The sequence below is a fragment of the Mustelus asterias genome, chromosome 1 (assembly GCF_964213995.1).
Source record: "Mustelus asterias chromosome 1, sMusAst1.hap1.1, whole genome shotgun sequence".
NCBI classification, from domain to species: Eukaryota; Metazoa; Chordata; class Chondrichthyes; order Carcharhiniformes; family Triakidae; genus Mustelus; species Mustelus asterias.
The window spans coordinates 177,437,416-177,509,504 of record NC_135801.1 but is presented as its reverse complement, the minus strand read 5'-3'; the positions used below and the strand labels follow the sequence as shown (position 1 = coordinate 177,509,504).

The following is a 72,089-nucleotide window of genomic DNA, read 5'->3' as shown; positions in this document are numbered from 1 at the left end:
CATGGAAATCTGGCTCTGTATTTGACTTCATTCTGATGGGTGAGACCTCACTGTCGGGAAACTGGAACATACCCGATAATGAGATCATTTGTCATGAGCCCAGAAGTTGAACGGAACAATCTGATCATTTTATTTGGATTTCCTGGTTGTATCACATGGTTAAATTGCCTTGTCTCAACTCCAGAAACAAGTCAAATAAATACTGCACTGCTTTTTAGGCTGTAAACATGTTTATTAAACAGTAAATTAGTAAGTCAACAATGTCATTGGCACACTTCAGGTTCCACCTCTGAAAGGTAGAAGATAACAGGCAGCCTCAGCTGCTGTTCAATGTTAACTGGACCTGGCATGAAGTCCCTGATAACAAATGTGAGCTCCTCAAGAGCAGCTCAGGATAGGAATTAATGCTGGGTTTACCAGCAATACCCACATCCCCTGAACAAATAAAAATAGAACATGGGGTTTGCTCCTGTCCATCTGCATATCCTTGCTCACCTATCTAGAATTACATCGAAGTTACATCACCGAAACAAGGTCATTCAGCCCAAATGGTTTATGGTGGTGCTTATATCCCACACAAATCTCCCACTTTACATCATGTAATCCTATGCCATGGCTTTCTTTGCTTATTCATGTACTCATCCAACTTCCTCTTAAGAGCATCTGCGCTGTTCGCCCCAACACATCTTGAACACTGTCTGGACAAGGCCTTTTCTTCGAAATTCCTGATTGGATTTATTAGTGAAAGCTTACAAAGGACCTATTAGTGATAATCTTGTATTTAAGGCCTTAATTTTCAATCTCCTCCAGAAGTGGAAATACCTTGGGTGAGGGATTCAAGCAGCATCACTTTAAGCTACACAGATTTACATTGATTCCCTCGGAGCAGACATTATTACAGGGTGTTCCTCATTGATATCATTGAGAAAATCCACATGGGTCACATAGGCAATGGCTGCAGACAACCGGCTCCAGGGCTCAACATGACCTGCGTACATAAATAATGTTTTATCCTTTTCTACATGTCTGCCCGATCAGACCCCTTCATCATTTTAAAGACCACGGACAGAATTCCCCGCAGCCTCTTTTGTTGAGAAAGGTCTTTCCTGATATTTTGAACTTCTCAGTACTTACAAATCTTCTTTGTACCTTCTCCACTTTATATCTGCAGCGGTTCAAGAAAGCAGCTCACAACCTTCGCAAGGGCAACTAGAGATGGCAATAAATGTTGGCCTAGCTAGTGACACCCAAATCCCATAAATCAATTTCAAAACATCTTTGGTAATATGGAGGCTAGAAATGTGCACAATATTCCAAGTTTGGTCTAACCAAACTTCTATATAACCTCTCTGATTTTCAATTCTATTCCTCGAGGGTTGAGTCCCAGTACTTTGTTTGCAATTCTTTTATGGTTTTGTTACTTAAATTGCAATTTGGACCGAGTCGTGAATCTGTTTTCTAGCTTGCAGCCAACACCAAGTCAGACAAAGTAAGTTGTGGAGTTAGGAGCAGAAAGCTAAGGGTTACAGAAAGTCCAAGTGTTCTCCCTGATCCCTCCACCGTCCATCTAAATTGTTCACATAACCTTTTCTCGATTCAGAGTTTGCAGCAGTGTTTGTTTAGATGGAGCAGTCACATGTGCCCTTCATACGAGGACCAGGATTGAGCTATCTGGGTGAGCTCTGGCTGGGTCCCACATTAAGTGTATAAGGGGACAATCTGCTGTTCTCTAAACTCCCTCAGTTCTCTAACTGTGCAGATCTCAACCAATGGTGTTGCAGCATTCCTCATTCCAAGTAGGTGGTAATCTAGACTGAGTTCACTGGAATTGCTTTCTCCAGTATTCAGAAGCAAAGTAAATATGCCAGAATTGAGATCTGATTCTAGCTGAAAAACAATTTGTTTAAATTTTAAGTTTATCTATTAGTGTCACAAGCAGGTTTACATTAACACTGCAGTGAAGTTACTGTGAAAATCCCCTAGTCGCCACACTCTGGTGCCTGTTTGGGTACGCTGAGGGAGAATTTAGCATGGCCAATGCACCTAATCAGCATGTCTTTCAGACAGTGGGAGGAAACCGGAGCACCTGGAGGAAACCCACGCAAAACATGGGGAGAATGTGCAGACTCCGCACAGACAGTGACCCAAGCCAGGAATCGAATCCAGGTCCCTGGCGCTGTGAGGCAGCAGAACTAACCAGTGTTTCACCGTGCCACCCTAAGTTTGCCTAAGCTAATTCGAGGCACCAATACAAACAAGGGCGTTAAGGTTTCTGTTATAAAAGAATTTCTAAAGTGGAAGCTTGCTGTATTTACAGTGCAGTAATTGTGTGTGCGAACTGTGCAGCGCAAACACATTCAACACTAAACCAAAGCAGAGGTCCACACCTTGTAACCATGACCTCACCCGACAGCAGGTCTGATTTCACTATAATGAGAACCAGGAACAACTGACTATTTTAATGCACTCAACATAGTTCTCAATTTAAAAAAACATTCTAGGCAATCACCACTCCTCTCACAATACCTTATTTATTTGTGGTGTTTCTTCAAATATTAAATCATTTGCTAAACAGCCAAAGTAATTCAGAAACATGTGATTGAAAGTCCCATTTATTGAGCTAATGTCAGCGTTAGTGTTTGGCCCATGGAGAGAAGGAGAGAATGGTACATTCAACATGGTGAGGCTCCCAATGCACTAAAAGATACGATCCTGAACAGGGCGCAGGAGCAGAGGGACCGAGGTGTAGATGTGCACAAATTATTGAAGGTGGCAGGGTAGGCGGAGAGAGCAGTTAATAAAGCAGACAGTATTCTGGGCTTTGTTAATAGGGGCATAGAGTTTATTTCTTTATTAGTGTCACAAGTAGGTTTACATTAACACTGCAATGAAATTACTGTGAAAATCCCCTAGTCGCCCCACTCCGGCGCCTGTTCGGGTACAGTGAGGGAGAATTTAGCATGGCCAATGCACCTAACCAGCACGTCTTTCAGATTGTGGAAGGAAACCGGAGCACCCGGAGGAAACCCACGCAGACACGGGGAGAATGTGCAGACTCCACACAGACAATGACCCAAGCATGGGAATCGAACCCGGGTTCCTGGCGCTGTGAGGCAGCAGTGCTAACCACTGTGCCAGTGTGCGGAGTACGTGAGCAAGAAGGTTGTGTTGAACTTGTATATGATTTAAACAGTACAGAATAGTTCATGCTTGGTAAAACTAGCTGCATCATTCAATAATTCCAAATAAATACACTTTCACAGGTGTGTCCATGTCTATTTTTATACAATGTGAGATTACTAGATCAAGGCCTGGAATGTTTACCAGTAGGATGTTTGCACCTAGCGGGCTCGGAAGCAGAGGCAAAACACGGTCCCAGCCATGGTCGACCCCGGAGCGCAATTCCACATTAGCTGGCTAATGAGCAGCCATCTATGGTGAAACGTGCTCTGTGAAAGGCTGAGCTCTACCAGCGGGGTGGGCACTGAGAATAGGGCAGGTAAAGGCTGATGTATCTAATATGCTCCCTCTGGGAGACAGTCGCAGCAGAATTGTGTCAGGAATGTTAAAACTCAGGTTCGATTCCCGGCTTGGGTCACTGTCTGTGCGGAGTCTGTACGTTCTCCCCGTGTCTGCGTGGGTTTCCTCCGGGTGCTCCGGTTTCCTCCCACAGTCAGAAAGACGTGCAGGTTAGGTGGATTGGCCATGCTAAATTGTCCCTTCAAGTCAGGGGGACTAGCTAGGGTAAATGCATGGGGTCATGGGGATAGGGCCTGGGTGGGATTGTGGTCAGTGCAGACTCGATGGGCCGAATGGCCTCTTTCTGCACTGTAGGGTTCTATGAGCTACGATCTATGCCACAAGTGTGCAGGCAGCACAGTCATACACAGAGCCATTGAATTCCGTTCAATCGGCCCTTTAATGGGCTAAACGGCCAGCTTGATTTTCAGCAGGTGAGGTTCCAACTCTCGGGTGTGACCACCAACTGAAATATTACACAATCGCGGGAGAAAATGTTGAGTCTCCTGCGATTTCATGAGCTGCTCGATGGGATGCAGGCCCAGTCCGTCAATGCAAACGTCTGGCCCAAGTCCCCAGACAGCTGCTTGAGGCTAGGGCACAAGCCCTTTTTATCATTAGTGCTGTAATGAGAAGATGTCTAGAGCTGGTATTCAAATCATCGAATTAAACAGCCAAGGATGAGGCCATTCAGCCCATCAGCTGTATGCCGGCTCTTTCTTTGGTAGAACTACCCAATTACTCCTGCCCTCCCCCTGCTTTTTTCCTATAGCCCTATAATATTTTTCAAGAATGTTTTGAAAGGATTGAGATTAAATGGCTGAAAAACCTTCTTCATCCTGCTACTATGTGTGCCTGATGCAGATCATTATCCAGAAAGCTCCGTTCAGAATAGAACGCCAAGCAAATTTTCAGCCTTTCGATTTGTCTCTGACACTTCCAGTCAGGAAACCTAACATTTCTCTCAGAGTTCGCTGATTGCTTTTTATTTAAAAAGTAATTCCTCTCTGCTTTGAAACTCAGGAAACCCTATCGAAGATAACTGATATAATCGCACTGTAAACAAAACAAAGTCCCAGCTGGAGCCAGTGCAGCATTATATTTTGAACAGTTTCACTCTCAAGGCTCCTTCGACAGAAATAAAGGACGAATGGCCAGAATTATGCAAACCAGCCTCCCATCCATTGACTCTGTCTACACTTCCCGCTGCCTCGGCAAAGCAGCCAGCATAATTCAGGACCCCACGCACCCCGGACATTCTCTCTTCCACCTTCTTCTGTCAGGAAAAAGTTACAAAAGTCTGAGATCATGCACCAACCGACTCAAGAACAGCTTCTTCCCTGCAGCTGTCAGACTTTTGAATGGACCTACCTTATATTAAGTTGATCTTTCTCTACACCCTAGCTGTGACTGTAACACTACATTCTGCATACTCCCCTTCCCTTCTTCCCTACGCACTCTATGAATGGTATGCTTTGCCTGTACAGCGCGCAAGAAACAATACTTTTCACTATATCCCAATACATGTGGCAATAATAAATCAAATGAAAATAATTTTAACATTTGTCTGAGCTCTCGGGTTCTGCGAACGTCTGTTGATTTTTAGAAGATTCGCTTTGGTCCTATTCTCCAATTTTGTTTGGACAACACCCATAGGCTTCCTGTCAATGCTGCTCCAGACTGGCTATTTGTAATCACATGACAACAGACTGGGCGAGCAGTTTGGCTGGTGTCTCCATCCATGAATGTAACTTGTGTTACGGTACTGAGTCACACAGCTCAGGAGGCTTTTTATCCTGATCTCACTGTGTTGTCTAACCCCGGGGGGGACTGTGCTGGAATTGTCCTAAAAAGGGGGAACATCTGCGAGTGCTCATCAGGATTCCCATTCCGATTGCTGTCCAGTGATTCCTTCTGAAAGCTAATTGTTAATGTGCACAGACGACTAATACTTTATTCCGTGTTTTGGAACTGTAAAATCTTAGCCCAACATCTCACATAGCCCATGCATTCACAATTTTCTTCACATAATTTTATTTGGCTAATTATGGATCTGATGTAAATCATGTGGTTATGGAACTTCATCCAGCTCAATGATCAAAAACAGTCTTCTTTTATTCTAAAGAACACTTGTTAAGGAAATAAATTGATTTCATGAAAGGAGCACTAACAATATAAGCAGAAACTGCCAGCTTCTTCCCTGCTGCCATCAGATCTTTGAATGGACCTACCTCGTATTAAACTGATCTTTCTCTGCACCCTAGCTATGACTGTAACACTACATTCTGCACCCTCTCCTTCCCATCTCCCCTACGTACTCTATGAACAGTATGCGTTGTCTGTATAGTGCGCAAGAAACAATACTTTTTATTGTATTTCAATGCACGTGACAATAATAAATCAAATCAAATAAATTTTTTGTACAAACCCACATTCTCCCCGTGTCTGCGTGGATTTCCTCCCACAGTTCAAAGATGTGTGGGTTAGGTTGGTTGGCCATGCTAAATTACCATTGGCCAATGCTAAATGCATGGGGTTATGGGGTAGGGCCTGGGTGGGATTGTGGTTGGTGCAGAATCGATGGACTGAATGGCCTCCTTCTGCACTGTAGGATTCTATCATTCTTCAGTGATTTCCAACCAATTAACTTGCACAAAGTAAGCACCCCACTGCAGATTAAAACATTGAAGGTTCAGTAAATATGAGAATAAAGGCCACTATATATTGACTCCGCAGTACGGAAATTCTGACTGACAACACCAAGTGGTCAGGAGGAGGTTCACTGCCTGTGGAGTCATCCTTCTCAAGCTTCTCCAGCTCCACTTCACCGCTTGGTTAACAGACTCCCATCTACTGCGCACATCCCTTCACTCCATCTTTGACAGCAAAACCCTTGCCCCTCTTGCCTCACAATTCCTAAACCCCTACACTTGCCACCTCTCAAAAGCTCCTGGAAAAGCTATTTCTGTGACCATGTCTTTGGCCACCTCTGTCACACTCCTTCCTCTCAGTCTTTGCTTTCACCTCCATAGCAACATGGTCACCGTCACTGGGGCATTGAGACTCTCCCAATGAGTCCCCCATCATGACCCCCTCCGCACCCCCCCTGCACATGCCCAAACCCCTTTGCCAATCACTCCATTTGCCGGTCTCCCCCCCTCTTGCATACACCCCCCTTCACAGAACTCCCCACTTGCATACCCCCCTTGTCATTGCCTCATCCCCACTCAGGCCTCACTGTCTTGGCACTGCCTCTGGCACAACTATGGTGCCTGGTGGGCATCTCCAGGTGCCCAGCAGGCACTGCCAGGTTGACAATGTCCGATGGGCACTGCTCACCTATGCCCCCGACCAGCTGGGACCTTCAAGGGCTTCCCATCCCCCCGGCGTGGCCATGGCACCTGGTCCTCACCATGAGTGATTCACGTCATAGAGATCCTAGATCATAGAATCCCTACAGTACAGAAGGAGGCTATTCGGCCCATTGAGTCTGTAGCGACCACAATCCCACCCAGGCCTCTCCTTGTAACCCTCATTTACCCTGCTAATCCCCCTGACACTAGGGTCAATTTAGCATGGCCAATCAATCTAACCCGCACATCTTTGGACTGGGGGAGGAAACAGGGGCACCCGGAGGAAACCCACGCAGACACGGGGAAAACATGCACACTCCACACAGTCACCTGAGGCCGGAATCGAACCCGGGTCCCTGACGCTGTGAGGCAGCAGTGCTAACCACTGTGCCACTGTGTCGCCCTAATGACTGACATGTCCATTCATTTCTCGCAGTTTGCTCTTCAAATAAGCAATCCCGTGAGGATTCCTACTCTGGAAGTGTTTGTCCCCTCTCTCGCAATCTACAACTGCAAAGCTGGAGGATTTTTCAGATTCCAATGTCTCAACAATAACTTACATACAAACATACAAAATAGGAGAAGTAGGCCATTTGGCCCTCGAGTCTGATCTGCCATTTAATAAGATTATGGTTGATCAGTTTGCATTGCGTCCACATTCCCTTGCCCAATAAGAATCTATCTACCTCTACCTTATAAAATTCAGAGATCCTGCCGCCGCCACCTTCTGGACAGAGTTCCAAAGTCACATAACCCTCAGAGAAAGAAATTCTCCTCATCCCTGCCCTATAAGGACAATTTTAAAGGAGTGCTCCCTACTTCTGGACTCACCCACAAGAAGAAACATCATTTCCACATCTACCTTGCCAATACCATTCAGGATCTTATATACTTCAATCATTTCATTTATATAGCACTTTTAGCAGAGTAAAGCTTTCCAAGGCCCTTCATAAAATCCTTATCAAACAATATTTGAGACCAAGCCACACAAGGAAAAATTAGAACACAAGACCCAAAGTTTGATCAAAGAAGTAGGTTTTAAGGAGCGGCTTAAAGGAGGAGAGAAAGGTAGTGAGGCAGAGGGGTTTAGGGTGGGAATTTCAGAGGTTAGGGCCTTGGCAGCTGAAGGCACAGCCACGAACGATGGAGCCATCCCAACTGGTAATGGCCAACGAGGCCAGAATTGAAGGAGCATACATATCTGAGAGCTGTGGCGCTTGAGGTGATTACAGAGATAGGGAATGTTGGAACCATGGAGGGATTTGGAAGCACGAATGACCACTAGCCAATTTAGGTGGGTAAGTACGGGGGTGATAGGGGAGGAGCATTTGGTGCGAGTTAGGACACAGGTGACAGATTTTTGGCTGAGCTCACAACCCGATTGGAGGAATTCGAATTTGGACTTCCCAGAAAGATGGCCAAGGCTTTGGGAGGCAACAACACATTCAAGGACTTTGGAGAAGAAAGGAGTTGGAGATGGGGTGAATATTTTTGAAGAGAGGACAGTAAATTTGGAGAAGGGGAGTGTGGGTGGGGGTGTTGATGTCTAAGAGAACCATTAACAATAGCAGCTAATATGGGAGCCAGGAAGGCAAGCTGAATAGCCAATAGTTTAGTGCAGATAAGATCAAGAGAGGAGGAGGCGGGTCTCATGGTCAAGACGAGCTCCAAGAGGGCATGAGAAGAGATAGGAGAGAAACTGGAGAAAGGTACAGGTTCAGGGCTGAGGGCTGGCGGGAGCTTTAGTGAAGCAGTGAAAGAGAGAGAAGTAGCAGATGCAGCTGATCAGATGAAGCCATCCTCGTGACAAAGAAGTTCACACACTTATTGATTTGATTTTGATTTGATTTATTATTGCCACGTGTATTGGGATACAGTGAAATATACAGTATTGCATTGGGAAACAGTGAAATATACAGTATTGCATTGGGATACAGTGAAATATACAGTATTGCATTGGGATACAGTGAAATATACAGTATTGCATTGGGATACAGTGAAGTATACAGTATTGCATTGGGATACAGTGAAGTATACAGTATTGTTTCTTGCACGCTATGCAGACAAAGCATACTGTTCATAGAGAAGGAAACGAGAGAGTACAGAATGTGGAGTTCCAGTCATAGTTAGGGTGTAGGGAAAGATCAACTTAATGCAAGGTAAGTCCATTCAAAAGTCAGACAGCAGCAGGGAAGAAGCTGTTCTTGAGTCAGTTGGTACGTGACCTCAGACTTTTGTATCGTTTTCCCAACGGAAGAAGGTGGAAGAGAGAATGTCCGGGGTGCGTGAGGTCCTTAATTATGCCGGCTGCTTTTCCGATGCAGCGGGAAGTGTAGACAGAGTCAATGGGTGGGAGGCTGGTTTGCGTGATGGATTGGGCTACATTCTCAACCTTTTGAAGTTTCTTGTGGTCTTGGGCAGAGCTGGAGCCATACCAAGCTGTGATACAACCAGAAAGAATGCTTTCTACGATGCATCTGTAAAAGTTGGTGAGAGTCGTAGCTGACATGCCAAATTTCCTTAGTCTTCTGAGAAAGTAGAGGCATTGGTGGGGCTTTCTTAACTATAGTGTCGGCATGGGGGGGAGTCAGGACAGGTTGTTGATGATCTGGACACCTAAAAACCTGAAGCTCTCGACCATTTCTACTTCGTCCTCATTGATGTAGACAGGGGCATGTTCTCCACTACGCTTCCTGAAGTCGATGACAATCTCCTTCGTTTTGTTGACATTGAGGGAGAGATTATTGTTGCTGCACCAGTTCAGCAGATTCTCTGTCTCATTCCTGTACTCTGTCTCGTCATTGTTTGAGATCCGATCCACTACGTTGGTGTTATCAGCAATCTTGAAAATCGAGTTGGAGGGGAATTTGGCCATATAGTCATAGGTGTATAAGGAGCATAGTAGGTGAGGGTGATAGAGATGAGGGTGGAGGAGACAGGTGAGAGGGTTTTAAGAATGCGAGAAAACAAGTTGAGAAAAGAATCAAAAGAATTGGCCTTTATCGCGAAGGGGATGGAGTATAAAAGCAGAGAGGTCTTGCTGCAATTGTACAAGGTACTGGTGAGGCCGCAACTGGAGTACTGTGTGCAATTTTGGTCCCCTTGTTTGCGAAAGTATATATTGGCCTTGGAGGGAGTACAGAGAAGGTTCACCAGGTTGATACCGGAGATGAGGGGGTTAGCTTATGAGGAGAGATTGAGTAGATTGGACCTGTACTCGCTGGAGTTTAGAAGGCTGAGGGGAGATCTTATAGAGACATATAAGATAATGAAGGGGCTCGACAGGGTAGAGGCAGAGAGATTCTTTCCACTTAGAAAGGAAACAAGAACTAGAGGACACAGCCTCAAAATAAGGGGGAGTCAGTTTAGAACAGAGTTGAGGAGGAACTTCTTCTCTCAGAGGGTAGTGAATCTCTGGAATTCTCTGCCCATTGAAGCAGTGGAGGCTACCTCGTTAAATATGTTTAACTCACAGGTAGATAGATTTCTGATCAATAAGGGAATTAAGGGTTATGGGGAGCGGGCGGGTAAGTGGAACTAAACCACTATCAGATCAGCCATGATCTTATTGAATGGCGGGGCAAGGCTCGAGGGGCTAGATGGCCTACTCCTGCTCCTATTTCTTATGTTCTTATGTTCTTATGAATCCAGGGGCTATCTTTGCATTCCAGGTTGATTGTGGAACAGTCAACAGTTTTAGCAGACGAAAAAAAGATCCAATAGTGTTGGATTTGGTCCAGACAGATCTGGCGGTGAATGGCTCAACCAGTTGTCCGCCATATCTGTTCAAGTCTGCATCTCTTCAGAGAGTGGAGATGTGGGCTGTACCAGCGGGATGACCAGGGTGAGAGAAAGCAATAGTTTATTAGGAGCTACGACACTTCATGGAGGAGAGGATATGGTTGAACAGAAATTGAAAAATGTTGAGATAATTGGGATTGTGAAAGTGCAGGTGAAAGTGAATTTGAAGCGTGCTTTTTTTCCCAGCTACCGATTTTATAAGATGTGGGATTTAGAGGGGGTAAGCGAGATTTGGGTGAAGAGAGGTACCAAGAAATGATCAGATGTGACATTGTCTCTAGAATGGTACTGTAGTAGTAGCGATGCCGTGTGAACTAGATAGGCAAGAACTAGATAGGTAAAATGGTACAAGAGATGAGGAACTTCAATTATGTGGGGAGACTGGAGACACTGAGGTTGTCCTCCTTAGGGCAAAGAATATTAGAAGGAGATTTGATAAAAGTGCTCAAAATTATGAAGGGTAAATGAAGAGAAATTTTTTCCATTGGCCGAGGCTCAGTAACCAGGGGACACAAACATAAAAATCAAGGTCCAGTGGTGACGAGAGAAACTTTTTTAGGACACAGTGGGATGAATTTTCCTGTTGCACCCGCCACGGGAATCGGAGCGGGCGCGAGGCGGACCATGGAAATGTCCGTTGACCTCGGGTGGGATTTTCCAGTTTTGGGGCGAGCGCAGCAGGAAAATCCCACCCAGTTAGTGAGTTGTTCCGATCTGGAATGCACTGCCTGATGAAGGGTCGGGGAAGTAGATTCAACAGCAACATTCAGAAGAGAATTCAATAAATACCTAAAGCATGAAAAAATATAGCCCTGAGAGGAATGTGCCTGGAATAAACCGGACAGTTCTTTTCACAGAGACAATGAGATAAATGCGTTCTCTGACATATTGTTCTATCATCCTTATTCCACAAGTTTGTACAAATTAAGATTTCAGCACTGGAACTTTCTGGAAGTGAAGAAGGTCTTTGCGCCTGTTTCAGAGCATTCTAGTGCTCGGCAACATCCCCAGGGGAGCAGATATAATCACTTGTGTGTCTTACGCAGAAACTGAAGCCAGAGGCTGCGGCTTTTGTTCCAACAATGGGGAATGAAGGAAAGGAACGTGATCCTGGCAGGCGACTGGCAGATCACCGTTACACACAACCTTTTCACTGGCTCTTGTGTGGTGCTTCAGTGAATAAAGAGAACAAGTTCCGAAAAGAAAAGAACGAGGGAGTGAAGCAGCAGGGATAAGTAATAAAACACCCGGCAGAGGGACTAAGATGACATTTATAAGCCATCCAAATGCTCTAGCAAGCAATGGGAATGGTACAAAATACATTGTTGAACACCAGGGCCAAGATCCAAATAAAAATAAGACCCAAATGAGAACGACATGGCAATACCATTCTAGCTAGAATATATCAGCATTAGTGCCTATTCCCTTCCTGGAGTCCTTCATTAACTCCCTCTCCCCAGTGACTTCCCACGAAATGTTAAGCTTCGTCAGACACTGCCACTCTAACTCTCAGAAAAATGACATCAAAAGATTTCTAGTGATACACAGATATACTAGTGTCAGGTTTTACAATTTAAGCAGAAGTAACAGCCTTTCATGCCAAATTTTAGTAGCCCGGCTAGCTCAGTCGGTAGAGCATGAGACTCTTTCTCTCAGGGTCGTAGGTTCGAGCCCCATGTTGAGTGCCATTGTGTGGCACAGTCACACAGTGGTCAGCACTGCTGCCTCATAGCATCAGGAATCCCGGTTTGATTCCCGGCTTGGGTCACTGTGTGGAGTTTGCACGTTGTCCGCGTGGATTTCCTCCGGGTGCTCCAGTTTCCTCCCACAGTCCGAAAGACGTGCTGGTTAGGTGCATTGGCCATACTAAATTCTCCCTCACTGTACCTCAACAGGCACCAGAGTTGGCGACTTGGGGATTTTCGCAGTAACTTCATCGCAATGTTAATGTAAGCCTACTTGTGACTTTGATAAACTTAAACTTTTGGAAGCCATGGGCCTTCCACAGGCCACACGAGATGTCACTTGATGAATATTATTCTAGGGATTAGGTGAACTAAATTAATAATTTCCACATTGTGAAAATACATATACCTTGTGCCTGATTTTGAAAATTGGCTCAAAAAGGGAAGTGAAATTTTTTCTCAGTTGCCACCAAAGGACAACAATAACAGCGAATGTGGCAATCAGGAAGGCCAGCTGAATAGCCAGTAATTTAGTGCAATTAAGGTCAGAGGATGGATTATTCACAAGGAACCATAGAATCCCTACAATGCAGAAGGAAGCTATTCGGCCCATCGAGTCGGTACTGACTCTCTGAAACGGCCTCTTTCCCAGGCTCATCCCCCACCATCCCCATAACTCCATGGCCAATTCCTCTAACCCATACATGTTGGGGCGCTATGGGGCAATTTAGCATGGCCAATCCACCCAACATGCACGTCTTTTGAACTGTGGAAGGAAACCAGAGCACCCGGAGGAAACCCACGCAGACACAGGGAGAACATGCAAACTCCACACAGACAGTGACCCGAGGCCGGAATTGAATCCGGGTCCCTGGCACCGTGAGGCAGCAGTGCTAACCACTGTGCTGCCAAAAACACTGTCATCACTTTCCGCTGGAGATTCCTTGCCCTTTGGGCTTCAACTCAAAAATATGTTGATGCACTGGGTCACTTTTTTTTTGCATATGGCACTTTTCAATTTCATAACCTATGAGGGAAAGATCTCAAAGAAGGTGGACTTTTTTTTGGTTTAATGTTGTTTACGTTACTCTGACACCTAGTGGCGGCACATATCTTTTGTGGTCTGAAGTGATGTGTCATAGTCAGAGAGGTTTACAGCATGGAAACAGGCCCTTCGGCTCAACTTGTCCATGCCGCCCTTTTTTTAAAATCAGGTCAGCCCTTCCACAGAAAAGATCCCAATGATCCAAAAATCTAAATCCCTGCCCCCTGCACCAGGTGACAGAAGTGTTAGTGAGGGATTACTTTGTGACCAGTGATCATAATTCTATTGGTTTTAAGATAGCTATGGAGAATGATAGGTCTGTCCCAAAAGTTAAAATTCTAAAGTGGGGCAAGGCCAATTTTAATGGTATCAGGCAGGAACTTTCAAACGTTAATTGGGGGAGTCTGTGGGAAGGCAAAGGGACGTCTGGTAAGTGGCACGCTTTCAAAAGTGTGTTAACCAGGGTTCAGAGTAAACACATTCCTCTTAGAGTGAAGGGCAAGGCTGGCAGAAGTCGGGAACCCTGGATGACTCGGGATATTGAGGCCCTGGTCAAGAAGAAGAAAGAGGCACATGACATGCATAGGCAGCTGGGATCAAGTGAATCCCTTGAATAGTATAGGGAGCGTAGGAGTAGAGTTAAGAGAGAAATCAGGAGGGCAAAAAGGGGACACGAGGTTGTTTTGGCAGATGAGGCAAAGGAGAATCCAAAGAGCTTCTACAAATACATAAAGGGCAAAAGAGTAACTAGGGAGAGAGTAGGGCCTCTTAAGGATCAACAAGGTCATCTATGTGTGGATCCACAAGAGATGGGTGAGATCCTAAATGAATATTTCTCATCAGTGTTTACTGTTGAGAAAAGCATGGATGTTAGGGAACTTGGGGAAATAAATAGAGATGCCTTGAGGAGTGTACATATTATAGAGAAGGAGGTGCTAGAAGTCTTAAAGCGCATCAAGGTAGATAAATCCCTGGGACCTGATTAAGTGTATCCCAGGACATTGTGGGAGGCTAGGAAGGAAATTACGGGTCCCCTGGCAGAGATATTTGAATCATCGATAGTCACGGGTGAGGTGCCTGAAGATTGGAGAGTGGCAAATGTTGTGCCTTTGTTTAAAAAGGACTGCAGGGAAAAGCCTGGGAACTACAGGCCAGTGAGCCTCACATCTGTGGTGGGTAAATTGTTGGAAAGTATTTTGAGAGACAGGATCTACAGGCATTTAGAGACGCAAGGACTGATTAGGGACAGTCAGCGTGGCTTTGTGAGTGGAAAATCATGTCTCACAAATTTGATTGAGTTTTTTGAAGGGGTGACCAAGAAGGTAAATGGGGGCAGTGCAGTTGATGTTGTCTACCTGGACTTTAGCAAGGCCTTTGGCAAGGTATCACATGGTAGGTTGTTGCATAAGGTTAAACCTCAAGGGATCCAGGGTGAGGTATCTAAATGGATACAAAATTGGCTTCTTAACAGAAGCCGGAGGGTGGTTGTAGAGAATTGTGTTTCAAACTGGAGGCCTGTAACCAGCGGTGTTGGACTTTAACCTGGTGTTGTTAGACTTCCTATTGTGTTAACCCCAGTCCAACGCCGGCATCTCCACACCAGCGGTGTGCCTCAGGGATCAGTGTTGGGTCCACTGTTATTTGTCATTTATATTAATGTTTTGGATGAGAATATAGGAGGCATGGCTAGTAAGTTTGCAGATGACACCAAGATTGGTGGCAGCATGGACAGTGAAGAAAGTTATCTCCAATTGCAACAGGATCTTGATCAATTGGGCCAGAGGGCTGACGAATGGCAGATGGAGTTTAATTTAGACAGATGTGAGGTGATGCATTTTGGTAGATTGAACTAGGGCAGGACTTACTCAGTTAATGGTAGGGCATTGGGGAGAGTGACAGAACAAAGAGATCTAGGGGTACATGTTCGTAGCTCCTTGAAAGTGGAGTCACAGGTGGACAGAGTGGTGAAGGAGGCATTCGGCATGCTTGGTTTCATCGGTCAGAACATTGAATACAGAATTGGAATGTCTTATTGAAGTTGTACAAGACATTGGTAAGGCCACACTTGGAATACTGTGTGCAATTCTGGTCACCCTATTATAGAAAGGATATTATCAAACTAGAAAGAGTGCAGAAAAGATTTACGAGGATGCTACCGGGACTTGATGGATTGAGTTATAAGGAGAGGCTGGATAGACTGGGACTTTTTTCTCTGGAGTGTAGGAGGCTGAGGGGTGACCTTATAGAGGTCTATAAAATAATGAGGGGCACAGATCAGCTAGATAGTCAATATCTTTTCCCAAAGGTAGGGGAGTCTAAAATTCGAGGGCATAGGTGAGAGGGGAGAGATAGAAAAGTGTCCAGAGGGGCAATTTTTTCACACAGAGGGTGGTGAGTGTCTGGAACAAGCTGCCAGAGGTAGTAGTAGAGGGGGTACAATTTTGTCTTTTAAAAAGCATTTAGATAGTTACGTGGATATGATGGGTGTAGAGGGATATGGGCCAAATGCGAGCAATTGGGATTAGTTTAGGAGTTTTTAAAAAAAGGGCAGCATGGGCAAGTTGGGCCAAAGGGCCTGTTTCCATGCTGTAAACCTCTATTACTCGCCCTTCCTTTATTCCCAAGAGGAGTTCAAGTTTTGTCCCCTCTCTAGTTGGACCATCTACATACTGAATGAGAAATTCCCCCTGAATACACTCAACAAATTTCTCTCCATCCAACCCTCTAATACTATGGCTGTCCCAGTCAATGTTGGGAAAGTTAAAATCTCTGACTATTACCACCCTATATTTCTTGGAGCTATCTGTAATCTCCTTACATATTTGCTCCCCAATTTCCCGCCGACTATTTGGGGGCCTATAGTACAACCCTTTCAAAGTGATTTCCCCCTTCTTATTTCTCAGTTCCCCCTTATGATTTGGAAGAAGGTGTAACTGGTGTTATCAGCATGTTTGCGGATGACACGAAGATGGCTGGACTTGCGGATAGCGATGAGCATTGTCGGGCAATACAGCAGGATATAGATAGGCTGGAAAATTGGGCGGAGAGGTGGCAGATGGAATTTAATCCGGATAAATGCGAAGTGATGCATTTTGGAATAAATAATGTAGGGAGGAGTTATACAATAAATGGCAGAGTTATCAAGAGTATAGAAACACAGAGGGACCTAGGTGTGCAAGTCCACAAATCCTTGAAGGTGGCAACACAGGTGGAGAAGGTAGTGAAGAAGGCATATCGTATGCTTGCCTTTATAGGACAGGGTATAGAGTATAAAAGCTGGAGTCTGATGATGCAGCTGTATAGAACGCTGGTTAGGCCACATTTGGAGTACTGCGTCCAGTTCTGGTCGCCGCACTACCAGAAGAACGTGGAGGCGTTGGAGAGAGTGCAGAGAAGGTTTACCAGGATGTTGCCTGGTCTTGCCTGGTCTTAGCTATGAGGAGAGATTGGGTAAACTGGGGTTGTTCTCCCTGGAAAGACGGAGAACGAGGGGAGATCTAATAGAGGTGTACAAGATTATGAAGGGGATAGATAGGGTGAATGGTGGGAAGCTTTTTCCCAGATCAGAAGTGACGATCACGAGAGTTCACGGGCTCAAGGTGAGAGGGGCGAAGTATGACTCAGATATTAAAGGGATGTTTTTTACACAGAGGGTGGTGGGGGCCTGGAATGCGCTGCCAAGTAGGGTGGTGGAGGCAGACACGCTGATATCGTTTCAGACTTACCTGGATAGTCACATGAGCAGCCTGGGAATGGAGGGATACAAACGATTGGTCTAGTTGGACCAAGGAGCGGCACAGGCTTGGAGGGCCGAATGGCCTGTTTCCTGTGCTGTACTGTCCTTATTATTTCTCATATAGACTCAGTGGCCAAACCCTCAGATATATCCCCTCTCAGTACAGCCGTGATGCTTTCCCTAATCAAAAATGCAACTCCCCCTCCTCTCTTACCTCCTGTTCTATCTTTCCTATAGCATCTGTACCCTGGAACTTTGATCTGCCAGTCCTGTCCCTCCCTTAGCCATGTTTCAGTAATTGCTATAATATCCCAGTCCCAGGTACCCATCTATGCCCTGAGTTCATCTGCCTTGCCCGTCAGGCCTCTTGCATTGAAATAAATGCAGTTTAATCTGGACTTCCCTTGCTCTCTGTCCTGCTTTTGCCTGATCTGTCTGGTACTAGGATTACTGACACTGCCTTTACTACTTAATGTGGCTACAAATGGCATCTGTCCGGTTCCCAGCACGTTAGCTGAATGTGCAAATGCTGCAGGAATTTGTGGTTGGGTAAGCAATGTTTGTCAAGTCACTCCGAGGAGCCTGTCACCCCACCTCAACTCCTTTACAGGGAATTTTGATACAGAAATTTCAAAAATATAACTCCATCTATTAAAAAAGACAGAAGAAGGTGTCATGGGAACCATCTAAAAGCATTCCTCATTATTCTACTTTATACTAAGTGACAATTTCAAAACTAAGCTGGTGTGCGATTTTTACACCCAACCTGAACAGAAACAGACATATGTGGCTCTGACTCCAGCCTCTTAATGTTCTATGTGCTTTGGAAGGAATTAGGAAGAAGTCAAAGAAGCAACAGAGCACAATATGCTCAGCCTTTGAATTTCAAGTTCATTTATTAGTGTCATGAGTGGGCTTACATTAACACTGCAATGAAGTTACTGTGAAAATCCTGGATGGCACGGTGGCACAGTGGTTAGCACTGCTGCCTCACAGCTCCAGGGACGTGAGTTCGATTCCTGGCTTGTGTCACTGTCTGTGTGGAGTCTGCACATTCTCCCCATGTCTGTGTGGGTTTCCTCTGGGTGCTCCGGTTTCCTCCCGCAGTCCAAAGATGCGCAAGTTAGGTGGATTGGCCGTGCTAAATTGCCCCTTAGTGCCAGGGGGACTAGCTCGGGTAAATGCATGGGGTTATGGGGATAGGGCTTGGGTGGGATTGTGGTTGGTGCAGACTCGATGGGGCGAATGGCCTTCTGCACTGTAGGATTCAATGATTCTATCCCCAAGTCGCCACACTACGGCACCTGTTTGGGTACACTGAGGGAGAATTTAGCATGTCCAATGCACCTAACCAGCACGTCTTTCGGACTGAGGGGAAAAACCGGAGCACCCGGAGGAAACCCACGCAGACACAGGGAGAATGTGCAGACTCTGCACAGACAGTGACTCAAGCTGGAAATCAAACCCGGTCCCTGGTGCTGTGAGGCAGCAGTGCGAACCACCGTGCCGCCTCTATCTATGGTTTGAAGACATTCAAAATAACTCAATATACTGAGAGCCTCTGACTGTAAACTTGTAATTACAAGGAGAACATAGGAAGCAGAATATGGATTTGCATTCCACATTAACCTCAGAAACCTATTTCTTCTACTGAGGATTTATAACTGTTTCCTTGTTTCATCAATCTCCAACTGGCTCGCGGTGTTCATCATTGAAACTACTCAAAGCTTTTCCAGAACTGAAATTGCTGTATAATTGGCTGTAATAATTGTAAAATTAGAAACATATGCAACCGCTAGTTTCTTGCCCTGAGCCAATTTTCAGCAACTGACAGATGGATTCCTTCTGGTTGCCCTACAGGGCAACTGGTTTTTGAATTAATTGACTACGCATGTGGTGCACTTGGTCAAAGGTCCGCTCAAAGATCAAAGCAACATTCAGGGGTCGCTTCGTTCTACTCACCAGCAAATTCACACTCCGAGATAGGCTAACAGGCAGAAAAGGGAACCTCAGGGTCCTCTGCTCGATTCTTTTTGCTGGCTGAATTTCCAAGGCTCGGGTGAATCCACGTAAATTAATATTTACGAGGAACCCTTAGCTGCTCTCAAGTGAAGCTGTATCCAACTTTTTAACGTCCACACAAGCTTCAATCTCAACAAAATTAACACATTTCTTCACTTGCATCTGCCTTCTACGTTCGATATAAAGGATTTTGTGCACTGTAGGGAGACTGGGAGGGGAGGTCACCTTAGTGACCTGGACAATATTTATCCCCCCCGATTAATATCAGTAAAATGTTAATGATTATATTACTGTTTGTTGGAACTTGCTGTGTGCAAATTGGTTGCTGTGAGTGCTCAAAAGTGACTACACTTCAAATGTAGTTTAAAAAAAGGATTTCGCAGGATGTGGGTGTCAATGGTTAGGCCACTATTTGTTGCCCATTTCTAATTGCCCTTGAGAAGATGGTGGTGAGCTGCCTTCTTGAACCACTGCAGCCCAGGTGGAGTAGGTATACTCACTGTGCTGATAAGGAGGGAGTTCCAGGAGTTTGACACAGCGACATTGAAGGAACTGCGATATAGTTCCACAACATATGGACTGCTTCTCGATCACCATCACCACCTTCTCAGGACGGTGTGTGATTTGGAGGGAAACTTGCAAGTTTGTGATATTCCTAAGCATCTGCTGCCCTTATCCTTACCCAGACCCACAACCCCACCCTATCCCCATAACCCCACACATTTGCCATGGCTAATCCATCTGACCTACACATCTTGGAAACTAAGCGGCAATTTAGCATGGCCATTCCACCTAACCTGCACATCTTCGGACTGTGGGAGGAAACCGGAGCACTCAGAGGAAACCCACACAGACACAGGGAGAACATGCAAACTCCACACAGTCAGCCAAGGCCGGAATTGAGCCTAGGTTCCTGGTGCTGAGAGACAGCAGTGTTAACCACTGTGCCAAAATGGTTTGATATGTCCTGAGAAAGTGAAAAACACTGGAAATGTAAATAAGTAACTAATTAAATAATTTCTTTCCCATCAAAGGGGTTGGCTGACATAGGGAATTGGCTGCTTGAAGACAAACCTGTATCGCTGGCTCAGGCGCCCCTTGGGAAGCCAGGCTCAACAGTGGAATTCTGCTACAATCACAAACTAAAGCAATCACTGGAGTCCTCGAACGACAAATCTGATTTTGGGCCACCTCTGCAATGTTCCTCCAAGACGTCTCACAACACCAGGTTAAAGTCCAACAGGTTTACTTGGTAGCACAGGTTCCTCCAATCCAACCCAGAATGTCCCCAATGATTACAACAAGATGTGTGCTGCATTGTTTTCACCTGCAACAGGTACAACACATGGAGGTATCACAGAGGAAGATCACAAGGGCAAGGACATACATCGAAATTGTAAAGCAGAAACAGGACATTCAGCATAACCACTTTTATTTCCCTACTCACCCTTCACATGAAAAATAACCCCTAAAGGCATTAACCCACCCTCTCAAACCATACGACGTGGATTTTTGAGATGAACCCAACTTAACATAGCAACAGATTGCATTTGGTAATGAAAAGATTTGGCTTGTAGAACACAATATGACTTTACATGACTATTAATCAGCACAACATGGGGTGGTTTACTGAGCATAAAGGAGCTTCATAAAATTGAGTCAACAAATGTATAGAGGACAGCTGCTATGGAAATAGGGCCACATTCCTCATCATCACATACATGTTGATGTGTAGTTAAACGATGTTTCCATGCAGCTTTAAAGAATATAAAGTGACCAGCTTTCCAATCTGCGAAACTGGAACACAGACACACAAAGATACACAAGTGAATTCTGTTAACTGGCCAATTTAAAGTGAGGAGTTAAGCGAAGAGTGTTTATGTTGCAATGCCCACCAGAACTTTAAGTTCACAGATGTTATATCTCTTTCTGTTTACAAATGGTTCATTGCAACTGATAGTCGCTGACTGGTTTACAGACATTTTACATTGCGGTCAGTGAGGCACATAAATCAAACTGAAAATTCAAACATACATGTCAAACCCTGAAGTTTTAACATTTCCTGTGACAATCTAGAAGGAGAATTGAAACTTGATACACACAATTCTGCCTCGGACATAATTCACTGTTCTTTCAAAACCCCCAGTGGTTTAAGATGATCCATTACTAACTTTGCAGATTAGCAAGGAATGAACAATAAATGCCAGCCTGCCAGCACCACTCATATACAGAGAATGATTATTTTTTTTAACTGGTGAAAAAGGTTTTTTGTATTTGTTCATGAGATGTGTATATCACTGGCTGGGCCAATACTCATTGCCCACCCCTAATTCCCTTAGGAAGCTGGGGGAATCCCTACAGTGCAGAAGGAGGCCATTCAGTCCTTTGAGCCTGCATCGACCATAATCCCACCCAGGCCCCATCCCCATAACCCCACATATTTACCCTACTAATCCCCCTGACACTCGGGGTCAATTTATCATGACCAATGCACCTAATCTGCACATTTTGGACTGTGGGAGGAAACCCACGCAAACACAGGGAGAACGTGCAGACTCTGCACAGTGACCCAAGCTGGGAATCGAACCTGGTCTCTGGCGCTATGAGACAGCAGTGCTAACCACTGTGCCATCTTTCCACCATTACCCTCTGCTTCCTACCATCAAGCCAATTGTATATCCAATTTGCCAGCTCTCCCTGGATTTCATGTGATCTAACCTTCCAGAACAGCCATGTGGAACTTTATCAAAGGCCTTACTGAAGTCCATATAGACTACCGCCCTGCCCTCATCAACCTTCCTGGTTGCACAAAGCTATGCTTACTCCTAATCAAACCCTGACTTTCCAAAAATGCCTGTATATCTTATCCCTCAGAAACCTCTCTAGTAACTTACCCACGACAGATGTTAGGCTTACCTATAATTCCCAGATTTTCCTTTGCAGCCCTTCTTAAATAAGGGCACAACATTTGCTACCCTCCAGTCATCTGGTACCTCACCCATGGCTAATGATGATGCAAATATCTCAGCAAGGCCTCTCAATTTCTTCTCTATCCTCATGCAGTGTTGTTGGATATACCTGGTCAGGGCCAGATTCGTCCACCTTCATACATTTTAATACGTCCATCACCTCTACTGTAATGCGAACTGTCCCCAATATATCGCCACTAACTTTCCCATGTTCCCAAGTCTTCATGTCTTTCTCCACAGTAAACACAGGAGAAATGTTCATCGAGAATCTTGACCATCTCCTGCAGTTCCACACGTGTCCACTTTGGTCCTCGAGGGGTCCTACTCTTTCTAGTTATTCTTTTTCCTTTAATATACTTTAAAAATCCCTTTGGATTCACCTTAATCTTCTCAGCCAAAGCTACCTCATGCCCCCTTTTTGCCCTCCTAATTCCCTGAGTAGATTCCTGTATCCCCTGTATACCTCCAGGGAATCCCTTGATTCCAGCTGCTTGTACCGGAGCTACGCCTCCTCCTTATTCCTGGCCAAAACCTCAATATGTTTCGTCAGCCAAAGTTCCCTGCACCTGCCAGCCTCGCCCTTCACCCTAACAGAAACATATAGACCCTGAACCCTAGCTATTTCACTTCTAAAGGCTTCCCACTTGCCGGAGGTCCCTTTGCCCTCAAACAAGCTACTCCAATCAACCCTTGCAAGCTCCTGTCTAATTCCATCAAAATTCACCTTGTCTGAATTTGGAACTTGCACCCGTGGACCAGTGTTGTCCCTTTCCATAACTATTTAAAAAATAGAACTATGGTCACTGGTCCCAAAGTGATCCCCCACCGTCAACTCAGTCACTTGCCCTGCCCTATTTCCCAAGAGTAGGTCAGGTTTTGCCCTTTCCAGAGTAGAACCCTCCACATACTGCCTGGAGGAAACTTTCCTGAACACATTTAAATCCCACCACATCCAAGCCCTGAACACTATGGCAGTCCCAGTCTGTTAGGAAAATATCCCCTACTATGACGCTATAACTCTTGCAAGTCTCCCCAATCTCCCTGCATATTTGTTCTAATTCCCATTGAATATTTGGAGGCCTATAGTACAATCCCAATAATGTCACCACCCCCTTATTTCTTAGTTCCACCCACAAAGCCTTGCCGGATGATCCCTCGGTTATTTCATCTCTGACTACTGCCATGATGCTCCCCTTAATCAAAAATACAACTCCCCTATTGTCCTTCATTGCAAAAGGACTCAAGTACAGGAGCAAGGATGTCTTACTGCAGCTGTACAGGGTCTTGGTGAGACCATACCTGAAGTAATGTGCAGTTTTGGTCACCTTACCTCAGAAAATGTACTTCCCATATATGGAGCACAACAAAAGTTCACCAAACTGATGCCTAAGATAGCAGGACTGTCGTACGAAGAGAGATCAGGTTGACTAGGCCTGTATTCACTGGAGAAGAATGAGGGGGAATTTCATTGCAACTTCAGACAGAGTTGGACAGACTGGGGATGCAGGAACAATCCTTCCCTGGTTCTGAGGTCAAGAACAATGGGTCATGGTCTCAGGATAGTCTAAGCCATTGAGGACTGAGGTGAGAAAAAAAAAACAAGGATTCTCTGGGAGGCAAGAGAAGTGATTGCAGAGCCTCTGGCTCTGATCTTCAGGTCGTCGTTGGCCTCTGGTATAGTACCAGAAGATTGGAGGTTAGCGAATGTTGTCCCATTGTTTAAGAAGGGGAACAGAGACTTCCCCGGGAATTATAGACCGGTGAGTCTCACTTCTGTTGTCGGCAAGATGTTGGAAAAAATTATAAGGGATAGGATTTATAGTTATTTGGAGAGTAATGAATTGATAGGTGATAGTCAGCATGGTTTTGTGGCAGGTAGGTCGTGCCTTACTAACCTTATTGAGTTTTTTGAGAAAGTGACCAAGGAGGTGGATGGGGGCAAGGCAGTGGACGTGGTATATATGGATTTTAGTAAGGCGTTTGATAAGGTTCACCATGGTAGGCTTCTGCAGAAAATGCAGATGTATGGGATTGGGGGTGATCTAGGAAATTGGATCAGGAATTGGCTAGCGGATAGGAAACAGAGGGTGGTGGTTGATAGTAAATATTCATCATGGAGTGCGGTTACAAGTGGTGTACCTCAGGGATCTGTTTTGGGGCCACTGCTGTTTGTAATATTTATTAATGATCTGGATGAGGGTATAGTTGGGTGGATTAGCAAATTTGCTGATGACACCAAAGTCGGTGGTGTGGTAGACAGTGAGGAAGGGTGTCGTAGTTTGCAGGAAGACTTAGACAGGTTGCAAAGTTGGGCCGAGAGGTGGCGGATGGAGTTTAATGCGGAGAAGTGTGAGGTAATTCACTTTGGTAGGAATAACAGATGTGTTGAGTATAGGGCTAACGGGAGGACTTTGAATAGTGTGGAGGAGCAGAGGGATCTAGGTGTATGTGTGCATAGATCCCTGAAAGTTGGGAATCAAGTAGATAAGGTTGTTAAGAAGGCATATGGTGTCTTGGCGTTTATTGGTAGGGGGATTGAATTTAGGAGTCGTAGCGTTATGTTGCAACTGTACACAACTCTGGTGCGGCCGCACTTGGAGTACTGTGTGCAGTTCTGGTCCCCACATTACAGGAAGGATGTGGAGGCTTTGGAGAGGGTGCAGAGGAGGTTTACCAGGATGTTGCCTGGTATGGAGGGGAGATCCTATGAGGAGAGGCTGAGGGATTTGGGATTGTTTTCGCTGGAAAGGCGGCGGCTAAGAGGGGATCTTATTGAAACATATAAGATGATTAGAGGTTTAGATAGGGTGGATAGTGATAGCCTTTTTCCTCTGATGGAGAAATCCAGCACGAGGGGGCATGGCTTTAAATTGAGGGGGGGTAGTTATAGAACCGATGTCAGGGGTAGGTTCTTTACCCAGAGGGTGGTGAGGGATTGGAATGCCCTGCCAGCATCAGTAGTAAATGCGCCTAGTTTGGGGGCGTTTAAGAGATCCGTAGATAGGTTCATGGACGAAAAGAAATTGGTTTAGGTTGGAGGGTCACAGTTTTTTTTTAACTGGTCGGTGCAACATCGTGGGCCGAAGGGCCTGTTCTGCGCTGTAATGTTCTATGTTCTATGTCTATCTTTACTCTAACCTAGGAAGTCTCGACCATACAAAGCTCTGGATACCAAGTCGCTGAATCTAGACACTAAAGCTATCAAAGGGTATGGGGAGAAAGGAGTATGGCATTGGGATACAGGATCAGCCCTGGTCACATTGAATGGCAAAGCTGGCTGAATGGCCTACTTCTGCTCCTATCTTTTAATGTTTCTAAATATGAAGTACTACTACAAATCGTTGAGCAACATAACCCAGTTCGGAGCAAAAGGCCAACATCAAAAGGTGGTGTTCTAATGTTCTAATATTCTAATGCCTACTTGGTGGAAACAGAAGACCAAAACACTTCCAATGGCTCCCAAGGACTTTGCAAAATTTCACTAAGTGAAAAGAGAAGAAAAAGAACAAACATCAACGTTGGAAATGAAACACTCCTACTTTTGGCACCAAATCTAACATGGTTGATGCATCAACCATTTCACTACCCCCAACAATTAGGGAACATTGTGTTATTTACACCAAATTATGTAAACATGAAACACATGGCAATTTAATTATGTATACATGCAAAATAAACCATTGTTACGAAACCCCACTTGTGTGCGAGGGTGTCCCAACCTAAAACACTGGTTTAAGTATTTTTTTGGATATTAACGAGAAATGTTTGCAGAAACAGAGAACTCATAGAATCAGAAACTCTACAGTGCAGAAAGAGGCCATTCGGCCCATCGAGTCTGCACCGACCACAATCCCACCCAGGCTCTATCCCCATATCCCCACATATTTACCCGCTAATCCCTCGAAGCTACACATCCCAGGACACTAAGGGACAATTTAGCATGGCCAATTAACCTAACCCACACATCTTTGGACTGTGGGAGAAAACCGGAGCACCCGGAGGAAACCCACGCAGACACAGGAAGAATGTGCAAACTCCACACAGACAGTGACCCAAGCCGGGAAACGAACCCAGGTCCCTGGAACTGTGAAGCAGCAGTGCTAACCACTGTGCTATCGTGCCGCCCCACTCAGACATATCTTTTGTTAAACAAGTATATGTTAAAATGGTAGATAATAAAATACTGCAGAGGACAATCTTAGAGTTCAGTAAATTAAAAGCACTAAGTCCCGCAACCCAAAATTATCTGTTTCCCCCTGCACCTAAATGCTGCTGAGACCCCCATTTCCGCAACAACCACAAACCTATTGGTCAAATCTAAAGAAAACAAAGAACAAAGAACAATACAGCTCAGGAACAGGCCCTTCGGCCCTCCAAGCCTGCGCCGCTCATGTGCCCAACTAGACCATTCTTTTGTATCGTCCTATTCCCAGTCTGTTCATATGGTTATGTAGATAAGTCTTAAACGATCCCAGCGTGTCCTCCTCAATCACCTTGCTTGGTAGTGCATTCCACGCCCCCACCACCCTCTGTGTAAAATACGTCCCCGACATCTGTGTTGAACCTTGCCCCCCTCACCTTGAACCCGTGACCCCTTGTGTTCGTCACCTCCGACCTGGGAAAAAGCTTCCCACTGTTCACTCTATCTATGCCCTTCATAATTTTATACACCTCTATTAGGTCGCCCCTCATCCTCCGTCTTTCCAGGGAGAACAACCCGTTGACCTAATCTCTCCTTATAGCTAAGACCCTCCATACCAGGCAACATCCTGGTAAACCTTCTCTGTACTCTCTCCAAAGCCTCCACGTCCTTCTGGCAGTGTGGCGACCAGAACTGGACGCAGTATTCCAAATGTGGCCAAACCATCATTCTATACAGCTGCAACATCATATGCCAACTTTTATATTCTATGCCCCGTCCAATAAAAGCAAGCATGCCATATGCCTTCTTCACCACCCTCTCCACCTGTGCTGCCACCTTTAAGGATCTGTGGACTTGTACACCCAGGTCCCTCTGTGTGTCTATACTCCTGATGGTTCTGCCATTTATTGTATAGCTCCCCCTTACATTAGATCTACCGAAATGCATCACTTCGCATTTATCTGGATTAAATTCCATCTGCCATTTCTCTGCTCAATGTTCCAGCCTATCTATATCCTGCTGTATTCTCTGACAATGTTCATCACTATCCGCAACTCCAGCAATCTTTGTGTCATCCACAAACTTACTGATCACACCAGCTACATCTTCCTCCAAATCATTTATATATATCACGAACAGCAGAGGTCCCAGTACAGAGCCCTGCGGGACACTAGTCACAGACTTCCAACCGGAAAAAGACCCCTTCACTGCTACCCTCTGTCTTCTATGGCTAAGCCAGTTCTCCACCCACCTAGCTAGCTCACCTTTCATCCCGTGAGATTTAACCTTTAGCACCAGCCTGCGTCGAGGGACCTTGTCAAACGCTTTACTAAAATCCATATAGACTACATCCACGGCCCTTCCTTCATCAATCGTTTTTGTCACCTCCTCAAAAAACTCAACCAAATTTGTGAGGCATGACCTCCCTCGTACAAAACCATGTTGTCTATCGCTAATGAGATTATTCAGTTCTAAATGCGCATATATCCTATCGCTAAGAATCTTCTCCAACAACTTCCCTACCACGGACGTCAAGCTCACCGGCCTACAATTACCCGGGTTATCCTTGCTACCCTTCTTAAATAACGGGACCACATTTGCTATCCTCCAATCCTCTGGGGCCTCACCTGTGTCCAGTGAAGAGACAAAGATTTCTGTTAGAGGCCCAGCAATTGCATCTCTCGCCTCCCTGAGGAGTCTAGGATAGATGCCATCCAGCCCTGGGGATTTGTCTGTCTTGATGTTTCCTAAAAAACCTAACACTTCCTCCCTTGTAATTGAGATTTTTTCTAATGGATCAACACATCTCTCTGAGACACTACCAGTCAACATGTCCCTCTCCTTTGTGAATACTGATGCAAAGTATTCGTTTAGGATCTCACCTACTTCCTTTGGTTCTAAGCATAATTCCCCTCCTTTGTCCCTGAGAGGTCCAATTCTTTCCCTAACAACCCTCTTGTTCCTAACATATGTATAAAATGCCTTAGGATTCTCCTTAATCCTTTCTGCCAAGGACATTGTGACCCCTTTTTGCTCTTCTAAGTCCCTGTTTGAGTTATTTTCTACTTTCTCTGTATTCCTCCAGTGCTCCATCTGTTTTTAGCTGCCTGGACCTCATGTATGCCTCTTTTTTCTTTTTGATTAGACCCACAATTTCACTGGTTATCCACGGCTCCCGAATCCTACCTTTCCTATCCTTCCTCTTTACAGGCAGATAAGAACATAAGAACATAAGAAATAGGAGCAGGAGTAGGCCATCTAGCCCCTCGAGCCTGCCCCGCCATTCAATAAGATCATGGCTGATCTGACGTGGATCAGTACCACTTACCCATCTGATCCCCATAACCCTTAATTCCCTTACCGATCAGGAATCCATCCATCCGCGCTTTAAACATATTCAGCGAGGTAGCCTCCACCACCTCAGTGGGCAGAGAATTCCAGAGATTCACCACCCTCTGGGAGAAGAAGTTCCTCCTCAACTCTGTCTTAAACCGACCCCCCTTTATTTTGAGGCTGTGTCCTCTAGTTTTAACTTCCTTACTAAGTGGAAAGAATCTCTCCGCCTCCACCCTATCCAGCCCCCGCATTATCTTATAAGTCTCCATAAGATCCCCCCTCATCCTTCTAAACTCCAACGAGTACAAACCCAATCTCCTCAGCCTCTCCTCATAATCCAAACCCCTCATCTCCGGTATCAACCTGGTGAACCTTCTCTGCACTCCCTCCAATGCCAATATATCCTTCCTCATATAAGGGGACCAATACTGCACACAGTATTCCAGCTGCGGCCTCACCAATGCCCTGTACAGGTGCATCAAGACATCCCTGCTTTTATATTCTATCCCCCTCGCAATATAGGCCAACATCCCATTTGCCTTCTTGATCACCTGTTGTACCTGCAGACTGGGCTTTTGCGTCTCATGCACAAGGACCCCCAGGTCCCTTTGCACGGTAGCATGTTTTAATTTGTTTCCATTGAGATAGTAATCCCATTTGTTATTATTTCCTCCAAAGTGTATAACCTCGCATTTATCAACGTTATACTCCATTTGCCATATCCTCGCCCACACACTCAGCCTGTCCAAATCTCTCTGCAGATCTTCTCCGTCCTCCACACGATTCACTTTTCCACTTATCTTTGTGTCGTCTGCAAACTTCGTTACCCTACACTCCGTCCCCTCCTCCAGATCATCTATATAAATGGTAAACAGTTGCGGCCCGAGTACCGATCCCTGCGGCACGCCACTAGTTACCTTCCTCCAACCGGAAAAACACCCATTTATTCCGACTCTTTGCTTCCTGTCGGATAGCCAGTCCCCAATCCACTTTAACACACTACCCCCAACTCCGTGTGCCCTAATCTTCTTCAGCAGCCTTTTATGGGGCACCTTATCAAACGCCTTTTGGAAATCCAAAAACACCGCATCCACCGGTTCTCCTCCATCAACCGCCCTAGTCACATCTTCATAAAAATCCAACATGTTCGTCAAGCACGACTTTCCCCTCATGAATCCATGCTGCGTCTGATTGATCGAACCATTTCTATCCAGATGCCCTGCTATCTCCTCTTTAATAATGGATTCCAGCATTTTCCCTACTACAGACGTTAAGCTGACCGGCCTATAGTTACCCGCCTTTTGTCTCCTTCCTTTTTTAAACAGCGGCGTAACATTAGCCGTTTTCCAATCAACCGGCACTACCCCAGAATGCAACGAGTTTTGATAAATAATCACTAACGCATCCACTATTACCTCTGACATTTCTTTCAATACCCTGGGATGCATTCCATCCGGACCCGGGGACTTGTCCACCTTCAGATGCCTGTCCTGCAGTCCTATCAACTGCTCCTTAAAAGACTCCCACATGCCAGATGTGGATTTATCCTCAAACAGCCTCTCCCAATCAACAGCCACCAAATCCTGCCTAATCCGGCTGTAGTTAGCCTTCCCCCAATTCAGCACCTTACCCATAGGACAACACTCATCTTTTTCCATTACTATCCTAAAGTTTACAGAATTGTGGTCACTATTTGCCACATGTTTTTCTACTGCAACTTTGATGACCTGACCGGGCTCATTCCCCAGTACTAGGTCCAGTATAGCCCCCTCTCTAGTTGGAGTCTAGTCAGTGATTACCACACCGTACAGTTTAAGTGACCAGGACCTTGGTTTAGTGAAAACTATCTCTTGCACAAACTGGCTTGCTTTAGCTGTTTCCTGAAGATGGCTGCCCCTCTCTTTCTTGCTGCTGCTTCTTGAACACCTCGTCTGTATCTAAACTGCTTCCTAGCTCTCAGCTCTCTGACTACTAAATTTACCAATTGCAAAGAGTACCCTATTCTTTCCTTTCTCTTAGGTGCTGCCCAGACATGGTTTACAAAATACATGGCAGTTTGATTTTGTGCGCAAAAATATCATTTTAATAGCATCCTATCTCATGATATCATCCATATTTCATCACTTTTGCATCACCATTGTAGCCGGACGCCCTACATTTAAGACTCTAATTCAGAATGTGATGGGGAAAATGGTCAAACTGGTAAGAGCTTCAAGACATACCTCAAGTTAGCAGCTCTGACAACAGTTGCAAAGTCAGGCCAATAACGGAGTAAGCAACAAAGATCACAAGACTAGATCATGTCTCACAACGAAGAGAAGGAATAATCACAAGACAAGGTCATGTCTTAACAAAAGCCTGGAAGGTGATTGCCACACTTGCAACCAATGGTCAGCAGCTCGCAGGTGACTCAAGCTACTTTTCAGGCTGAAGAAAAAAGATTGGTGCGTCAGATCATCAGTGATACTGCAGACTAACCTTTGCAAAGAAGACTCCCAAACTACAACCAAGAGAACAATCCTTACATAAAAGTGGCCTGGCAACAGTTAATACAAGGTTTTCTTGGGCGATTTAGATATGTATTGTGAGTGCATCGATCTTTAAGTGTACCTTTGATAATGCAACGCTGCAGCACATGGTTATATTAGTTGCCCATGTTTTTCAGATTCTGCTTACACTGTATCCACGAATCGAGTAATAGAGTTGAAATTGTGACAGACTTTTACTTAGTCTCTGGCTCTTTATCTGGTTACACTTACTGGCCGTGAAGCAGGGTTTCAATGGTCAACACCATGACACTTTCTCACCGCACTGAGTAACATTGGCAATTCGAATGTATACAGCAACAGATCGATTCAAAATTCTGTAAGTCTAAGATCTGGTCATTCTCCCAGCCAAGTTGGTATATAGGATTTACAGCACTCAATGTGGTCATTTCCTTATGCATTCACTGGATCCATTCACATTTTTCTCCTCCACCTCAATAGGGACTTGTGTTCTACGTTGAAACAACGTTGCATGAAGAAAATTCTAATTTCAGTTTTAACATTTTGATAAATTACCCCACGTAAGCAATTCAGCAGCCAAAAGTGAGAAAGCTGCCACACAAACTTTAAAAAGTTCACCACCTTCAGTAGTTCCTATGTGTAAAATATATTTATTTTTTTTACATGTGCAGTACAAATAAATAAAGGTGTTGTGGAATACACAGCATCATTTCAATACATGCTTATAACATCTGACTCACTAAATTACTTTTTCTCCCCCCCCAGAATAACCAAATTATCGTGAATAAAGTGAGACATCTGGGAGCAATTACTGTACAGTAACTGAAGCAAGGGGTTCACAGAGTTGCAAACCACGAGCTCGAGCAGCTTGCAGTGATTCTCAGAAATCCGTAACTGTGTTATAGACTTGACACTGGGCAATCTGAAGCTGCCTCAATCACTTATACAAAGGGGACTGGTAATACATTCCTTACTTTTTTATAGGGCATTAAATACAGTTAACAATTTGTGTCATTACGGCATGCTTAAACAGCAGAGACTAGCAATAAGGAGTGACCAGCCAATTCTTTTTCACAGAAAAAGAGAAGGCAATGAAGCACGGTAATATGGGAGCACCCTGCATTTCAAACTTGCTGAAGCCTTGAATCTCTGCCTGACTAAATGAGCTTGTCATTCAGTGAACGCAAGCAGCTACCACCATGCCCCTCAGAGTAATATTAAAGTTCTGGAAGTCACTGCATTTGATGGGAAACAAGACAGTGAAGCAATGGTGGGGGATGGTGGACAAAGTAAAACACACAAAAAACTGGAAATATTAATGAATAGATGCATGATAGAATCACATAAGCTGTATTTCTATTTCCCCACATCTAAAAAAATAGATTTTAATTTGCCATTCATCATAAACCATAGCAGTTAAGTGAATTTGCAAACTCAACTGTAAAATTCTAAATCACCAGTTAATTGGGTCAAAGACCAAAATGACATTGCTTTCCCTCCACAACACTTGAATAATAAAATATTTCAATCCTGCTCAGATTTCCTTTCATGCAGACATCGGCATTTGCAATGTAATTTTTAACAAAATAGCGATTTAAGTTTAGAAAAATAATTCTCCAAAAAATGAGAAGGAAAACGAACATTGGATACATACAAACTAACTCCCAATTGTCCCTCGAGTTGGAAACGCTTTACAGGAATAAATATAAAGACGGAAGTGCAGATGCTTACAGACTATTTCATATAAAGGTGCTCATTTGAAAGAGATTAAAAACAGCCCTTCCTCCCATCCCCGTGAAAGAGTTGGGAGGAATCTCGCTACATTACAACTTGAATTAAAATGTGCTTGGGTTCTCTTCAACTGCAGCCATGTTGTGGGAGCCACACAACTGAGTGAACATCAGGCACAAGGAAATTTCTCGCGAAGATTCAAATGGAGTTGACAAGCTCCAACAAGGCACCCACTGCTCCAAAATAACCCTGAAACAAAAAAGGGATGTAAGAAAATATAATTGAACTCAAACTGCAAAGGACGGACATTTTTCTTCTCCATATTTTGTGAAGGCATTCGATGAAAATCCTTGAACAAGCGAAGAATTACATGTACAAATAGAGAGCTGATGTGAACAAAATAGGCCATTATAGAGAACTAGACTTGTGTATAATGGAGCTTTGTGCTATTCCGTACTTGTGCATTTTCCAACAGAAACCAGAGAAAAATTTAATGCTTCAGTTAATTAGTTATCATGGGATCTCATGAGCTGTTCAAAAAGAATGGTCAATGTAGTGCTTGATTAAGATAACAATGGGAGGCCCATCGAGCCTGCTCCACCATTCAGTAAGGTCATGCTGATTTGATAGTTGCTTTAACTCAATTTTCTATCCCCCATAACTCTCAACACATTTGTCAATCCAAAATCTGTCTAACCCAGGCTTGAATACATTCAATGGTCCAGCCTCTACTGTGCTGTAGAAGAGAATTCCAAAGATTAATGACCCTCAGAAGAAATTCCTCCTCAGTTCGATCTTAAATGGGAGATGCCTTATTTTTAAAACTTCCTTGTTCTAGATTCCCTATCCAGTGTAACATAGAAACAGAAAATAGGAATAGGTAATTTACCCTTCCAGCCTGCTCCGCCATTGACGATCATGGCTGACCATGCAATTCAATAGCCTGATCCCACCGTTCCCCCACCATCTCCTTTGATCCTTTTCTCCCCAAGAGCCAACAATCCATTTACCTTCCTGCATGGGTAACCTTTTTTGTGATTCATCTACATGGACACTCAAATTCTCAGATTAGTCTGTAAAATATACATAGCAGACCCATCATCCAAATAAACTATGTTCAAAGAAAAGCAAACCCTTCAAATATGGAAAATCACCCCTCAGGAACAAAACTTTTAAATACATATCTAGCTATTGCAAACACGCAAAACAGACAGAAACAGAACAGATTGTCAAGCTAGAGAGCACAAGTTTTAAATTATTCACCTGATTTAAGTTTTGGGAAACGAGTTGCATATAAACAGCACACATGGAATTCTAAATAAATCTGAGATGTCTATATTCGGACAGTGTCAATAATGAATTCAGGCTGGAAGGGCTAGGCAAAGACCAGCCATGGTCTGTCTGTTCCAGCACATCAGTGACCAACTACAGAGAAGTGTGAGAATTCAAGTAGTTTAAGCATGAAATTGTACAGCTAGATGCAAAATAGACTCTCTGCATGTCCCAATTTTGTTTTGGAATTTACAATGCATCTTTTACAAACAGGAGATTAAGAACTCTTCAATGTTGTGTGGTATAATTCATCCTCTGCATTTAGGAATTACACATAGGGCTACCTAGAGGTGGGCTGCTGTATTTATAAAGCACCGTGCTTTTCCTGATATCTAACAGCCAATTAGTCACAGTGAGGTTTGGCTATGAGAGGAATCACCAGCTATTCAGTTTTCTTGAGGGGTGATGCTGATTGGTGACCTTGGTGTTCTCGTGCATCAGTCACTGAAAGTAAGAGCAGGTACAGCAGACAGTAAAGAAGCCAAATGGTATGTTGGCCTTCATAGCAAGACGATTTGAGTATAGGAATAGGGACATTTTACTGCAATTGCAGTATTTTGCTTTTATGTCAGGATCAAAGTGTTGCTGTATTTTAGTTATTTTTTGCCATTTATCTGGATTTAAACTAGTGACACAGCCACCCCTTCTGAACAAGGTAATAGCCTTCATGCAAATTCAGTGGGCCAGGTGTTGGTTACAAGAATGTTGCCAGGGCTAAAAAAGTATAGCTATGATGAGAGATTGGATAGGTTGCGGTTGTTTTTCTTGGAAGAAGGGCTGAGGGGTGACTTGCTAGGGGGCTACAAATTTATGAGGGGAAGAGATAAAATGGACAGGATAAAATTGTTTTCCTTAGTGGAGAATTCTAGAACCAGGGTATATAGATTCAAGATAAGTGGCAGTAGGTGTAGAGGGGATACAAGGAAGAATTTCTTTTTGTGCAAAGGGGGGGGTGGGTGTCTGGAATTTGCTGCCCGGGTTGGTGATGGAGGCAGAGACCCTAAACTCTTTAAAAAAATACCTGGATCTGCACCTTAAGTGCTGTACACTACAGGGCTATGGACCGGGTGTAGGAAGGTGGGATTAGAAAGGACACCTGGAATTCCTTGAGCTGGCATAGACAAGATGGGAAGAATGGTCTCCTTTCATGCTGTAGCTTTTCTATGGTTCTAGGTCTATGGCAATAAAACAGGCACCTATCTAGATTAAGGATGTTGCTACATAGGGAATTGTACTCAATGTCCTATGAAGCAAGTTAGTATGACAATGCACCAGATATGGTCACTCAGTTGGAAACATTAATAACCTTTGAATGGAATCAAAATAATTAGAACTTTAAAAAAACTCACCTCATGTTCCATAAAAAGGCCCTTTAATTGCCCTTTTGACCAGTATTCCAATGCATAGGCCAGTAATTTCATGGACAAAGTGTTGATCCTTAGAAAGTTACCGACAAACACCACTCTGTTAATGTTCTAAACAAAAAAATAATGAATTACAACCCTTGGAGCAAAATAAGCTTGCAATTAGATTGCAAAATATTTTTTAAATGAGCAAAAACATTTACTGCCTAGATTTAAAATAAAGCGCCAAACTTCCCAATTATCCAAATGAAAAAAGTCAGTTCTTAGTAGTAGAAAAGTGAACTATTTTAAACAAGTCACACATGAAAAGGACAAATTACACTATTTTAAAATACAAGCTTTCCAGTATTACTTAGAATAAACATGTGTGTTTTTCAGTTGTGTGCCAACACAAAAAAATTGTCACCTAGGATGTTGATGGAAGGGCTAAGAAAAATGACAAAATATATTGAAGGGGAAAGTAAGTTTAAAAGGGGAATCAAAATGGAGCAAAGGGCATCGAGTTTTACCAGTGAAGGAACTTTTGTGGAACGCTTTCCCTTCTTTCATGCCCCAAGGTTGGAATTGGAGATTGAAGGTTAAGATTGAACCATAAGGTTAGATGAGGTTACAGAAAGGTCGATACAAAATCCAGACAATGAGTTAATAGATAAAGGATTTGAGTGAAAAATCATTCTAATGGAAAACTTATATGTAATAGTAATACCGAAGCAGTTCAGAATGAGTTCATAAGTGTAAATATAATGCACGACTGCTTTCAATCTGCATGAGGAAAGCCATGAGAGGAACTCCCATCCTGTTCTGCCAATGGCAAATGATCACAGTATTGCGTACTCACATACATAGAACACAGAACAGTACAGCACAGAACAGGCCCTTCGGCCCACAATGTTGTGCCGAGCTTTATCTGAAACCAAGATCAAGCTATCCCACTCCCTATCATCCTGGTGTGCTCCATATGCCTATCCAATAACCGCTTAAATGTTCCTAAAGTGTCTGACTCCACTATCACTGCAGGCAGTCCATTCCACACCCCAACCACTCTCTGCGTAAAGAACCTACCTCTGACATCCTTCCTATATCTCCCACCACGAACCCTATAGTTATGCCGCCTTGTAATAGCTCCATCCACCCGAGGAAATAGTCTTTGAACGTTCACTCTATCTATCCTCTTCATCATTTTATAAACCTCTATCAAGTCTCCCCTCAGCCTCCTCCGCTCCAGAGAGAACAGCCCTAGCTCCCTCAACCTTTCCTCATAAGACCTACCCTCCAAACCAGGCAGCATCCTGGTAAATCTCCTCTGCACTCTTTCCAGCGCTTCCACATCCTTCTTATAGTGAGGTGACCAGAACTGCACACAATATTCCAAATGTGGTCTCACCAAGGTCCTGTACAGTTGCAGCATAACCCCACGGCTCTTAAACTCCAACCCCCTGTTAATAAAAGCTAACACACTATAGGCCTTCTTCACAGCTCTATCCACTTGAGTGGCAACCTTTAGAGATCTATGGATATGGACCCCAAGATCTCTCTGTTCCTCCACAGTCTTCAGAACCCTATCTTTGACCCTGTAATCCACATTTAAATTAGTCCACCAAAATGAATCACCTCACATTTATCAGGGTTAAACTCCATTTGCCATTTTTCAGCCCAGCTTTGCATCCTATCTATGTCTCTTTGCAGCCTACAACACCCCTCCACCTCATCCACTACTCTACCAATCTTGGTGTCATCAGCAAATTTACTGATCCACCCATCAGCCCCCTCCTCTAAGTCATTAATAAAAATCACAAAGAGCAGAGGACCAAGCACCGATCCCTGTGGCACTCCGCTAGCAACCTGCCTCCAATCCGAAAATTTTCCATCCACCACCACCCTCTGTCTTCGATCAGACAGCCAGTTACCTATCCAATCGGCCAACTTTCCCTCTATCCCACACCTCCTCACTTTCATCATAAGCCGACCGTGGGGGACCTTATCAAACGCCTTACTAAAATCCATGTATATGACATCAACTGCCCTACCTTCATCAACACACTTAGTTACCTCCTCAAAAAATTCAATCAAATTTGTGAGGCACGACTTGCCCTTCACGAATCCGTGCTGACTATCCCGGATTAATCCGCATCTTTCTAAATGGTCGTAAATCTCATCCCCAAGGACCTTTTCCCATCAATTTACCAACCACCGAAGTAAGACTAATCGGTCTATAATTACCAGGGTCATTTCTATTCCCTTTCTTAAACAGAGGAACAACATTCGCCATTCTCCAGTCCTCTGGCACCATCCCTGTGGACAGCGAGGACCCAAAGATCAAAGCCAAAGGCTCTGCAATCTCATCCCTTGCCTCCCAAAGAATCCTAGGATATATTTCATCAGGCCCAGGGGACTTATCGACCTTCAGTTTATTCAAAACTGCCAGGACATCCTCCCTCCGAACATCTATTTCCTCCAGCCTATTAGCCTGTAACACCTTCTCTTCCTCAAAAACATGGCCCCTCTCCTTGGTGAACACTGAAGAAAAGTATTCATTCATCACCTCGCCTATCTCCACTGACTCCATACACAAGTTCCCACTACTGTCCTTGACCGGCCCTAACCTCACCCTGGTCATTCTTTTATTCCTCACATAAGAGTAAAAAGCCGTGGGGTTTTCCTTGATCCGACTCGCCAAGGACTTCTCATGTCCCCTCCTAGCTCTCCCAAGCCCCTTTTTCATGGATTGATACTGGGGCCTTTCCACAGATCTACATCATGTTTCTGATTCCTGGTCAGCCATATGGTTCTTGCATGTAATATATCCGCATACAATACAAACCAGGTGAAGAATGGGGTCATATAGTCAGAGTGCAGAAAAGGCCCATCAGCCCATTGAGTCTGCACTGACAATAACCACCACTAAAGGTGCGTTACTCCCACATCCTTGAATGTTATGATATTTCAAGTGCTCATCCAAATATTTTTTTAAGGTTAAGGTTCCAGCCTCCACTACTTTCCCAGGCAGTGCATTCCAAAACGTTGCCTGATTTCAAGACGAAATTAGATACAGCTCTTGGGGCTAAAGGGATTAAGTGATATGAGAAGGGGGTGGGAATCAGGATATTGAATATGATCATTGAAATCATAGAAACCACATGGACTACTCCTGCTTCTAGTTTCTATGTTTCCAGATTCCCACCACCCTCAAATGTTTTTTCTCAAATCCCCTCAATCTCATCTCCCTCAGCCTAAAACTGTGCCCCCTTGTGATTGACCCCTCAACCAAGGGGAACAGCTGCTTTCTATTCAATCTGTCCATAGCCTTCAACCTTAAACACCTCAATCATATCTCCCCTTTGGCTTCTCTGCTTGAAAGAAAAAATCCAAGCCTATCCAGTCTCTCCTTATAGCTCAAATGCTCCATCCTCGGCAACATCCTGGCGAATTTCCTCTGTACCCCCACTAGTGCAAACACATCCTTGTATCAGTTAAGGAGTTGCAGGAAAAACCTGAATAATAATTGAAAATGGGAAGAGCTAAGGCAGATGAAAACAAAATCAATGGTTATCATGGTGACCATCTGGCCCAATATGTGCATGCCCGCACTCTGCAAAATGAACTCAGCCAGTCCCATCCCCACCCTTTCCCTGCAGCCCTGAAAAATTCTCTCCTAACTACCCTATCCTCTCTTTAAAGCCTCCACCACACACACAAGCAGAATATTCCAGATGCTAACTGCTCAGTACACAAGAAACTATTCCTGTTGTGTCTTTGCGTTCTTTTGCCAATCACCGAAGGTATCTTCTGGTTCTCAACCCTTACACCATTGGGAACAGTTTCTCCCAATCTACTCTGTCCAGAACCTCGATTTCAAATCTACTCTCAATCTTCTCTCCTTAAAAAACAGCCCAAGCTTCTTCAGTCATTCCACATCATGCTTGGAACTGTTATTGCAAATCTTTTCTGCACTTTCTTTAATGTCTTTATATTCTTCCTTAAAGTGTGGTGCCCAGAATTGGACACAATACTCCAGTTGAGCCCAAATCAGTGTTTTATACAGCATCATAACTTCCTTATTTTTGTACTTTATGTGCTTATTTGTAAACTACAGGATCCCGGGGGTTTTATGAATCACTTTCTCAACCTGCCCTGGCACCTTCAATGATATAACTCCAGGTCTCTTGGTTCGCACTCACTTTAGAATTGCACCCTCATTTCATATTGCCTTGCTATTCTTACCATAATGAAACAATTCACATTTCTCTCTGATATATTAAAACAGAGGTGACGACATGTAAAAGTAATCCAGAGGCACGGGATAATTCTCTGGGGACCCGGGTTCAAATCCCACCATGGCAAATGGTGGAATGTGAATAAAGGTCTAATGGTGAGCTTGAAACGATTGTTGTAAAAACCATCTGATTCTTTAGGGAAGGAAATCTTTACCTGGTCTAGCTTATAATCAATTCCAGATACACAGACTCTTAAATGCCCCCTGAAAGTTGAAGGGCAATAAATGCTGACCAAGCTAGCGACACCCATTTCCCATGAATAAATGAAACAGAAACTGAGAAAAACTTTTTTAAATGTTGATTAAACTAAGGGATATCCTGGACTGATAGGAGATTCAAAACGGAACGAATCAATAAAACATACAGCATTCCGAGTAGGTGCTGCTAAATGAGTGAAGTACAAGTCTGAAACCATGGTTAAGAAAACACCCTTCAGTATGCTATAACTATGGACTACAATTTTGCAGGTTTGTACATCTGTAGATTAAAATAAAAAATATAATACTTTTATTACTGATTGCTTACAACTTCATTACATTTACTGATTTATCACTATTTCTGAAAGGTCCAAATTCAGATACGAACTACTAAAGGCAGAAAAACATTTTCACTTGCAGTACAGGTCTCAGTGCTTTCATAGCCCTGTACAATGCTGCTTGATCTGGATGCTACAAGGCAGCACTGTAAAGAAGCTGAAAACACAAAGCATCATTTCCTCCCATGTGGCAAGCACTCTTTCAGAAGGACAATCTGAGCAAAGTATCAGCCTGCTGCATCATTATTTAAGCATTTAAGTTTTCCCTACATCAATGCCAGAGGAATTGTATTTTAAAAATATTTATTTTAGTTACATTTCTCCTTGTGTGTGGCTTGAACTGCAGAAAGCAACAGATGTCTTTTGTTCGCCAAGTCCTATGCAATTAACATCTACACATTTAAAAGCTCTCAGAACAGAAGATAACCATGCACCAATTCTCCTTTGGAATACATTTAACAGGACTTCCAAACTAAGTTCCAACCTCATTTAACGCACACATCCTGGCTATGGAGCCAATGTTGTTCGTGATGGTGACCAAAGTAGCTCGAGCTAAATCTTCTTTGCTCGCCGCTTCTCGTTTCTCTTTGCTCATCATATTCCCAAAGCTGAAGGAGAAAACAAAAAAAGTGAAGCATGAAATTATAATTTAGGTTAGCATTGAGTCAGCTGATCGCATGTATGATAACCATTGGGAAGCCATTTTAGGAGTTCACAAACTTATTGGGGGGGGGGGGGAGATTACACAATGGATCAAAAAACATTATATTCCCTATTCTAAAGGCAAGGAAAATATCTTGGAAGTGGGATCGCCAGTGTAATTATCCCGCATGACTTTCTTTCGAAACCTTCCATACATTTAACATGTATCCATTGTGCTAAAAATATCTATAATTCTATCAAGATTTAAAGGTGGAGGAGATTCAGAGCAGTTAACCAACGTGGTGTGGCACAATAGCACAGTGGTTAGCACTGCCGCTTCACAGCGCCAGGGACCCAGGTTCGGTTCCCAGCTTGGGTCAGTATGTGTGGAGTTTGCATGTTCTCCCCATGTCTGCATGGGTTTCCTCCCACATTCTGAAAGACGTGCTGGTTAGGTGCATTGACCCGAACAGGTGCCGGACTGTGGCGACGAGAGGAATTTCACAGTAACTTCATTGTAGTGTTAATGTAAGCCTTACTTGTGACTAATAAATAAACTTTAACTTTTAACTTTAAAAAAAATTAAATGGATATACAAGTTAAAAATCAGCCTGGATTTCATCCTGAAAGTATATTCTGGGCTGCTGAGGAGTCAGGAAACAAAGAAGAACGAGTTTCAACTTCAGGGCTATTTGAATATTTCTTGTGGCTTTCCACCCACAGGCAGCCATAGGGATTTTTGTTAGCAAGTCTCATTCACAGAGCCGAAACTCAGAGCAGGTAGCTATACTGCAGAAGGGGAGAACATGAGGGGATGGGGAGGTGACTCCTGGGTAGCGTGTTAGCGCTGGAGGAAATAATCCTGCTTTGTGTCACTGAAAGCAATGCTGAAAACCACTTACCTGATGGATTCAGCCCATCTCATCTCCTTCAAGCTGCGAGTTTCCCCAAGGCTTGGGAAGACCTGGCTGCCCGTGGTTAATACAATGACACAGGCAATCTCATAACCAGCTTCCCCTGATCAGGCTAGTCCTCTGATTCACATAATTTACTTTTTAAACATCTGGCAACACCAATTCCCCTATTATTGGGAGTTAAGATTCAGCCCAGGTTTTCCTTTTGAGAAACAAATGCATCACACTACCTAAGCCAAGAGACGAAAATTTAAAAAGCAGATATTAAAAATACTCTCACCTAGAGGCCACCGCCCAGCCTGGAAGCCCGAACCTATCATAGTCTCCACCGTAGATGTCTCTTACTAATTTATCCACCTTTGTACTCTCTCCACGTGATGCCATCTCGAGCGCTTCCTCAAAGGTTGAGCAACCGGTCAGCAGACAGCACAGACCAAGAAAGGTCCCACCTCCAAGACTGAAAGGATATTTCCAAAAGTCAGGTTGAGGGAGAGGCCAATTACTTTCCATTCAATATTCCAAGTGACAGCAAAATAAATATTTTTAACATACTTCCACTAAAACACTTGCACCCCCTAGTGGCATGTTATCAATCAACAGGGAGTGCAATCATCTAGTCTTGCCCCAAATATTTCACCACTTCCTTGGCACTCATCTGCAATTGGCCAACTTGAACTACCTTTAGCGAACAGCAGCGGACGTTTCAACACCAACGGATTGAGAGAATTATGCAATCCCAAAATGGTTACAACACAGGGGACTAATCAGTTTCTGCTTGCTCTCTGCAAGTGCAACACCAACTCTCTTTCCCTCCAGATGCTTATCTATTCCCATTTGAAAGCTAGAATTTCCTGAGGGAGGCACATGGGGCCTGATCCGCCCCTGCATCCCCCCACCCCCAACCCCGGACCTCGGAGGTCACGATGTACTTCCCTAAAAGACATTCGTGAACCAGATGGGTTTTTACGACAACAATGGTTTCGTTGTCAGAATTAGAATTTGAATTCCTGATTTTTTTTTAAATCACCATCCGCCATGGTGGGAATCAAACCGGGTTTCTAGATCTTGTTCACGGAATCCAGTTTGCAAAATGCCAAGATAAGAGGATCAGCCATGATCACATTGAATGGCAGAACAGGCTCGATGGGCTGAATGGTCTACTTCTGCTCCTATTTTCTATGTTTCTATGCTCATCACGAATCTACCGTTAAAATATTCAAAGGCTCTGCTTCCACTTTTTTGAGGAAGAGCGATCCAAAGACTCATGAACAATTTCTCTTCAGCTATCTTAAATGGGCAACCACTTATTTTTTAAGTGAACCCTAGTTCCAGATTCTCCCACAAGAGGAAACATCCTTTCCACATCCATTCTGTCAAGGCCCCTCAGGATGCAGAGTGCACAAGCTACTTCATAAAATGAGAAAATGATGTTGGATAGGGAAAGAGTTATGAACAATGCAAAAGCATGGTTAAAACGAGGCTTTCGAGGCTCAGTGAACAGGGCTGAGGTGGCCTACCACCATTGTTAGGATGGATGGAGGCTGCACAAGTTAAGAGCTCAAGGATGTGGAATGATAATTGATAGAAAGTTGCAATGGTGGCATGGGGCAACGCCAAGTAGAGGGATTTGTGCAGTATATAAAGATCGTTTAGAAGTTAAGCAGTCATTTATAGCACAGAAGAAAGTCATCACATGTTGCCAGCTATCCTCTGAACAACCCTGTCTCACTACCCTGCTCAATCCCATAGCTCTGAAAGTTAATTGCCAAATGTCAATCCAACTTCCTGATGAACTAATTGCTTCCACCACCCACATGGCCAGCATGAACCATGTCATCACATTCTCCTGGCATCTCTTGCCCAAAGACTCAAATTTGTGTTCCCCAGTCTTGTCCTATTAGCCAACAGAATAGTTTGTCCTTGTCTAACTTATCCAAATGTCATAATTAGACACACTAACCACCCCTTGACATGCAATGGTGTAACCATCACTGAATCCCCCGCCATCAACATCCTTGGGGTTGCCATTGACCAGAAACTCAACTGGACTCAACACAAACAGTGGCTGCAAGAGCAGGTCAGAGGCTCGGAATACTGCGGTGAGTAACTCACCTCCTGACTCCCCAAAGCCTGCCCACCATCTACAAGGCACAAGTCAGGAGTGTGATGGAATACTTGCCTGGATGGGTGCAGCTCCAACAGCACTCAAGAAGCGTGGCACCATCTAGGACAAAGCAGCCTGCTTGACTGGTACCACATCTACAAACATCCACTCCCTCCACCACTGACGCTCAGTAGCAGCAGTGTGTACTATCTACAAGATGCATCGCAGCAATTCACCAAAGATCCTGAGGCAGCACCTTCCAAACACACAACCACTTCCATCTAGAAGTGCAAGGGCAGCAGATACATGGGGACACCAGCACCTCCAAGTGCCCCTCCAAGCCACTCACCATCCTGACTTGAAAATATATCACCATTCCTTCGCAGTCGCTGGGTTAAAATCCTGGAAGTCCCTCCTGAACAGCATTGTGGGTCAACCCACAGCACATGGACTGCAGCGATTCAAGGAGGCAACTCACCACCACCTTCTCAAGGGTAACTCGGGATGAGCAATAAATCATGACCCAGCGACAATGAAAAAAACGCAATCTTTTTCCAAGTCAGGATAGTGGGTGGCTTGAAGAAAATCTGCAGGTTATAGCACTCCCAAGTGCCTGCTGCCCTCGCCCTTCTAGTTAGTAGTGGAGCCAGCCAGCGATGTCCCACGAATGAATTTTTTAAAAATCTCCCCTCAATCATTTTTAAAAAGATAATTTCTTGGTACGCGAGTGTCACTGGCTAGACCAGGGTTTATTGCCCATCTTGAATTGTCCCCATGAAGGTGGTAGTGAGCTGCCATCTTCAACCACTGCAGTCCATGTTATATAGGTATACCCACAGTGCTGCTAGGGAGGAAATTCCAGGATTTTGACCCAGCGACAATGAAAAAAACGCAATCTTTTTCCAAGTCAGGATAGTGGGTGGCTTGAAGAAAATCTGCAGGTTATAGCACTCCCAAGTGCCTGCTGCCCTCGCCCTTCTAGTTAGTAGTGGTTGTGGAAGGTGCTGTTAGAGGAGGCGTAGGGAGTTCCTACATTGTATTTTGTAGGTGGTAGAGTGTATCGAGGTAGAGAGAGCGTACGTGTGCTTTGCTGGTGCAGGTAACATTAGGGAAGGGAAGCATGGGAAGGGAAGCATGGCAAGAAGTGGCACACTTAAAGGTAATATGGTTAACAAAACTAACCAAAAGTACAGAACGAGCACATGTCCATGCTAACAGATGAGGCACGTTAATTTGAATGTGTTAAGGGAGGACTTGTGTCTTGGCTTGAGATAGGGAAAAAGAGGTGTCTTCAGTCTGTAAGTTTTTCGGGCAATACCAACGCATATAAGGACTGTAAAACGCACATTGGCCATTTAAATGGTAGAAGTGGCCATGTTTGGCTGCAGAAACTGGCTGTTTTCTCCCAGCAGGCTCAGCCCTGCCTGCCTCCAGTCGAATTCACAAACAGTCAGTGCCCAGACGGGCTGCTGATTAGATTAACTGAACCACAAAGGGAGCAGATGACGTCACCAGACCAGACCTGCATCGAGATTGGAAGATCAATATCAGCCACAATGTACCTGGATAAGATACAATAGATATGATAATGGTGCTATCCAGCAGTAAGGAGAAACCCATCTCCATGATGGGAAAGCAATCTGTAAGCCCCGGTAGAGTGATTAGGAACATCGATGGGCCATTCATACTGGACAAGGCAGTCTCAGCCATTTGTGATTTCAATAGACCGTGCTATCACTGGAGCTGATAGCGATCTCGGACCATTGTTCTTGCAATTGCTGGTGGGGGCGGAGCTCACAGGACTTTGGAAATCTGAACTTTAAAAAGTGTGGTTTTGCAGCCATTCTTTCTCTTTGGACCAGCATGGCAACACTCTCACCCTCCTGAACAGCAGTTTTCCAGCACACAGACAGCCCAGAAGGTCAAGGTCGGCTCAACTGAGTATTTCCTAGTAATTCGTGAAGTTCCCGAGCAGTGGAGGCTTTTGTGGGAATGGTGGGTGCATGAACCTTTTCATAGTATAAGATATTGCTAACACTGATGGCGGCATGGTAGCACAGTGGTTAGCACTGCTGCTTCACAGCTCCAGGGACCTGGGTTCGATTCCCGGCTTGGGTCACTGTCTGTGTGGAGTTTGCACATTCTCCTCGTGTCTGCGTGGGTTTCCTCCAAGTGCTCCGGTTTCCTCCCACAGTCCAAAGATGTGCGGGTTAGGTTGATTGGCCATGCTAAAATTGCCCTTAGTGTCCTGGGATGCGTAGGTTAGAGTGATTAGTGGGTAAATATGTAGGGATATGGGGATAGGGCCTGGGTGGGATTGTGGTCGATGCAGACTCGATGGGCCGAATGGCCTCTTTCTGTACTGTAGGGTTTCTATGATTTCTATGACTGTTTAAAGTTAGAATTTACGTTGTGCCCGTTTAGTTTTGGTTCTCATAGTTATAGAGTATAAGATACCTATATGTTTGTTTTCTGGTGTTGATGAGGTTTAATTTTGGTGTTTAATAAAAGATATGATTTGAACTCGATTGGAGCCCATCTTGCTCTTTCATTTTCTCATCAGCTATCTCTGGCCAGGTCACATTTTAATATCCCTTACCATAATTCCGGAGTCGAGAACCGAGGGTACTCTGGACGATTCGAACCCGCCCACTCAGGAAAGGCTGCCAGGTAGTGGATAGGCAGCAGTTTCCTTTTCTCTCTCTTGGGAGCACTACTCTAGTGAAGTAGGCGTAAGGTGGCCGTTGTTCCATCGGCGAGAGAATCACTCGGGCATTGGTGGGGTTTGGGTAACGGAGAACCAAACCTAAAATAAGCCCACGAGTGGAGTTAAAAAGAGGGAACCCGCTATAAGTCAGAATAATTAAGCCGCCAAAGACACTACATGTAGCTACACTGATAACTTCGCAGAGAAGGCTCGAAGGGCTGAATTTGCCTACTTCAGCTCCAAATTCCTATGAAACAAGTAAACTTAGCAGTTATTCAACTGAAACCTGAACTAAAACAAGGTCCTGTAAACATGTTGTTCCTCTTATTGTTTAAAATTTATTTGTGTCACAAGTAGGCTTATATTAACACTGCAATGAAGTTAGTGTGAAAATTCCCTTGTCACCACACTCCTGCTCCGGTACACGGAGGGAGAATTTAGCATGACCAACGCACGTCTTTCAGAATGTGGGTGGAAACCGGAGCACCTGGAGGAAACCCATGCAGACACGGGGAGAACGTGCAGACTCTGAACAGACAGTGACCCAAGTCAGGAATCGATCCCTGACTCTGAGGCAGCAATGTTAATCACTGTGCCATCCACATTGTGTAATAAGATGCTGGCTGTCAGTTAATTATTGGTCTAGAAATTAATTGTTTTCAAAGGGTTATAGAAAAGGGAGAGGGGTTCACCATATAGAAAATGTAGAAGAGTTCAAGAGTTGGAGCACAAGCAGGGATGGCAAACACTTGTTACCATGCCTTTTTATTTACACAAGGAACAATGGGCAATGTAATGATTATACCTTGTTAACCACTGCTTAGATACTGAGGGGAAGGTGATGGCATAGCAATATTGTCATGGGACCAGTAATCCAGAAACCCAGAGTAATGCTCTGGGGACCCTAGTTCGAATCCCACTATAGCAGATGGTGAACTTAGAATTCAGTGAAAGCCTGTAATTAAAATTCTAATGGCGACCATGGTTTCCAACCGCTGATTGTCACAAGAACCCATCTGGTTCACAATCTGGTCTGGCCGACGTGCAACTCTCGGTCCACAGCAATGTGGTTGACTCTTGACTGCCTTCTGAAATGGCCTAGCAAGCCACTCAGTTCAAAGGCAATTAAAAATGGGCAATGCCCACATCCCATGAATGAAATTATAATATATCAAATCTCGCTTGGTTACGTTTAAGGATTGCCACCAATAAGGGTCAGTGAATCATAGATTCTTCTTTGATAAACCTCCAAAGCCAAACATCACAACCCTGACCACCAGTCATATTGGTAGGAGAGACAAAACAAAGAAAAAAGGCAATTAGACAATCAGGTCATAGAATTTTAATTGGGGTGGCACGGTGGCACAGTGGTTAGCACTGCTGTCTCTCAGCGCCAGGGACCTGGGTTCGATTCCCAGCTTGGGTCACTGTGTGGAGTTTGCACGTTCTCCCCATGTCTGTGTGGGTTTTCTCCCACAGTCTGAAAGACGTGCTGGTTAGGTGCATTGACCCGAACAGGCGCCAGTGTGGCGACTAAGGGAATTTCACAGTAACTTCATTGCAGTGTTAATGTAAGCCTTACTTGTGACTAATAAATAAACTTTACTTTTTCTCTCCTTACAGATGCTGCCAGAGCTGCTGAGACTTTCCAGCATTTTCTCTTTTGGTTTTATTTAATTTATGGGATAGTGCTTGGTTTGAGATGGGTAAGGAGAGAATGATGGGCACAACCAGAAATGCAAGAGGTGGGGCGAGGACAAAGAACTGAATTGAAGGACAATGGAATGCTAATTTCAGAGGGAAATCATTGAGATATTAAAGTATAGAGAACTTTACAGGTAATAGGTGCTCTCTGATGAAGGAATATTCTTCCAGAAACAAAGTATTGAGGCAAAGATGAGAGCTAGCAATGAACGATGGTAGTTGTGGCAGATAGGGAAAGTATTACTCAGATTTAAATAAATTTCAGGTCACATTCTGGACAACTGGCTATCTAGAACACATCTTTCCTGGGTCAGATCAGTCCATTACATGCTGACATGTACACATTGTACTGGGATTCTGCAAATGCCATTAAAAACGTTTCACAGTTAAATAATTAGTTGTGCACAAGCCATGAAAGGCAGTGTCATAAATTATTTGTATCTTCCAAATAAGGTTTCAAGTATTTGTACTGCACTTTAGCCAAAGTAAAGATTTTGCAAATATAAATGCAGTTAAGACTTTTCTTTAATGTCTGAGCAGAAGAATTCAATTGCATTTTGAAGTAAATGGCGATATTAAATCCTGCATACTACTGAAAGTAATAAGCATGGGGTAGATCTGTCATGCTTGTAATGTCACTGGATTGATAATCCAGAGGCCCAAGCTACTGTGGCACACTTGCCTTGGGTAGCACTGCTGCCTCACAGCGTCAGGGCCTCGGGTCACTTTCCATGTGGAGTTTGCACATTCTCCCCGTGTCTGCATGGGTTTCCTACTGGTGCTCCAGTTTGCTCCTTCAATCCAAAGACGTGCAGGTTAGGTTGATTGGCCATGCTAAATCATTCCTTAGTGTCAGGGTGATTAGCAGGGTAATTACATGGAGTTAAGGGGATAGGGTCTGGGTGGGATTGTTGTTGGTGCAGGCTCAATCGGCCAACTGGTCTCCTTCTGCACTGTTGGGTTCTATGATTCATCGGTCAGAGCATCGAGTACAGGAATTGAGACGTTATGCTACAACTGTACAAGACATTGGTAAGGCCACATTTGGCGTGCTGCATACAATTCTGGTCGCCCTGCTATAGAAAGGATGTTATTAAACTGGATAGGATGCAAAGAAGATTTACAAGGATGTTACCAGGACAGAAGCAGGTGCAATAACAACATTTAAAAAGATATCTGGACAGGTATATGGATGGGAAAGGTTTAGATATGGGCCAAACGCAGGCAAATAGGATTAATTCAGTTTAGGAAACCTGGTCAGCATGGGCGAATTGGGCCAAAGGGCCTGTTTCCGTGCTGTACATCTCCATGACTCTTTGGCTCTGAGGACACCAATTAATAAACCTGAAATTGAAAGCTAATGACCATGAAACCTTTGTCGATTATCACAAAAATCAATCTGGTTCACTAATATCCATCGGAGAAGAAAATCCGCCACCTTACATAGACATGACCCCAGACCCACAACAATATGGTTGACTTTTAAATGTCGTCTGAAATGGCTAAGCAAGTCACTCAGTTCAAGGATAATTAGGGAAGGGCAACAAATGCTGACTGTGCAACTAACATCCAATGAAAAAGGCTGCCAGGAACAGACACAATAACAGATTTTTTTCAAGAGACGCATTGGTGAAAAATTCTTCAACGGTGATGTGTCACAAATTAGTCAGCAGGCTGGGTAGCTTTTTCCTTTTTTAAAAACTTCTCAGATGTGTGTGTCACAGGCAAGGCTGACATTTGTTGTTCATCTGCAATTGTTTTTGAGATGGTGGTGAGCTACCTTCTTGAACCACTGGAGTCAGTGTGGTGCAGGTACTCCCAGTGTTGTCAGGGTGTTCCAGCATTTGGACCCAGCGATAGCGAAAGAACAGCAACATATTTTCAAGTCAGAACGGTGTGTAACTTACCGATGGTGGTATTTCCATGCGTCTGTTGCTCTTTGCCCTCAGTGATTTGGAAGATACTGTCTGGGGAGGCTTGGCGAGTTGCTGCAGTGCATCCGGTGGATGATACACACTGCTGCCACTAAGGGAAATGGAGAGGGAGTGAATGCTTACATTGGGGGATGGGGTAACCAATTAAACGGAAGGTAAAAATGCCATAGCTACGATCTGTAACAGTGCATGTATGGATAGCGAAGGAGTCAACTGCTGAATTACAGCTTCTTCCGATCCGCCGTTTCCCTTGTATTAAATAATCCGATATCCAAATTTTACTTAGAATTTCAGCAACTTCCAACCATTTGAGCAAGTATTAACTGTAACCTCAAGTCAGGACTTTGGCAAGGTGCCAACTTCTATAGTTGGGTGATCTCACTGGTTTTGATTGAGGTGGAGCTCTGGAGGAATACTGAGAGAGTAGGAAAGAACTAAAACGGGGAGTTAGAAGGGCAAAAAGAGGTCACGAGATGTTCTTGGCAGGCAGGATTAAGGAGAATCCTAAGGCATTCTATTCATACGTTAGGAACAAAAGAGTTGTCAGGGAGAAAATCGGACCTCTCAGGGACAAAGGAGGGGAATTACGCTTAGAACCCAAGGGAATAGGGGAGATCCTAAATGAATACTTTGCATCGGTATTCACGAAGGAGGGGGGCGTGTTAACTGGGAGTGTCTCGGAGGGAGGTGTTGACCCGTTAGAGAAAATCTCCATAACAAGAGAGGAAGTGTTAGGTTTTTTAGGGAACATAAAAACTGACAAAGCCCCAGGGCCTGATGGCATCTATCCTCGACTGCTCAGGGAGACGAGAGATGAAATTGCTGGGCCTCTGACGGAAATCTTTGTCGCTTCTTTGGACACGGGAGAGGTCACTGAGGATTGGAGGATAGCGAATGTGGTCCCGTTGTTTAAGAAGGGTAGCAGGGATAACCCAGGAAATTATAGGCCGGTGAGCTTGACGTCCGTGGTAGGGAAGTTGTTGGAGAGGATTCTTAGAGACAGGATGTATGTGCATTTAGAACGGAACAATCTCATTAGTGACAGACAGCATGGTTTTGTACGAGGGAGGTCATGCCGTACAAATTTGGTGGGGTTTTTTGAGGAAGTGACAAAAACGGTTGATGAAGGAAGGGCCGTGGATGTCGTCTATATGGATTTCAGTAAGGCATTTGACAAAGTCCCACATGGCAGGTTGGTTAAGAAGGTTCAGGCTCATGGGATACAAGGAGAAGTGGCTAGATGGGTGGAGAACTGGCTTGGCCATAGGAGACAGAGGGTCGTGGTCGAAGGGTCTTTTTCCGGCTGGAGGTCTGTGACCAGTGGTGTTCCGCAGGGCTCTGTACTGGGACCTCTGCTATTTGTGATATATATATATAAATGATTTGGAAGAAGGTGTAACTGGTGTAATCAGCAAGTTTGCGGATGACACGAAGATGGCTGGACTTGCGGATAGCGAAGAGCATTGTCGGGCAATACAGCAGGATATAGATAGGCTGGAAAATTGGGCGGAGAGGTGGCAGATGGAGTTTAATCCGGATAAATGCGAAGTGATGCATTTTGGAAGAAATAATGTAGGGAGGAGTTATACAATAAATGGCAGAGTCATCAGGAGTATAGAAACACAGAGGGACCTAGGTGTGCAAGTCCACAAATCCTTGAAGGTGGCAACACAGGTGGAGAAGGTGGTGAAGAAGGCATATGGTATGCTTGCCTTTATAGGACGGGGTATAGAGTATAAAAGCTGGAGTCTGATGATGCAGCTGTATAGAACGCTGGTTAGGCCACATTTGGAGTACTGCGTCCAGTTCTGGTCGCCGCACTACCAGAAGGATGTGGAGGCATTAGAGAGAGTGCAGAGAAGGTTTACCAGGATGTTGCCTGGTATGGAGGGTCTTAGCTATGAGGAGAGATTGGGTAAACTGGGGTTGTTCTCCCTGGAAAGACGGAGAATGAGGGGAGATCTAATAGAGGTGTACAAGATTATGAAGGGGATAGATAGGGTGAACGGTGGGAAGCTTTTTCCCAGATCAGAAGTGACGTTCACGAGGGGTCACGGGCTCAAGGTGAGAGGGACGAAGTATAACTCAGATATTAGAGGGATGTTTTTTACACAGAGGGTGGTGGGGGCCTGGAATGCGCTGCCAAGTAGGGTGGTGGAGGCAGGCACGCTGGCATTGTTTAAGACTTACCTGGATAGTCACATGAGCAGCCTGGGAATGGAGGGATACAAACGATTGGTCTAGTTGGACCAAGGAGCGGCACAGGCTTGGAGGGCCGAAGGGCCTGTTTCCTGTGCTGTACTGTTCTTTGTTCTTTGTTTGTCTATCACAGCACATGAACAAAAGATGAAGTCATAAGATAAATGTAGCTTCCAAGTAATTATTGAACATTTTATATCCTTGAGCACACAGACCATTGCATCTCATTGAGCATTAGGTTATTTTAGCAGACCAACATAATTTTGAGTCCGTTAAGTGTTGGAGGACTGATTAAACGAAATATAATGAACTGGTCCCTCTCAAACCAGTTTTGTGAAGATTAAACAGGTACCCAAACAAAAAATATGGATAAGTATTTTGCTCCTTGTTTTTTTAAAAAGGAAATATCAAAATGATCAGGAGAGTAGTAAATGGGGATGCAAAAAAATAGTCATTAGGCTTAAAATAAGGATGAAGATGACACCAACTGTAAAACGAATCGGGGCACAGCAACCAGACTTACTCAATGGAAGACAAAATATTAAACAGAACAGTAAAACAACAATTAAGACATCCATTCTCTCTTGCTAAAGGAATAGAACATAGAAGTAGTAAAGCGTTGCTGCTACTCTACAAAACATCAGTGAGTCTGCATCTAAAATAGTGCGTATAGTTTTGATCCCCTTACTGGCGGGCGGCACAGGCAGCACGGTGGCACAGTGGTTAGCACTGCTGCCTCACAGCACCAGGGTCCTGGGTTCGATTCCCTGCTTGAATCACTGTCTGTGTGGAGTTTGCACGTTCTCCGTGTCTGCGTGGGTTTCCTCCGGGTGTTCCGGTTTCCTCCCACAGTCTGAAAGACGTGCTGGCTAGGTGCATTTGACCCCGAACAGGCGCCAGTGTGGCGACTGGGGGAATTTCACAGTAACTTCATTACTGTGTTAATGTAAGCCTACTTGTGACTAATAAATAATCTTGAACTTACTGGAGGAGAGATGTAGTTGCATTGGAGGTGATTCAAAGGAGGTTCAGAGATCGATTCGACTGAGCGATTAGGCAGTTTAGGCCTGTACTCCGTGAAGTTAAGAATGAGAGGAGGTCTAATCGAGGTGTACAAGATGATAAGGGGGATTGACAAAGTAGATGTGAAGATGATGTAGGGCAATCTAGAACAAGAGGTCAGTTTTAGGATAAAGGGGGGCAGATTCCAAGTTGCTCAAAATAGTTAAATTAGTGCACAGGGTAGAAAATTAGTTATACAAATCTTAACTGCATTCCAAGATGACTCTGACATGTCTGTCACTCACCTGGTGCCAGTTACCCGCTTGTAATTATCCTTTGAGTATACAGCAAGAACACTGACTCCTGAACCAATATTCACCAGCAGCAGTGGAAACGGATTAGCCAAAGCACATGTCATCTTCTGACATCTTTCTGGATCTGTTGGGTGCTCGAAGTAATAGCACTCAGCACACCCATTGAAGCCTATTGAATCAATATACATTGTTCCATGGATAAGGCAGTCAAGTTCATCCAATTTTCGAAGCTGCAGGTTAACAATCTACAAAAATTACACAGAATCAGGTTAAGCATCAAGACAAATATAAAAACTGAGGTTCCTTCCTCCAATTTTTCCAACTTTAGATTCTACTAAAAAATTAAAATTTCATATATTAATACTTAAAATAATGGAAGGACCAATCCAGACATCCAAAGAATAGGTGAACTAGAGGAAAGTGACATATTCAAGAGTCATGTGTAGCTTTCACATTGGCAATTTATTTTCTTCACTCATTTCAGGATTGAGGTGATTTAATTTGGAAATGAGATGTTCATTCACAAATACGTTGGGAAAAGATATTGACTATCTAGCTGATCTATGCCCCTCATTATTTTATAGATCTCTATAAAAGGACAGGCAGCTAATAGTTAGGAAAATAATGCAGAAAATAATGGTTTTGGTCACCATCAGTGCTTACAAACTTGTAGAATAGTCAAACATTATCCCTAAACCCCACACATTTTAAACTCCCTCATCTACCAGCATGGATCACTGAAGCAGAAAACGTATTTGTTAATGAACATCTCATTTCCAAATTAAATCACCTCAATCCTGAAATGAGCGAAGAAAATAATTTAATTTGACTATACAGTCCCAAGTTTTGATACATGAAAAGCAAAATTAACATGTACATACCGTGCGCAAGTCCGGCTCAAATTTGTATGCCCCGCCCCCAGTAGCACACAATGTTGTGTGCAGGCTTGAAAAGTGTTTGGCTTTGCCCATCTGAATAAATGCTGGCATGTTCTGGGTAGGAAACCTTATGAAGTGCAAATTGCCTTTACGTCCACAAATTGTCAAATCTTTGAGTTCAAGATGAACATCACGGATGCCTGTGGATCCATAGGCGACGTTGGAGGTCAAATATTTCCGTATATTACTCAGATTTTCCACTTCCTCCTCCTCTTCCTCAGTAGTAACATCCTTTGGTTCAAAGTAAACCAGTTTCACCAAAGTTCCACCAATGTCCATGCCAAACCATGGAAAAGCTGCAAGCAGAAAACAAAGTTGAAATAAATTAATGACTGCTTACACAATGAACAACCCAAATACAACAATCCAGGTCAAATCTTGCGATTAGCTCAGCAGCAAGTGAAAAGGGTCAATAGAAATATCAGATTAAGCATGATCTTACTGAATGGCAGAGCAGGCTTGAGGCCAAGTTGATACTCTTGCTCCTAATTTAAATGTGTACACCTACATGGAACAGGGTGGATGCGTTTAGAACTGTTTGTTCTACGCAAATACAGACTGAGAGAGCACTAGGATTCAAGGCTGCCATTTCCATGTATAACATGGTTTTTGTAAGTGCTTTTTATTTACCTCATTAAAAGTCCCAGGGCACTCCTTAGAAGCATTTCAAATAGAGTTAGTATGGAGCCACATTAGGAGTTATTAAGACAGATAAAGTAATAGCTTGGTTAAAGGCGGCAGTTTTAAGGAGCATCTTAAAAGAGAGAGGTGGAGAGGCTTAGGGAAAGAATTTCAATGATCACAGCCAAGACAGCTTAAAGTACAGCAGCCAGGAGTACAGTGATTAAAATCACTGTGCTTGAGGCTAGAACTAGAAAGGATATTATTAAACTAGAAAGAGTGCAAAAAAGATTTACTAGAATGCTACCAGGACTTGATGGTTTGAGTTATAAGAAGAGGCTGGATAAACTGGGACCTTTTCCTCTGGAGTGTAGGAGGCTTAGGGGTGATCTTAAAGAGGTCTATAAAATAATGAGGGGCATAGATCAGCTAGATAGTCAATATCTTTTCCCAAAGGTAGGGGAGTCTAAAACTAGAGGGCATAGGTTTAAGGTGAGAGGGGAGAGATACAAAAGGGTCCAGAGGGGCAATTTTTTCATAGAGGGTGGTGAGTGTCTGGAACAAGCTGCCAGAGGTTTTAGTAGAGGCGGGTACAATTTTGAATTTTAAAAAGCCTTTCGACAGTTACATGGGTAAGATGGGTTTAGAGGGATATGGGCCAAACACAGGCAATTAGGACTAGCTTAGGGGTAAAAAAAAATGGACGGCATGGACAAGTTGGGCTGAAGAGCCTGTTTCCAAGCTGTAAACCTCTATGACTCTACCATAGAACCCCTACAGTGCAGAAAGAGGCCATTCGGCCCATCGAGTCTACACCGACAACAATCCCACCCAGGTCCTATCCCCATATATTTACCTGCTAATCCCTCTAACCCTCATATTTACCCACTAATCTACGCACCCCGGGACACTAAGGGGCAATTTAGCATGGCCAATCAACCTAACCTGCACATCTTTGGACTGTGGGAGGAAACCGGAGCACCCGGAGGAAAGCCACGCAGACACGAGGAGAATGTGCAAACTCCACACAGACAGTGACCCGAGCTGGGAATCGAACCCAGGTCCCTGGAGCTGTGAAACAGCAGTGCTAACCACTATGCTACCGTGCCGCCCTAATTGTAGGACTCTAATTGTAGGACTGCAGAGATTTTGGTGTTTTTGTTAGAAATAGGCCACAGAGCAATTTTAAAACAAGATGAATTTTGAAGTTTACCTACTGCCAGAGTGGAAGCCAATACTGAATCCTGGGATAATGAGTGAAGGCAACATCATGTCCACGATATGGGAAAACAGCTTTGGATGAGCTGCGTTTTACAGAGTGAAAAGTAGACAGCTGGCCAGGAGTTCTCCAAGTGAATCATGAGGGGATGAAGGGAAACTATTTTGGTCACAAGTATCAGAGATTTACAGGACAGGATGGAACATAAAATCTAAGAGTCCACCGGCAGATAAGGCTGGAGAAAAGTTCAAGGCCCTGTATCTGAATGCAACAAAAGGGATGAAGCATTAGCACAGAGTGTTAAATGCGTATGACCTGATAGACATTGCAGGGACATGGTTAAAAGGTGACCATTGCTGGGACCAGATCATTGAAGGATATTTTTTTACACATCAGAATGACTGAAGGAGCAGGGTAGCTCTATTAACTACCAAGAGCTTAGGAATGCAATGGCAGACTTTTAAGGAAATATTTACTAACTCAGTAAAGATTTATCCCAGTAAGAAAGGCTGAGAAATATGCATCATCTGTGGTTAAATAAGTTAAGGATAGTATTAAATTGAAAGAACACTGTACAAAAATCTGCAAAGACTGATTAGTGGTCAGAAGTTGGATGGACTAATAACAGCAAAGAATGGCTAAAAAGACAATAAAGAAGCAGAAATATGAAATGGAAGAAAGCTAGCTAGTAATATAAAAGATAGCAAGAATTCCTACAAGTATTTGAAGAGGAAGAGAATAACCAAAGCTAGTGTTGGTTCTCTAAGAGAGTCTGGGGAATTGATCATGCAAAACAAAGAATGGGGGAAAATGTTGAACACTTGTGCCACTCTTCACGGGAGAAGATTTAGAATATATTAGCATGGATAAAAGATAGGCTAACGAACAGGAAGCAGAGATTAGGAATAAATGTTTTTATTTCAGATTGACAAGCTGTAATGAGTGTCACTGCAGCACAGTGGCTCGCGCTGCTGCCTCTCCGTCAGGGATCCGCGTTCGATTCCGGCTTTGGGTGACTGTGCAGAGTTTGCACATTCCTCCCGTGTCTGCCTGAGTTCCCTCTGGGTGCTCTGGTTTCCTCTCTCAATCCAAAGATGCGCATGTTAGGTGGACTGGCCATGCTAAGTTGCCCCTTGTGTCTGAAGATTTATGGGTTAGGTGAATTAACCAAGGTAAAGGCTCAGGGTCACTGTATTAGGGTGGAGGGGCCAGGGTCAGATGCTCTTTTGGAGAGTCAGTGCAGATGAAATGGTCCAAATGGCCCCCCTCTGCACTGTACGGATTCATTGGTTCTACTCTATTCTATGGATCATTGCTGGGTCTCAACATTTTAAAATGGATTTAGGGACCAAATGTTCAGTAGCTAAATTTGCCAATGACAGGAGGACAGGTAGGAAGGCAAGTTGTCAAGAGAATGCAGACAATCTGCAAATGGATAGAGACAAGTTAAATGAGTGGGCAAATAAATTGGCAGATTAAGGTATAATGTCAGTAAATGTGAACTTCTCCACTTCAGCAGAAAGAATAGCAAAGCGGTATACTATTAAACTGGAGAGAGACTGCAAAGCTCAGTGCCACAGGGCGATCTGGGTGTGCTGGTGCTTGAATCACAAAACGTTAGTATGCAGATACAGCAAGTGATTGGAAGGTGAATGGAATGTTGGCAATAACTGCAAGGAGAATCAAATATAAAGTAGGGAAGTTCAACTGCAGCCATACAGCGCCTTGGTCATACCACATCTGGAATACCGTGGACAGTTTTGGGCTCATTTGAAACAGGTTATAACCACTTTAGAAGCAGCTCAGAGAAAGTTCACTCGATTTGTTCCCGGGATGAAGGGGTTTGCTTATCTTGTAATCAAAAGCTGAACAGGTTAAACCTTGTGCCCACTCGAGTGCAAAGAATGAGGGGTGATTTTATTGATCCCAGATGTTAGCAGGTCCAGAATATGGAGTTTGCCATTATAGCTTTCAGTACCCTGGTCGTTGCCAGCTGATTCATCTGTTTCATTCCTTTCTGTATATTCCGTAGTGATTTTATACAACTGAGCAGCATGCCAGGCCATTTCAGAGGGTAGCTAAGAGTCAACCAACACATTGCTGTGCTTCTGGAGTCACATGTCTAGGCGGCATGGTGGCACAGTGGTTAGCACTTCTGCCTCACAGCGCCAGGGACCCGGTTCGATTCCTGGCTTGGATCACTGTCCGTGCGGAGTCTGCACATTCTCCCCGTGTCTGCAGGGATTTCCTCCAGGTGCTCCGGTTTCCTCCCACAGTCCAAAGACGTGTTGGTTAGGTGCATTGGCCATGCTAAATTCTCCCTCAGTGTACCCAGTGTACAGGCGCTGGAGTGTGGCGACGAGGGGATTTTCACAGTAACTTCAATGCAGTGCTAATCTAAGTCTACTTGTGACACGAATAATAAATAAACTTTTAAAAAACGTAGACCAGACAGGTAAGAATGGCAGATTTCCTTCTTTAATGAATGCACAAACAAGCAACAAAGAAAAGTACAGCGCAAGGACAGGCCCTTCGGCCCTCTCAGCCCGTGCCGATCATGAGGCCCTAACTAAACTAAATAAACCTTCTTCCCTTACTCGGACCATATCTCTCTATTCATTCCCTATTCATGTACACATTCAGATGCCTCTTAAATGTAGCTTATGTGCCTTGTTCCACCACCTCCTCTGGCAGCGCATTCCAGGTACCCACCACTCTCTGCGTGAAAAACATCCCCTGCACATCTCTCTTAAAAACTTTCCCTCTCTCACCTTGAACCTGTGCCCCCTTGTAATTGACACCTCCACCCTCAGAAAAAGCGTCTGACTGGGCACCCTGTCTATGCCTCAATCTTGTAGACCTCTGTCAGGTCTCCCCTCAGCCTCAGTCTTTCCAGTGAAAACAATTCTAGTTTATTCAACCTCTCCTCATACCCTATGCCCTCAACATTATGGTGAACCTTCCGTGCACTCTCGCCAAAACTTCTGGTAGTGTGGTGACCAGAACTGCACGCAATGCTCCAAATGCGGCCTAACCAAGGTTTTATTGGGTACTGCAGCTATACATGAGTGGGTTTTTATGAAAGTGGACAATTTTTTCATGGTCACTACTGCCAAGGCTGGCTTTTATTCACTGAATTTAAACTCTACCTGCTGCCGTTGTGAAATTTAAAATGCATGTTCCCAGAATATTAGCCTGGGCCACTGAATTACCAGTCTGATGACTGTACCAGTGTGCCTCTGCTACAGTCATAATCTCTTCCTGCCTTCCTTCTCTGGTGATAACAAAATCATGATGTGGAGATGCCGGCGTTGGACTGGGGTAAACACAGTAAGAAGTTTAACAACACCAGGTTAAAGTCCAACAGGTTTATTTGGTAGCAAAAGCCACACAAGCTTTCGAGGCTCTGAGCCCCTTCTTCAGGTGAGTGGGAATTCTGTTCACAAACAGAACTTATAAGACACAGACTCAATTTACATGAATAATGGTTGGAATGCGAATACTTACAACTAATCCAGTCTTTAAGAAACAAAACAATGGGAGTGGGGAGAGCATCAAGACAGGCTAAAAAGATGTGTATTGTCTCCAGACAAGACAGCCAGTGAAACTCTGCAGGTCCACGCAACTGTGGGAGTTACAAATAGTGTGACATAAATTCTGATTCTAGGATCGCATGATAAAGACTCAGGAGGAAAAAAGCAGAAATATTTATGTGAAATAGTGTGACATAAACCCAATATCCCGGTTGAGGCCGTCCTTGTGTGTGCGGAACCTGGCTATCAGTTTCTGCTCCGCGACTCTGCGCTGTCGTGTGTCGCGAAGGCCGCCTTGGAGAACGCTTACCCGAATATCAGAGGCCGAATGCCCGTGACCGCTGAAGTGCTCCCCAACAGGAAGAGAACAGTCTTGCCTGGTGATTGTCGAGCGGTGTTCATTCATCCGTTGTCGCAGCGTCTGCATAGTTTCCCCAATGTACCATGCCTCGGGACATCCTTTCTTGCAGCGTATCAGGTAGACAACGTTGGCCGAGTTGCAAGAGTATGTACCGTGTACCTGGTGGATGGTGTTCTCACGTGAGATGATGGCATCTGTGTCGATGATCCGGCACGTCTTGCAGAGGTTGCTGTGGCAGGGTTGTGTGGTGTCTTGGTCAGACGCAGACGCTGCGACAACGGATGAATGAACACCGCTCGACAATCACCAGGCAAGACTGTTCTCTTCCTGTTGGGGAGCACTTCAGCGGTCACGGGCATTCGGCCTCTGATATTCGGGTAAGCGTTCTCCAAGGCGGCCTTCGCGACACACGACAGCGCAGAGTCGCGGAGCAGAAACTGATAGCCAGGTTCCGCACACACAAGGACGGCCTCAACCGGGATATTGGGTTTATGTCACACTATTTCACATAAATATTTCTGCTTTTTTCCTCCTGAGTCTTTATCATGCGATCCTAGAATCAGAATTTATGTCACACTATTTGTAACTCCCACAGTTGCGTGGACCTGCAGAGTTTCACTGGCTGTCTTGTCTGGAGACAATACACATCTTTTTAGCCTGTCTTGATGCTCTCCCCACTCCCATTGTTTTGTTTCTTAAAGACTGGATTAGTTGTAAGTATTCGCATTCCAACCATTATTCATGTAAATTGAGTCTGTGTCTTATAAGTTCTGTTTGTGAACAGAATTCCCACTCACCTGAAGAAGGGGCTCAGAGCCTCGAAAGCTTGTGTGGCTTTTGCTACCAAATAAACCTGTTGGACTTTAACCTGGTGTTGTTAAACTTCTTACTGTGATAACAAAATCAACATCCTGGGGATTACCACTGATCAGAAATTGAACTAGATTAGCAATATAAATAACTGTTGCTACTAAAGGCTAGATAAGAAATTAGTCCAGCAAAGCTAAATGGAATATATTTAAATGCAAGGAGCCTGAGAAATAGGCCAGATGAGCTTAAGGCACAGATAGCCATGTGGGATTATGATATCATAGCTAAAACCAAGACTTGGCTGAACTTTGGGTAGGATTGGTCACTCAACATTCCTGGTTACAGGACATTCAGACGAGGTAGAGATGGCATAGATGTGATGGAGGAAGGCAACATTCATCAAGGAATCGATTATGGCAGTGGGGAGGGATGATATCCTGCGATGATCATCAAATAAAGCAAAGAAGAAAAAAAGCACAAAAGGGAAAAACACACTGTTGGGTGTGAATTCTGGGCCCCTAAACAGTCAGGGAGAGATAGAGAATCAAATTGCAGGGATAACAGGCAGTAAAAGGAGGGAATTTTAATTACACAAATATTAACTGGGATGATTTGTGCGCACAAGATAGGGAGGGAGCAAAATTCATAAATGGCATCCAGAACCTTTTAAGTACACAGAAAGTCCAAGGGAAGGGGCAGTTGTGGGCCTACTATTCAGAAATGAGCCCGGGCAGTTGGGAGACACATCAGTTGGTGAGCATTTTGGAGATATTGACCATATTTCAGTTACATTTAGGATAATTATGTAAAAGTATAGGTTGGGAATAAAAGTTAAGGCCATAAAGTGTAAGAGCAGTCATCCGGCCCATTGAGTCTGCTTCGTCATTATACGAGATCATGACTGATCTGATAACTTTCTCACTGTATCCCCATAACCCTCGATTCCCTTGATTAAAAATCTGTCTGTCTTAGCCTTAACTGGGGAAAGGCTAATTTTACGTTAGGAGACGATTCGGCCCAAGTGGGCTGGGAGCAGCTACTTGCAGGTAAAACTGTGTCAGAGCAGTGGGAGGCCTTCAAGGAAGAGACAGTGAGAATACGGGGCAAATATGTTTCCGTAAAGACAAAGGGTGGGACCAAGACCAGAGAACCCTGGATAGCAAAGGACATAAAGGGCAGAATTAAGAAAAGAAATGATGGCGGATACTAAGGGCTCATAGGAAGTAGGAGGCGGCCATTTGGCCCTTTCAGCCTGGTTCGCTATTCATTTTGATCATGGCATATCATCAAATTCAATACCCTGATCCTGCCTTCCCCCCATATCCCTTGATTCCTTTAGTCCAAAGAGCTATTTCTAATTTCTTCTTGAAAGCAAACAATGTTTTGGCCTCAACTACATTCTGTGGTAGTGAATTCCACACGGTCACCACACTCTGAATGAAGAAATTTCTCCTCACCTCAGTTCTAAAAGGTTTACCCCTTATTCTCAAACCATGATCTCTAGTTGTGGACTCACCCACCATTAGGAGAATTCTTTCTGAATCTACCCTGTCTAACCCGGTTAGAAGTTTGCAAGTTTTCGTGAGATCTCCTCTCTGCTAAACTCCCATGTAGATAATCCTATACAGCAGGCTAATACAGCAGAGTCCCTAGAGTAGTATAAAGAGTGTAGAGCGGAGCTTAAGGAAGAAATTAGGAAAGTTGAGAGTGCATGGGAGCGTTGCCAGGTAGAACAAAGGAACCCCCATAAATATATAAAGAGCAAGAGAATAACTCGGGCCAATTAGGGACCATAGCTAATATAATAGGTAATAGGTAGTGTGGGGAGACCAGAAGACATGGATACAGTCCTCAATGAATACTTTACATTGGTCTTCCCAATGGAAAAGGACGATGCAGGTGTAGACATGAGGGTGGAGGATTGTGAAATATTCGAGGAGATATCACAGACCATGTGGATGCCATCTGCAAGGGCATCTCAACTTGAAATATCAGTTTGTGATGGTGTATAGTTTTGGAATGCTGAGAGGAATCACTTGAAACCCCCAGTGAGGATAACCAGCCCAGTCATTATAGAACAATTACAATTTATTAACTTAAAAGAAAGACAAATACACATAACCAGGGCTATGACACACTATATAAATTACTAAAAACATACTATTTATATAGTAATTACCCACTTTTAAAATATATATATATATATAATATCCGTGATCCCTGAGCTTAAGACTTTCCTGTTCCCACACAACATCCAAACTAAATAAATCTAAGTCAAATCCACCTGATAGTTACCACACAATACGCAACGAACGATCGAGTCTGGGAAACATCTTTTCCGGGTCCAGCAAAAATATCAAAACAGCCTTTATGAAGGTTCCTGTATTACCTTGTCACTAAGAGATGTTAAAATGGCCCCTCAGACTCTCTCTCCTGTAAAACTGGTCTCTCCAGCTCTTTGTTAAACTGGCCAATCAGCTGTAAGATGTTAACTAGCCTGCTGGCAATTTTTAAGTCTTTTTGGTAAGTTTTTATTTATTAGTGTCACAAGTAGACTGACATTAACACTGCAATGAAGTTACTGTGAAACTCCCTAGTCGCCACACTGTGGTGCCTGTTCGAGTACACTGAGGGAGAATTTGGCATGGCCAATACACCTTAACCAGTACGTTTTTCAGTCATGTAATTATACCCCAGAATACCTTTTGGAATAATACCCGACTCCTCTGTGATTTTCCCCTTTGTCGGCTGTCTGCATCTCACAATCCATGACTCTCAAAATGAGCATCAATATATCTCCACTGATCGCTCGTCCTCTCGGTGAGCTGTCTCCTGATGATAGCTATTTATACCTGATTCTCTCTGCTAATCTCGTGACTGGGAATGTCACATCTCATCACCCCTTTCTGAATGTTGGCTACTGCTGTCGCTAGGCAGATCCATGACAATTAACATAGGGAGAGATGGTATGAGCAGATTTAGCAGTCCTAAAAGTGGATAAATCTGCACGCTCGGATGAGATATATCCCAGGCTGTTAAGGACAGAAGGGAACTGTCAAGGGCACTGGCAGCAGTTTTAAAACCCTCTCTGGATACAAGTGAGGTGCAAGAGGTCTGCTAAAATTGCCCCACTGTTAAGAGGGGGAAGTAGGGATAGACCAGGAAATTATAGGCCAGTCTAACCTCTGGTAGGGAACTTACTGGAAAGAAACTCTCGTAACATTTAATAATTATTTACATATTCACTCACACTGCCATAACTTCCAGGGCTATGGGACAAGCACTGGAAAATGGGATTAGCGTAATCAGATCTTTGTTGATCGATGTGGACACAATGGGCTGAATGGCCTTCTGTGCTGTAGCCGTCTAGAGCAGGTCAGAGACTGGGAAATCTGTGCAAGTAACTCATCATGACTTCCCAAAGCCTATCCAACATCTATCTACAAGGCACAAGTCAAGAGTCTACGGGAATACTTGCCACTTGCCTGAATCACTGCAGCTCCAACAACGCTCAAGAAGCTCAACACTATCCAGGACAAAGTAGTCCACTTGATCCATAAACATTCACTCCCTCCACCTCTAATGCACAGTGACAGCAGTGTGCGCCATCTACAAGATGCACTGTAAGAACTCACCAAGGTGCCTTAGGCAGCACCTTCCAAACGCACAACCATCTTGAAGGTCTAGGGCAGCAGATACATGGGAACACCACCACCTGAAGTTGTCCTCCAAGCCACACACCATCCTGACGTAGGAGTATATCAGTGTTCCTTCACTATCATGGGGTTCAAAACCCAGGACTCCCTTCCTGGCAGCACTGTGGGTGTACCGATACCACAGGGACTGCAGTGATTCAAGGGCAGCAGCTCACCACCACCTTCGCAAGGGCAATTAGGGGTGAACAATAAATGTTGGCTGAGCTAGCGACACCCACACCCTGTAGCGATAACTGCCCCTGCCCATCACACCGAATCCACGATCTGAAACTTTCACTGTCCACCACAGGCACACAAGCACAGCAGTGCGAACTATATACAAGAGGCATTGCAGCAACTCACCAAACCTCTTGACAGCACCTTCCAAACCCTGACCTCTAATACCTAGAAGGACAAGGGAACACCATCACCTGCATGTTCCCCTCCAAGCCACAAGCCACCCTGATGACTATTCCTTCTCTGTCACTTTGTTAAAATCTTGGAATCCTTAACAACACTGTGGGTGTAATGCAGTGGTTCAAGAAGGTTGTTTACCATCACAGCCTTGAGAGCAATTAGAAATGAGCAACAAATGTTGGCCTTGCCAGCGGTGCTCACATTCCACGTTAAAAAAAATATTTCATTAACTGGTAACTCCAATTCAGGGTTGCGGGGAGTCAGAACCTATCCTGACAGACACTGGGTTTTAGGCAGTGGACACTCAGGATGGTACATTGCAGAGCACACACTCACATACAAACAACTAAGGGGCAATTTAGCATGGTCAATCCACCTTACTTGCATGTTTTTGGACTGTGGGAGGAAACTGAAACACCCTGGGGAAACCCATGCTGACACGGAGAACGTGCAAACTCCACACAAAGTCGCGGGGCTGGAATTGAACCCAGGTCCCAGGAGCTGAGGCAACGGTGCTAACCATTGTGCTGCCCAAAAATGAAAATGTTCTCATTTATTTTTGCTTCTATTACAACATGTTAATCCAGCTCATCCCCTCTAGTTTCATGTCTGCATTTCCTCACACTATTAACTTAATCCTTCCCCTACCATTTTATTTATGGCTCTGGTGCAACAATGTGGGGTAATTCCTTTTCAGGTGAAGACAGCCCCTTCATGTGTAGCCTTTGGACCAGCACTCATTCCCATGTCCCAACAATATGAATACTTTTCACTTGCAGCTATACATCGACTTTCCTGATCTTCCGCTGCCTAACGTAGTCAACCTGTCACACAGAAAAGCATCTGGGTGTTTCGACCTTGGCTTTCAATGCAGTGCCTTAAGTTTATTTAAAATAATGAATTCTAGGTGAATAGATTTTTCTCCCCTTAAATCCAAATCGATAATATTCTTCTGAAATCTACTACCACTCCAGTAAGTAAGGGTGGTCTAAATTTGAATAATGAATGATGGGCTTGGCATGAATAATATCAATGTAGCATAATGCACTCAAGGAGAAATAAATATTAATTGCCCTATACCTTAAGCCAAAGGTAGCTATTTACTGAGTAGTGGTATTTACAGAGCTCTGTCTCTATACAGATCATTGCAGCTAAATGGATTTGATGCAAGTTTAAAATCTCCCCACGTCACGCAGAGCCCTTCTATAGAGACAAAAGAACACTTCCACAGCATTTGGAATTATCTCACACAAATGCAGAAAACTAGTATGGACTGAAAATTTTCTTTGAACCAAAATGGAACTGATAAGTTTTCAAACACTACAAAAACATTTAACTGCCAGAATAAACTGATCAGTATTTGATTTCTTTTCTTTCAACATTAAAGTAGAAGCTTGCCATCCAATTATGGAAGCATGAAGTCCAACTACAGCAAACTATTTTGCACCAATGGACTTCATTGCATAAACTTGCATGTTCAAGAAAGATTGGAAAATGCCCGCCATTTCATATAAAAAGGTAAATGTGCCCACTACAGAGTTCCTGAAATTGCTGTGCAGAAACAGAAGCACAGTATATTTAAAGCACCCAATTCTGCTCTTTCCTCCTCTACCCACTGATAATTTTTAGATGAGTTTTGCCTCCATTTCTCTCCAGTTCCAAGTATTACAAATACAAAAATAATAGCTGGGAGCAAGCTGTTACACTCCTTCCTTTCAAGCAAATCAATCTCTTCCCTGGCCTTCAAAATCCAAGTTATTCTTTCCTCCAGTTCTTACTCGTCACTTCCTTTTTCAGACAGAAAAGGTCAATTATTTTCAAGAGCTTCTCTCCAGCTGGCAGCTTCCTACACATCAAAAGCTCAATTCTGCTCTGAGTTGGCACTATCAGCTTCGAGGCTTCTGCACAGCTTCAACATCCAAATATAGTTCCAACTGGCTGGATAAAATTTGAAATTAAAATCTCCAGCCTCAAAGCAGGCAAATAAGTGACTACCTGAAGCTTTTGGGAATTTTTGAAGAACAGCTGCGAACACAATCACTGTGCAAAGTGTAAAATTCACATTCAACATCATTAGCTCATGCTCAAGATTTTACAGAAAGGTTGGGATTTTAAGTATGAATCAAAGCATCTGATAGAAACATGGGAAGGAAGCACAGTAGGTCCAGAGTGTTCCATTATGATCTTGGCTAATGTGCAACCTAACTCTGTATTCTTTTCCTCCATACACAAAAAAAATTAAATCTATAACCGATCTAGAATTCTGGACGACCATGTCTGAAGACCTGTTTCCTAATTTCACACCCGAGGGGTCTGGCTCAGTCCCCTATTCTGACACTTCAACTTGCAGAAATACTTTCTATCTATCCTCTGCTCTCCATAGTACCCTTAAAGCTTTGATCAAGTCACTGCATAAACCAAATTCCAGGAACTACATCTCTAATTTCCATAATCTCCCTGTAATTCAACCCTTGAAGTCCAGGTAACGTTCTGGCAAATCTACACTGCACCCTCTCCAGGGAGACCATTTCTTTTCTCAAGTGTGGTATCCAGAACTACTCATACAGCATTAGAGGTGTGGTCTAACCAGGGTTACAGCATGACATCAATCCCCGGTTCACTAATCCTTTGGATGTAAACACGAGTATCCACCCCCCCACCCCACCCCCACCTCCCAAGTCTTTTTGTACTGTTTCCACCTTTTCAGGATATAGAATTCAAGTGGATCCCCTCCATTTGCCACAGTTCTGCCCACTCACGATCAATATTTCTTTGCAATTTCATGCTTCCATCTCCACCGCTTACAATGCTGCCTATGTTTATACCATCAAATTTAGAAGTGACTTTCTATCCTATCATCTAACAGTGATGAGTTGGAGGCCCCACAGATCCTTGAAGACACTGGTCACATTCTGCTCAATTCAAGGAGCTGCCAATTACTTCTCCCGTTTCCTGCCTCTCAGCCAATTACCTAACCATGGACTTTAATTTCAGCTAGCCCTTACGAGACACTTTACCAAATGCCTTGCGCAAGTCCATGTGAATGGCATTGATATACATTCCCACGTCCACTATTGTGATCACCTTGTGAATAAAAAAACAACCAGGTTCATCAGGTACAATCAACCCTTCATAAAGGCAGGCTGGCTCTTTGATGACTGAAAATTCAGTCACACTTCATTATAGATTCTAATAAATTACCTGAAAAACAGATGTTGGCTAACTGGTCTATAATACCCTAGCTTCCCTCTGTATTGCAAGTGCCTGTAATTCTAAAAATGAGAATAATGAACCTGCAACAGCTCTGCTAAAACTAATCCTATTCTCCCCATCACCTCTGCTCCAAATATTGATCTAAAACGATTCAGCAGTCACTGCGGCAACCATTGTTTCAAGATTCAATTCTCCCATCATTTTCCTGAGAAATTTGTCCGAATTTTCCTTTCACAATAAATATACGTGTCCTGTATGGAGATTTAAAGGTCGAGAATTATGTCGTCAAACTACCTAATATTTACTCAAAATGGTACAATGGTTGGGACATTAAGGCGGCCACTTGGGTTGAACCTGAAAGCATGTAGGGGGAAGAAAACAACACAAGTGCTGTCCCACATTCCCAGCGGGGTAGTTAAGAACAAAGAACAATACAGCACAGGAACAGGCCCTTCGGCCCTCCAAGCCCACGCCGCTCCCTGGTCCAAACTAGACCATTCTTTTGTATCCCTCCATTCCCACTCCATTCATGTGGCTATCGAGATAAGTCTTAAACGTTCCCAGTGTGTCCACCTCCACCACCTTGCCTGGCAGCGCATTCCAGGCCCCCACCTCCCTCTGCGTAAAATACGTCCTTCTGATATCCGCGTTAAACCTCCCCCCCCTCACCTTGAACCTATGACCCCTCGTGGACGTCACCACCGACCTGGGAAAAAGCTTCCCACCGTTCACCCTATCTATGCTTTTCATAATTTTATACACCTCTATGAGGTCACCCCTCATCCTCCGTCTTTCCAGTGAGAACAACCCCAGTTTACCCAATCTCTCCTCATAACTAAGCCCTTCCATACCAGGCAACATCCTGGTAAACCTCCTCTGCACTCTCTCCAAAGCCTCCACGTCCTTCTGGTAGTGTGGCGACCAGAACTGGGCGCAGTATTCCAAATGCAGCCGAACCAACGATCCATATAACTGCAACGTCAGACCCCAACTTTTATACTCAATTCTCCCAATTCAGTAGGTGAAAGACAATTGACAGTCCTCAGTGAATTACAGGGTAACTAATCCAATCAAGCAATGGGGGGGGGGGGGGGAGGAGCACAGCCTGAGCTGCAAATCCAGTTAACACATTCATTTCACCCACACTCACCCTAGCAATTACTGTCAAGAGTAGGGTTTTGACAGAGTGGCTTTAAGATAATAACGGGGCTTGAGAATGATGGAGAATTATGATCTGACCATTTCAAGATCAAATATCTGCACTCTCTCCTTTCCTCGCCCCCCCCCCCCCACCCACCCACGTACTCTATGAACGGTATGCTTTGTCTCAGCAATACTTTTCACTATATACTAATACATGACAATAAATCAAATCAAAAATGGACTCTTCAGCGAGTTTGGAGTATTGTACAGGACCAGGATCTTTGGATAATGAATTGTAATATGCCTTTACACAATGGGAATCCTCGGTTTTTGCAGGTAGTGGTATTAAAACATTGATTTATTCAGTCTATTCAAACGCTGCCCAGAGCACTGGTCATATTCGCTCCTTCTTTCTATCTTGGTCAATGTAATTATTACTTACGGGGCCTATTTTTCTTCACCGACTCCCGGCGCTGCCGCTGGCTGGTGCTGGGCGCCGGCTCTCGGCTGAGCGGCGCCCGCTCCCTGTCCGAGCAGCCGGCCCTGCACCTCTCCGCCTCGGGCTCCTGCGGCTGCCGATGCTGGTGGTGGGGGTGTTGACACTGCGGGCCCGCGGCCTTTTTCCCTCGGTGTTGTTGCTGCGGCTTCTCCTCCGGCTCCTCCTGCAGCGAGCAGCCACCGGGCCCGGGCCCGGCCTCGCCGTCATGGTAACCGTTCACCACCATCGAGCCGGGGCTGCTCACCGGCTCCATCGCCGATTCCGGATCCTTTTAAAAAACAATAAAACCTGTATATGTCCCTTGTGTGTATAAATTATAATCTCAAACCTATTCCCCGGCCTGCAAGAAGGTCAGGGATAAAGCCGTTTCTTTTAACTGAGCAGCGGCAGCCATTCCACTGTCCGTTAGTCGTCGCCGCCGCCTCAGCGTTCATCCCAGCCCGGCTCCCAACGGCAGCGTCCCCGTCCATCCCCCACCGGAAACAGCCGCGTCACCCAATCAAACCCCTCCAAGCCTCATCCCGCCCCCAATATCCTCTGATTGACAGCCACCTCACCCAATCAATCCCCAACAAACCTCATCCCGCCCCCAATATCCTCTGATTGACAGCCGCCTCACCCAATCAAACCCCTCCAAGCCTCATCCCGCCCCAATACCCTCTGATTGACAGCGGCCTCACCCAATCAAACCCCTCCAAGCCTCATCCCGCCCCCTGTATCTTCTGATTGACAGCCACTTCACCCAATCAAACCCCTCCAAGGATCCCCCGACCCCAATTAGATCCGATTGACACCCACCTCACCCAATCAGACCCTCTCCCATCCCCGCCCGGCCCCCACACACACACACACCGCAAATAGCCCCTGATGGGCAGCCGCATTGTCCAATCAATGCACTCCCATTCCCGACCCCTCACCAATCAGGGAGAGAGGGCGGGACCGATCGTCATTCCGACCGACCGACCGACTGGCTCTTAAAAACGTTTCGATTATTTCACAAGTCTGTTTATTTGTATGGTCGCCGTGACGATATGGACAATACTGACATCACACTCTCGGTTTAAAACCACGAGCGTTTGCTGAAAACTGGTTTATTCAGCGGGCCGGAAGTGGACCTAGCTCTTGATGGACGTGGCAACGCACCAATAACTGACCAGAATCCGATTCCGTCAGCGGCTGCCTGGCCAATCCGCGCGCAGGGAGGCGGTGTCTGTGGAGGAGGATGGTGGGTGAGGGAGGTGGTTGTTAACGTTAATAACATTTCATTTATTGTCGCTCAAGCGATAAAACGTTTTTATTTAGACTGTTCGTGGGAGCCTGCGACGGAGACCGGTTCTGTACAGCGTTTAACAAACTGTTGACTGATGGACAGGTAGGGGGCGGGGATTATTCCAAGTGAGTGACAGGGAGGAGGCGGGTCTTATTCCAGGTGAGTGACATAAAGGAGGCGGGGCTAAATGGATGGCCCAGGAGGACCCGACTCCTACCATACATAGAAACCTACAGTGCAGAAGGAGGCCATTCGGCCCATCGAGTCTGTGCCGACCACAATCCCACCCAGGCCCTATCCCCATAACCCCATGCATTTACCCCAGCTAGTACCCCTGACACTAAGGGGCAATTTTTCATAGCCTACCCACCTAACCTGCACATCTTTTGGATTGTGGAAGGAATGATGTGGAGATGCTGGCGTTGGACTGGGGTAAACACAGTAAAAAGTTTAACAACACCAGGTTAAAGTCCAACAGGTTTATTTGCTACCAAATAAA

General features: G+C 44.4%; 1 protein-coding gene and 1 non-coding gene across 4 annotated transcripts; one reads left to right on the top strand and one right to left on the bottom strand.

Moving 5' to 3' along the window:
* The first annotated feature begins 12,285 nt into the window (after positions 1-12,285).
* Positions 12,286-12,358, top strand: trnak-cuu (transfer RNA lysine (anticodon CUU)). Its single transcript has one exon. It is a non-coding gene; the product is annotated as a tRNA-Lys (tRNA).
* Positions 12,359-30,672: 18,314 nt separating this feature from the next.
* On the bottom strand, positions 30,673-70,795 carry LOC144500652 (pantothenate kinase 2, mitochondrial-like). Of its 3 annotated transcripts, none has more exons than XM_078223941.1 (7): positions 70,264-70,795; positions 54,753-55,105; positions 53,863-54,116; positions 42,188-42,364; positions 40,836-40,959; positions 35,528-35,653; positions 30,673-33,095 (listed from the first exon to the last, which is right to left on the bottom strand). In XM_078223941.1, the coding sequence occupies exons 1-7, from the start codon at positions 70,571-70,573 to the stop codon at positions 33,045-33,047; spliced, it is 1,395 nt and encodes a 464-aa protein (XP_078080067.1). In that variant the 5' UTR covers positions 70,574-70,795; the 3' UTR covers positions 30,673-33,044. The 3 variants fall into 3 exon arrangements, with proteins under 3 accessions (XP_078080067.1, XP_078080075.1, XP_078080085.1); XM_078223949.1 differs by lacking the exon at positions 70,264-70,795 and adding an exon at positions 64,056-64,175 and having other exon boundaries at positions 31,748-33,095; XM_078223959.1 differs by lacking the exons at positions 53,863-54,116; positions 54,753-55,105; positions 70,264-70,795 and adding an exon at positions 44,087-44,135 and having other exon boundaries at positions 31,748-33,095.
* Between the last annotated feature and the right edge of the window lie 1,294 nt (positions 70,796-72,089).

Excerpts from the sequence above, each read along its gene's own strand:
- LOC144500652 (XM_078223941.1), bottom strand. The coding sequence starts at position 70,573 with ATGGAGCCGGTGAGCAGCCCCGGCTCGATGGTGGTGAACGGTTACCAT. Across the intron at positions 54,117-54,752 it reads TTGAGCCGGACTTGCGCACG|ATTGTTAACCTGCAGCTTCG; the intron begins GTATGTACATGT and ends TAATTTTTGTAG. Across the intron at positions 42,365-53,862 it reads AAGCGGGTAACTGGCACCAG|TCTTGGAGGTGGGACCTTTC; the intron begins GTGAGTGACAGA and ends ATATCCTTTCAG.